This window comes from Chiloscyllium plagiosum, unplaced genomic scaffold, assembly GCF_037043375.1.
Source record: "Chiloscyllium plagiosum isolate Xiang-an unplaced genomic scaffold, Cpla_swu_hap1 HiC_scaffold_33, whole genome shotgun sequence".
Classification (NCBI taxonomy): Eukaryota; Metazoa; Chordata; class Chondrichthyes; order Orectolobiformes; family Hemiscylliidae; genus Chiloscyllium; species Chiloscyllium plagiosum.
In genome coordinates, this window is record NW_028270171.1 from 13,303,210 (window position 1) to 13,374,963 (window position 71,754).

The 71,754-nt window shown below is 44.4% G+C and overlaps 4 protein-coding genes across 4 annotated transcripts in view; all 4 read right to left on the reverse strand.

Annotated features, from left to right (window-relative positions):
* The window catches only part of LOC122547487 (uncharacterized), a 22,735-nt gene extending 7,141 nt beyond the window's left edge, over positions 1-15,594 (reverse strand). Inside the window, exons 1-7 of the mRNA XM_087978031.1 lie at positions 15,493-15,594; positions 13,370-13,516; positions 12,932-13,057; positions 7,018-7,164; positions 6,556-6,681; positions 5,669-5,819; positions 1,525-1,550 (exon numbers count right to left, since the gene is read on the reverse strand). Of these exons, the coding sequence (XP_087834157.1) occupies positions 1,525-1,550; positions 5,669-5,819; positions 6,556-6,681; positions 7,018-7,164; positions 12,932-13,057; positions 13,370-13,516; positions 15,493-15,594 (825 nt within the window). The remainder of the gene's footprint in view (positions 1-1,524; positions 1,551-5,668; positions 5,820-6,555; positions 6,682-7,017; positions 7,165-12,931; positions 13,058-13,369; positions 13,517-15,492) is intronic.
* A 20,284-nt stretch (positions 15,595-35,878) lies between these two features.
* Positions 35,879-39,143, reverse strand: LOC148141215 (ferritin, middle subunit-like). Its single transcript, XM_087978099.1, has 4 exons — positions 39,042-39,143; positions 37,097-37,243; positions 36,653-36,778; positions 35,879-36,034 (listed from the first exon to the last, which is right to left on the reverse strand). Exons 1-4 carry the CDS (start codon positions 39,141-39,143, stop codon positions 35,879-35,881), a joined length of 531 nt encoding a protein of 176 aa, XP_087834225.1.
* A 4,580-nt stretch (positions 39,144-43,723) lies between these two features.
* LOC122546760 (ferritin, middle subunit-like) lies at positions 43,724-56,175 on the reverse strand. Its single transcript, XM_087978032.1, has 6 exons — positions 56,074-56,175; positions 53,951-54,097; positions 53,513-53,638; positions 45,025-45,171; positions 44,591-44,716; positions 43,724-43,879 (listed from the first exon to the last, which is right to left on the reverse strand). Exons 1-6 carry the CDS (start codon positions 56,173-56,175, stop codon positions 43,724-43,726), a joined length of 804 nt encoding a protein of 267 aa, XP_087834158.1.
* A 2,671-nt stretch (positions 56,176-58,846) lies between these two features.
* On the reverse strand, positions 58,847-68,768 carry LOC122547486 (ferritin, middle subunit-like). The gene is made up of 6 exons (XM_087978033.1): positions 68,667-68,768; positions 67,009-67,155; positions 66,547-66,672; positions 60,653-60,790; positions 60,135-60,278; positions 58,847-59,002 (listed from the first exon to the last, which is right to left on the reverse strand). The coding sequence occupies exons 1-6, from the start codon at positions 68,766-68,768 to the stop codon at positions 58,847-58,849; spliced, it is 813 nt and encodes a 270-aa protein (XP_087834159.1).
* Between the last annotated feature and the right edge of the window lie 2,986 nt (positions 68,769-71,754).

The following is a 71,754-nucleotide window of genomic DNA, read 5'->3' on the forward strand; positions in this document are numbered from 1 at the left end:
AACCCACAATGCCTGGCTTAGGAGGCCAGTGCGTTTCCATTAGGCCACTGGATTTCCAGCAGCTGCAGTCCTCACTTTTGCCTAACAAACTCAACTAGCTTCACAAATCTATATGCTGCAAGCCCAGGGATAGAAAAGAGATGACTGCCACATCCCAAGAAAAAAACCTAACCCATAAACATCTTTGCTCAATACATCATTGAGCATCTAATTAGCCCACTAGCTGGTAACATACATGGACTGATATAGAACATAGAACATAGAAGAATACAGCGCAGTACAGGCCCTTCGGCCCTCGATGTTGCGCCGATCCAAGCCCACCTAACCTACACTAGCCCACTATCCTCCATATGCCTATCCAATGCCCGCTTATATGCCCATAATGAGGGAGAGTCCACCATTGCTACTGGCAGGGCATTCCATGAACTCACGACTCGCTGAGTAAAGAACTTACCCCTAACATCTGTCCTATACCTACCCCCCCTTAATTTAAAGCTTTGCCCCCTTGTAATAGCTGACTCCATACGTGGAAAAAGATTCTCACTGTCAACCCTATCTAAACCCCTAATCATCTTGTACACCTCTATCAAGTCACCCCTAAACCTTCTTTTCTCCAATGAAAACAACCCCAAGTGCCTCAGCCTTTCCTCATACGATCTTTCTACCATACCAGGCAACATCCTGGTAAACCTCCTCTGCACCCGTTCCAGTACCTCCACATTCTTCCTATAGTATGGTGACCAAAACTGCACACAATACTCCAGATGTGGCCGCACCAGAGTCTTATACAACTGCAACATGACCTCAGGGCTCCGGAACTCAATTCCTCTATCAATAAAAGCCAGTACTCCAAATGCCTTCTTCACCGCACTATTTACCTGGATGGCAACTTTCAGAGATCTGTGTACATGGACACCAAGATCCCTCTGCTCATCCACACTACCATTAGCCCAGTACCCCAACTTTTTGTTACATTTACCAAAATGAATCACCTCACACTTAGCTACATTGAACTCCATTTGCCACCTTTCTACCCAGCTCTGCAGCTTATCTATATCCCGCTGTAACCTGCCACATCCTTCCTCACTGTCTACAACTCCACCGACTTTTGTATCATCCGCAAACTTGCTCACCCACCCTTCTAACCCCTCCTCCAGGTCATTTATAAAAATGACAAACAGCAATGGTCCCAAAACAGATCCTTGCGGAACACTGCTAGTGACGGCACTCCAAGATGAACCTTTGCCATCAACTATTACCCTCTGTCTTCTTCCAGCCAGCCAACTCCTAATCCAAACCTCCAACTCACCCTCAATGCCATACCTCCGTATTTTTTGCAGTAGTCTACCATGGGGAACCTTATCAAACGCCTTACTAAAATCCATATTCCAACATCAAAGTTGGAATAGTGTTCTATTACTAATGAATGTAAAGAGACAGCTGCAAAAACCATGTAACATTAATGTAGAAATGGGGGCAGAAGAGATGTGAACGACATGACTTTAAATTGACTAAAGTACATACAAAAGATCCGGAAATAACTATGTAGTCTTTACAGAGAAAAAGATCACATTGAAATCAAAGAGTTGTAAAAAAAAGGCATTGTCTACTGACGCAGAGGTGCACCCATCTTCACTGAGGCAACAAGGGAGTCTGAAAACTGAACGGACCCAATACACTCCAGCAAAGATATTAGATAATTGTCTCTCCCCACTGCACCTCAGCAAGACATCTCTTTCTTCCGATCAGTATATTTAGTTTTTATTGATATAAAAACAAACTGTATTCACAAAAATATCTTTATATGCATGCATAGTCACCTTAGCAGTTCAGTTCCATACAGTAGCACATGAAGAAGCAAGCCAACATTTGAGTTGGATCTATCGAGCAAAGATCCAGTTTTTAAACCCACAGAGACAACACTTACCAAAGACCGATGGAGATAGGAGGCAGTGAGCTCCAAGTTAATCTACTTGCTAACACAATCCTGGCGATGGTTTGACAAACCTGGGAGGCCATTTGACTAAAGCAGCCCAAGGCCGGACTCGAACCCAGGTCCCTGGTGATATAATGCAGCACTGCTAACCACTTAGCCAAAGGGTGACTGATGAATAATGACTTTGTGGAATTTCCTGTGGTCACCTTGCAGATTCAATGAGACACAGGAAGCTCAGTTTATAAACCAAGCCCCAATGTGTTTAGATGTCAAAGTCCCCGTGCCTAACTAGTTGCTAGAACCATATGGTGCACTCACCATTGCATTATATCCATATTGAGTGGTTAATTGTTTTAAGGCTGGCAATCTTTACCACAAGAATCTGTTACGAGGCCACTGCTGTTTGTCACTTTTAGGAATGACCTGGATGAAGGCATAGCAGGATCGATTAGCAAAATTGCAGATGACACGAAGATCGGTGGAGTTGTGGATAGTGCAGAAAGATGTTGCAGGTTACAGAGGGTTATAGATAAGCTGTAGAGCTGGGCTGAGAGGTGGCAAGTGGAGTTTAATGTGGAAAAGTGTGAGGTGATTCACTTTGGAAGGAGCAACAGGAATAAAGAGTACTGAGGTAATGGTAAGATTCTGGGTATTGCAGATGAGCAGGGAGATCTCGGTGTCCAGGTACATTGATCCCTGAAATTTGCCACCCAAGTTTTGAAGGCATACAGTGTGTTAGCTTTAATTGGTTGAGGGATTGAGTTTCAAAGCCACGAGGCACAAAACTCCGGAACATCCGCACTTGGAGTATTGTGTATAGTTCCTGTCGCCACATTATAGGAAGAACATGGAAACTTTGGAAAGGGTTCAGAGGAGATTTACTAAGATATTGCTTGGTATGGAGGGAAGGTCTTAGGAGGAAAGGCTGAGGGACTTGAAGCAGTATTATGTGAGTGTGAGAATGTGCGAGGGAGAGGAGAATGACATCATTGAGACATACAAAGGAAATCAGAGGATTAGATAGGACGGACAGTGAGAGCCTTTTTCCTCAGATGGTGATAGTTAACATGAGGTGACATAGGTTTCAGTCAGATGTCAGAGATAGCTTTTTGTTTAAACTCAGTAATAGGGGCGTGGAATGCACTGCTGCAATAGTAGTAGACTCACCAACTTTAAGGGTGTTAAAATGGTCATTGGATGAACATATGGATAAAAATCATCATCCCGGACAAAGTACGATACCTGAAAATGGGGACAATTTAGATTCCATTGAACAATCACGCACAGTAAGCCAAGTGTCCTCTTTCTGTAGTATAATAGGTGTGGTGATTCAATGACACAATGAAATGTCTTTACTCCAGCCTCCAAGTGATTTAATTCCCCAGACAACAAACTCAACTAAATATCCACTATCTACGCCTCTCATCATCTTGTACCCAGAAACAAAGTTAAGGACAAACCACGAAGGGTCAGACACCCAGATGGGACTTGAACCCACAATGCCTGGCTTAGGAGGCCAGTGCGTTTCCATTAGGCCACTGGATTTCCAGCAGCTGCAGTCCTCACTTTTGCCTAACAAACTCAACTAGCTTCACAAATCTACAAGCAGCAAGCCCAGGGATAGAAAAGAGATGACTGCCACATCCTAAGAAATAAACCTAACCCATGAACATCTTTGCTCAATACATCATTGAGCATCTAATTAGCCCACTAGCTGGTAACATACATGGACTGATAATCCAACATCAAAGTTGGAATAGTGTTCTTTTACGAATGAATGTAAAGAGACAGTTGCAAAAACCATGTAACATTAATGTAGAAATGGGGGCAGAAGGGACGTGAACGACATGACTTTAAATTGAATAAAGTACATACAAAAGATCCGGAAATAACTATGTAGTCTTTACAGAGAAAAAGATCACATTGGAATCACAGAGTTGTAAAAAAAAGGCATTGTCTACTGACGCAGAGGTGTACCCATCTTCACTGAGGCAACAAGGGAGTCTGAAAACTGAACGGACCCAATACACTCCAGCTAAGATATTAGATAATTGTCTCTCCCCACTGCACCTCAGCAAGACATCACTTTCTTCAGATCATTATATTCAGTTTTAATTGATATAAAAACAAACTTTATTCAGAGAGAGTGAGTGAGTGAAGGAGAAGATTGACATCATTGAGACATACAAAGGAAATCAGAGGATTAGACAGGGCGGACAGTGAGAGCCTTTTTCCTCAGATGGTGGTGACTAAAATTGAGAGGTGATAGGTATCAGTCAGAGATAGCTTTTTCTTTAAACTCAGTAATGGGGGCGTGGAATGCACTGCTGCAACAGGAGTACACTCACCAACTTGAAGGGCGTTTAAATGGTCATTGGATGAACATATGGATAAAAATGGAATAGTGTAGGTTAGATGGGCTTCACAATGGTTCCACAGGTCAGTGCAACATTGAGGGCCAAATGGTCTATACTGTACTGTAGTGGTCTATGTTCACCTGAGTGTTACTGAGGAGATATTTTCTGGCAGGTGCCCATCAAATGAATAGCACAGAAGCTGGTCATTCAGCCCCAATTGCTCTGTGCTGATGTGCATATTGAGACAATATCGTCTCTAATGGGAGGGGAGTGGGGCTTGAAAGAAAACAAGAGAAGGGCTAGTTGTTAGACTGGGGCTACAGCAGAAAAGATCCAACCCCTGTTCCATTTGTGGGAATTTATGAAACTCTCACCTCAGGCTTGTGACACAGTTACTGTCCAAGCCCACACTAACTGCCCCTCTGTCCTCCAACAGGGGGGGGTGGGGGGGGGGAAGAAAAAAAAAAGAGATGCCAGTGGCTCTTTGGCAGACAGCTGCTGCCATGTAATTCCCCCATAGGCCAATGGCTGTTCAGCAATGGCTTGAATTCAGTTTCTAGAATGTTGTATATTGAGCTTTACCAGACTGGGACTGGCAGGGTCAAAGGGCAGTAGAGGAAAATTAGCATGGTTGTTGAGTTTTATAATTAGTCAGTTCTCACTGCTGTGACTGTCTTCTACCTGAGCCAACATCGGATGGATGGTTTTGGTCAATTTGCTGTCTCCATTCCTTTCTACTAAAGGAGTAGGAGTCCTGCTACTGTATGGGGAACCCCCTTCCTTCTCCTTCAAGCAGAAAGTGGGCAAGGAAGAGAGAGACAGGTACGTGTGGAATAATATGACAAATACTCTAGCTAGTACTAGGAACATGAGATAGACCAAGCCAATACAAAGAGCTTTAAATTGTCTCAGCTTGCTCCTCCTTTAGGATCTACTAGATCAGAAGTGGCTCATTGGAGAGTTGTCATTTGGGCCATCATATCTGCACCAGCCTCTCCTTCCCCCACACTGGAAAAGGAAGATATTATTCTAATGGAGTTGTGTGCCCAATTGAGGACAGGTGGTCTATAAAGCTCAGCTGACGTTGGCTCCAAACTAGTTATTTACCATATGTGTTCCTGACCTGCCTTTACCATCCTTATTTATCAAGTCCGATCAGGCATAGAATGCAAGGAGGGTTGCAAACATACATTTCAGGGAATCTACGTTCTGCCACAGACATGAAAACCTGCATCAATAATAGGAACAAGCATCAAACACAGGCAAAGTTTTCTTTAATTATGTTCAAGTTATTCAACATAGCCACTTTTGAAAAAGTACTTTTGACATTATCCAAAGGAAGACGGACACGAGCAGTATTCAAAGCCCCACTAACTGCTGTCCTCCAGCGAGAGCCTGTCAAACAGGTACTCTCCCAGCCCATTCTCAGGAGCTCCCAGACGCTTCAGGTTGGTGATGTAGTCCCCAAGTCGCTTGATGATCTCAACCTCCTCATCCAAATAGTGGGTCTCCAGGAAGTCACAAAGCTGGAAGGTAGAGAGTGTCAGATATTACAAGAGAAGTCAGAACGTGGGAGTGATCACCTCCTATGCAGCTCAGTCTCCATCATTCAGGCTGTTTACAACTGTGCCATGGGGGGGGGGGAAGGGAGGAGTTTCTCCCAAGTCATCTCACTGACGAGTTAAAAAAAAGGAGGTTTCACTGAGGGGGGGGGCGCGCGGGCGGTGGGAGAGCACATGAGAGATAATGAGAGACTGACATTGGCTGGGAGGAGGTGAATAAAATTCACCACATTAGAATCACAAAGGCAGTGGTCATTATGCACAGCAACCTCCCACAGAGACAAGACATTTTGCCGACAAGTACAGGATAAACATTAGACAAGATCCAGAGGGTACATCACCACCCCCCTCAAAAATAAAACAGCAGAAACTCCCTCCAATATTCATTGGAGATGAACTGCAGTTTGCTGCACCAGTTTTGCCCCTCCAGTGGCTCTCCAATCTACAACACATTGGAGAATACAGAGGCACAGCTCGTCAGGGAAGAGAAAACTCAGTTTCATCCGGATATTGACCAAATGCCAAAAGGAGGATTTAGTGTTGTTACCATAAGATTCTTAAAGGCTTTGCTAGAAATGTTGCATATTCAGAAGTACATTAGATTACTAATCAATCAGTTTGTGGCTTTGCAATGATCAGGCCAGTGTGAAGTGTTGACCCGAGGGTCAGGCAGTGATGAGAATGAGGTGGTGAAGCTTACATGAGGGTCAGTCTGGGCAGTGGCGAGTTGGTGTAGATCCAGCAAACTCTGGTTCACATTCTTCTCCAGATCCAGGGCAACCTGCATTGCCTGCAGACCGTTACCCCACTCATCCCTCTCTGGCTTCTGAAACATGGAAACAAAGGACAGTTAAGGATCAGAACAACCAGCTGTTTCAGGTTGCTTTCACCTTGCACATTTGTCAATGATATTAAAAGGAGCCACAAGAGTCAGACAGGTCAATATATTCCTTACCATGGAGTGGAATTTAAAGAATTCACTGCTCCTTGTGCATCTCCCCTACACAGCAGATTTCAGACTTGTCTATGGGGCTGATCCCAAGATCAAACAGACAAAGCTCGACTAGAACTTTGATTCCCACACCCCCTTCAGGATGTGAAAACCCTGTCACTAACTTGAAGCCACATCATGCAAGCTGCCATTCACCCTCCATATTCCCACCTTCACATCCTGGAGGAAGACTCTGCCTCCACGCTGATTCTGGAATTTCAGCAGCTTCTCTGCATGTTCCTGCTTCTCCTGGGACTGAGGTTTGAAGAACTGGGAGAAATGGTGCAGGGCAACATCATCCCGGTCAAAGTACGACATCTGAAAGAAGAATTTCTATCCTGTTAACACATCACACGCAGTGACCCAAGTGGTCTCAGACTTCTGGTGATTCAATGACAGAATTAAGGGTCTTTACTCAAGCAGTGTTGTTCCTCAGGACAAACTGGCTCAACTAGCTTCACAAGCCACTATGTAGCACCTCTAGGGACAGGAAGGAGCTACAGTTATAGTCAGAGATGTACAGCCTGGAAACAGACCCTTCGGTCCAACCTGACCATGCCGACCAGATACCCCAACCAAATCACGTCCTACCAGCCAGCCCATATCCCACCAAACCCTTCCTATACATATACCCACCTAAATGCCTTTTTAATGTTCCAATTGTACTCACCACTTCCTCTAGCAGCTCATTCCATACTTGTACCAGCCTCAGAAAAAGTTGCCCCTTGGGTCTCATCTTTCCCCTCCCACCCTAAACCTATGCCCTCTAGTTCTGGACTCCCTGACCCCAGGGAAAAGGCTTGGTCTATTTATCCTATCCATGCCCCTCATGATTTTGTAAGCCTCTACAAGGTCACCTCTCAATCTCTGACACTCCAGGGAAAACAGCCCCAGCCTGTTCAGCCTCTCCCTATAGCACAGATCCTCCAACCCTATCAACATCCTTGTAAGTCTTTTCTGAACCCTTTCAAGTTTCACAACATCTTTCAAATAGAAATCACACAACACCCGGTTATAGTCCAACAGGTTTATTTAAAGCACTAGCTTTCGGAGCTCCGCTCCTTTATCAGGTGGTTGTGGAAGTTAAGATCAAGTTCATGGAAGAAGGGCTTATGCCCGAAATGTCGATTCTCCTGCTCCTTGGATGCTGCCTGACCTGCTGCGCTTTTCCAGCAACACATTTTCAGCTCTGATCTCCAGCATCAGCAGTCCTCACTTTCTTCATGGAATTTATAGCCAAAGAAGTCCAGTGTCATGGAGATGTGTGTTATTGTCTAGGCCAGACCACTCAAAACATTCTTAAACAGGCAACCCAGACCATAACTTTGCAATTTGTTTCAGACGGTGTACAGTGAAAATTACCCAGAGTAAGATAGCTAGGTTGACTTCTAGGTTTAAAAACAGACAGAGATTTATTCAGAAAATTACACAATAAAACACAAAGAACAGAATAAAAAAACCTCTACAGAACTCAGTCTATCTAAACTGGACTTAATTATGCTGTTCCAAATATATACAACAGGCCCAATAAGCAAACACCCTTAAAACACAGTGAAATGAAATAAAAGGATCAGAGGCTTACAGGTTGAAGTTAGCAGGGCAGAAAGAGAGAGAGAGAGAGAGCCTGTTTTCACAGAGCTCACTGCTGAACTCCCAACTAGTTCTGTACTGAACTGATCAGCTAGAGAGCTGACCACTCCCCTTTCATTATACAGGTCACTTCTAAAACATGACCACTTTGGCCTGAAGTCTCGTCTGTTTACATATAAACAAAAGGCCTCTCAAAATCCTTTTTGTCTCTGTACCAAACCAGACTGATCAGAGCCCGGCGTGGTTTATGACCCATCCGAAAAAAAAAGTCAAGGACACAATATTCCTGAGAAAAGGAACAGCTTTTAGAAGAAAGGGACTAGCTTTGTGATAACTCCCCCCTTAAAAAATGAACCATCAATATCAAAAGATGGCTTCATTTTGAAAACCCTTCTGAAATTCGATTAATAGTCCAAACACACATATACACTGTACTAATCATACACATGCAAATATACAAAACCACATGCGAATTCAGGCTGTGGCACACCCCTCACCGAACGCCTCCTTATCTCATTCCGGACTCGATAACGCATTGGTAATCACATTTTCACGACCTGCCACCTGCACAATTGTCACATTGAATGGCTGTAACAACAAGCTCGATCTAAACAGGCTGCATTTTTGTCCTCACATTTCTCTACAAATGTCAATGGGTTATGATCGGTGTATACGACTGTCTCAGATGCATTGCTGGTAATATAAACTCAGAAATGTTGGAATGCCAACACCAAGCTCAAAGTCTCTTTCTCCACCATTGAATATTTCTGTTGATGAATGTTCAACTTCCTGGAAAAATACCCAATGGGTCTCTCTATTCCCTCGTCATCCTCCTGCAGGAGCAGCGCACCGACACCCACATCACTGGCATCGATAGCCAACTTGAAAGGCATTGTGTAATCCGCTGTGGCTAATACTGGGGCAGTGGCTATCACAGTTTTTAGGCTGTCAGTCTGCTGTCCACTGAAACGTCTTGCCCTTTTTTAACAGTCCGGTGAGGGGAGCAGCCACATTGCTAAAGTTCGGCACAAACTTTCAGTAAAACCCTCTCAATCCCATGAACTGTAGTACTGCCTTTTTCATCGACGGTGTGGGAAATCCCCAATTACATTCGTTTTCACACCCCGTGGGGCCATTTGTCCATGTCCAATAACATGGCCCAGGAAGGTGACTTGGGCTTTGGCAAGTTCACCTTTAGCTAGGTTGGTCACCAAGCCTGCCTTCCAAAGTTAATCGATCAAGTCCAATAAATGCTGTAAATGTTCCTTCCACGAGTGACTAAAAAATCACCAGGTCATCAATATACACCAGACAGTTGGGTAACCTGGCAATGACCTTATTAGTCAGTCTCTGAAATGTGGCTGGAGCGATTTTCATACCAAATGGCATGAGTTTGAACTGATATTGTCCATTTGGCATTACGAAAGCCGAAATTGCCTTTGCTCTCTCTGACAGAGGTACTTGCCTGCAGCCTCTGAGCAAGTCCAACTTAGAAATGTAAGTTACTTGTCCCATCTTTTTGACACAGTCCTCCAACTATGGAAGTGGATATGCATCAGTCTTTGTAACAGCGTTGACTTTGCAATAGTCCACACATAACCATTGGCTCTGGCACCGTGACTATGGGTGAGCTCCAGTCACTGTAACTCACTTCGATTATGCCATTATCTCCTTCTGAATCTGTGCCAACTTTAGAGGGTTATGGCTATAAGGATGTTGCTTAATCAGAACAGCATCTCCCATCTCTACATCATGCACAATTAGGTTAGTACTTCCCAGTTTATTTCCCCAGATCTCCGCATGTGATAGCAATAACTCTTTCAGGTCATTTCAATTTTCTTTTGGAAGGTAACTCAATAATTCATCCCAATTTTTGACAACTTCCTCATTGTCCAATTTGATTTGAGGAATGTCCAATTCAGAATCCTCTGAACCTAGTTCTTCCTTCGGTGCTGTAATCGTTAACACCTTCTCCTCTTGCTTTCCTTCCCTGTCAAAATACCTTTGGAGCATATTCAGATGACACATTCTGTGGGATGTCTTCCTGTCTGGAGTCTTTATCAAATAGTTCACCTCACTCAATTTCCTCTCGATTTGATAAATCCACTAAGCGTGGCTTTTAAAGGTTCATCTATCCCCAATTGCAAACTTGCGAATTTGAGATTTCTCATCTGCTTCCTTTTTCATTGTGATACTTTTATATGCTGTCTGGCCTCCTCTCCAGCTCTATTTAATCATTCTCTAAAGGTTGACACACAGTCCAAATGGGTGGTCTCAGAATTCTAACTTCTTCATTTCTCCACCTTCAATTTTAACAGTCCTCTTCAGTTATGCCTCCAAATGAATTCAAATGGACTGAATTTGGTTGATTCATTCAGTGCACCTCTGATTGGAAAAATCATAAATGGAACTCCCTTATCCCAATCATTTGGTTAATCCTGTCCATAAACCCTCAATCTGATCTTTAGTGTTTGATCACTCTCGTGCTCCCTGTGATTCTGGATGGTACACAGTAGATTTGAATTGTTTCATTCCCCAACTCAAAAAGATGTGCAGGTTAGGTGAATTGGCTGTGCTAAATTGCCCGTAGTGTTCAGGGATGAATAGATTTGATGCATTAGTTAGAGGAAAATGTAGGATAATTGGGGGGGAAAAACAGATGGGTCTGGGTTCATTACTGTTTGGAGGGTCAGTCTGGAATTGTTGGGCCGATTAGCCTGTTTCCACAGTGTGGGGATTCTATAATACCTATAAGCTCCTGGCGTTTGGATGTGAAGTTTGATTCTTGATTGGACTGGATCTCTACTGATACGTTTTTTTTTTAAAAATAAAAAAAAAATTGATGTGGACCAATTCCTCTGCAACCCTTTTTGCTATGATATTGCATAATGGGACTGCCTCTGGAAACCTCATCAATATATTCATTCATTGTTAATAATGCCTTATTCCAGCTTTTTGTTTGAGGTCGGGGAACCTACATAATCAAAACACTTGCAAAAAGATTCCTCAAATGCTGGAATAGGTATTAAGTGTGCAGGATTTATTACTGCCTGCGGTTTTCCTAGTTGAAGTATGTGACCTGGCTGGCAAAAATCCAACTACATCCTTATGTAGTCCAGGCCAGTAAAAGTGTCTTTGTATTTTAGACAGTTTCCCCTCAAGCCTAAATGACCTCCAAGTGGTAGCTCAGGTGCCACTCAGCGTCTCCTTTCAATCCCGACTGGCAAAAAAAAAAAATCTGATGTACTTCTGCCCATTTCTCATCTGCTTGAATGTGTGTTGGCCTTTTTTCCTCATTAAGAAATCATTGTCATGGAATATGAAATTCAGGCTCAGTTTTCACCACCTGACTCCCATTTGCTGAGGGGAATGTGATTAAAACTGCAATATCTTAGACCTGCCATGCTCATGGAAGAGCTACACTACTGACTCTAAAGGAATGGAATAAAACCACAAAACCCAAAATTGTTAGCCTTTTGAAAAATCAGGAGAGGGAGATCCACTGAAATCACTACTGGAATTTAGATAAAGCCAGAGATTATTCTGGAACAAATTCCAAACACTTGCAAAATGCAAATTGAAAAGTTAAAGCCAGTGAACAGAACAGATAGTGGGAGAGATCAACTTTTATTTCCAAATCACTTCACTACAAAGTTCCTGGAGGAATTCTCCCAATGAGAGTTGGATACACAAAGGACAAAGACTGCAGTCAAAGGCCCCACTAACTGCTGTCCTCCAGCGAGAGCCTGTCAAACAGGTACTCTCCCAGCCCATTCTCAGGAGCTCCCAGACGCTTCAGGTTGGTGATGTAGTCCCCAAGTCGCTTGATGATCTCAACCTCCTCATCCAAATAGTGGGTCTCCAGGAAGTCACACAGCTGGAAGGAAGGTAGGCAGTCATATATTAGAAGGAGCCAGAATATGGAGATTTGTTTTCTCTACAAAAGAAAAGTCACTCTTACTGCTTTAGATGGTCACTCCTTGGTAGGATCTTCAAATCTGGTCAAACTTCCAAAAAGACATTACAAAAAGCATTGAAGACCTTTGTATTTATAGTATGTTGCAAGACCTGAGCCATGAAAGTGTGAAATGTGGTCACATGTCATGTAGAAAAAGTTCAAAGTGTACAGCAAGCTCCTAAAGAGGGGGCACTAATTCTAAGTGTATAATCCTGGCTGACAGGAGAATGGGTATAGGCTGCTCCACCAACAAGACAGGGCCATAAGCTTTAACACTGCACAAGAAAGATGACACCCAAGTATGATAGTACTGAGGCAGTGCTGCATGGTCAGCTTCATGTATCAATTTGGGAGACTGACTGGAATCTGTAGCTTTAAGAAAACTGCTCATGGAGTCAAAGTTGGTATCAGGAGTCCCTATTTAAGTAATTGCCAGAGTACTTGAAACAGATCATACCTATATGTTGCATAATTAATATTTGACTTGGAAAATTAACAATTGCCTAGCAGTGATGAGAATGAGGTGGTGAAGCTTACATGAGGGTCAGTCTGGGCAGTGGCGAGTTGGTGTAGATCCAGCAAACTCTGGTTCACATTCTTCTCCAGATCCAGGGCAACCTGCATTGCCTGCAGACCGTTACCCCACTCATCCCTCTCTGGCTTCTGAAACATGGAAACAAAACAGACAGATCAGTTATCAACCATCAGAAGACTGCCATCATCTTGTCTATTTACACTTTCCCTCATATCTGACATCTTATTGTTGATACTATGGGATAGAATACACTAGGGATCCCATGTACATTATCAGATGAACCTGATATGCAATTAATGCGCAATAAGGTGGAGATATTACTGTGGTTTTGGCCAGTACAGAGATCAGATAGACAAAACCCACTGCAGGATTCGAAAACCCTGTCACTGATATGGAGCCATATCACGAGCAGACATTTCTTCACCCCCCCACATTCCCACCTTCACATCCTGGAGGAGAACTCTGCCTCCACGCTGATTCTGGAATTTCAGCAGCTTCTCTGCATGTTCCTGCTTCTCCTGGGACTGAGCTTTGAAGAACTGGGAGAAATGATGCAGGGCAACATCATCCCGGTCAAAGTACGACATCTGAAAGAGAACCATTTACATTCCATTAACACACTGGGCCCAATTCTAGTTGGCAGAGGTAGAAACTAGTCTTTTCCAGCTATATCTCACTTCTCTCCAATAGATTGGGAGAGTCATAACCCAAGGTCATGTGTTCCAGTTGTGGACATTTGGGAAAGTCCAACATTTTAGCAGAGTATCAGGAAATCTAGATTATTCAAACAAAGACTATTCAGTCAAGGTCAAATTCTTTTGAGCACGAACAAACATGCAGCATCTAATAGTGGCAGAAAGAGAAAAGTCAATATGCAACACATTGGGAACAAAGACAAACTGGGAACTTCATAGATCCGGAGAATGTTGGAATTAAGGACATTTCTAAAGGAATAAGACCATGTTAACAAATCTGAATGTCCTGACAGCAAGGAGGGAAATACAAAATTCCTTTAACAACAATTTTTAAAAGACTAGTTTTAAAAAAGTATTGACCAGTCAACATAAGTGCTTCATTAAAAGTGGATAACATCTTGATAAAGATGTTAACAGCAAGCGATAAGCAGCTGTAACCCAACTGGGGAACTAATGATAGCTGCTGCCTTTATTTAATCTGTCCAGTAGGTGTCCCCATTCCTTCAACATGGAGCCCAATTCCCATTCAACCATAAAGTCCTACGACAGAATCCCTCGTGTTCGAACAGGCCATTTGGCCAAAGTCCAAATTTACCTTCTGAAGAGTATCCCACCCAAACCCAATCCCTTATTTTTAAGGATCTACATTTACACCTGGTGGCTCAGTGGTTAGCACTGCAGCCTCACAGCACCAGGGACCAAGGTTCAAATTCAGCCTCGGGTGACTGTGCAAACCCGACACACATTCTCCTCATGTCGGAGAGAGTTTCTTCTAGGTGCTCTGGTTTCCTCCCACAGTCCAAAAGACATACAGGTCAGGTGACTTAGCTATGCCAAATTGCCCATAGTGCTAGGTGCATTAGTCAGAGGGAAATGGGTCTGGGTGGGTTACTCTTTGGAGGGTCGATGTGGTTGGTTGGGCCGAAGGGCCTGTTTCCACACTGTAGGGAAACAAATCTAATGCACCTCACCTACATATCCTTGAACACTATGGACAATCCACCTAACACACACATCTTTGGATTACAGTAGCTCAGTGGTTAGCACTGCAGCCTCACAGCACCAGGGACCCAGGTTCAATTCCAGCCTCTGGAAACTAGAGTTGGCACATTCTCCTCCCATCTGCATGGGTTTGCTCCAGGTTCCTCCCACAATCCAGAGATGTGGAGATCAGATGGATTGGCTATGCTAAATTGCCCAGTGTTCAGGGACATCTGTTTAACTCTGACTTGTGCACAGAACATAGGAGAATGTGTTTGGGTGGGATACTCTGCAGAAGGTCAGTGTGGACCTGTTGGGCCAAAGTCTTTCCCCCCCCTCCCCCCCTCCACACAGTAGGGATTCTAATTCTAAAGAGAATTGAGGAAATGCAGAGAGAATGTAAACTCCACACAGACAAAGCAAGAATCAAACCCAAATCCCTGACACTGAGGCAGCAGTGCTAACCACAGCCACCACCCCAAACCAACACAGGGAGGTACTCTGGTGATAGTCCTGGGACATTGGTGCTTATGGCACTCACACCCAGAGCATGTGTTTTAGAGACATCTGGACAGTGTGTTCCATCCATTACTTGCAGTGACCTATTTACACACCCACATCCTATCCCACTACTTATATAATACTACCATATACTTAGCTTAATTTAGCAAGCAGTGAGTACTACCAGAAACAGTAACAGGCTGCGTCAAGTTTGGACACAAGAACAAGCTTCAGAAGTATTATTGTACAAAAAAAAAAAAGAGATACATTCAGTCCACTATCTGACCATTAACATTACAACACAATCCCTTAGTTTATTCCCATTTCAAACAAAAAGTAAAATGTTTCTTAATAGATATCACTTGAATCCCAGAAGCAACACTCACCAAAGACTGATAGAGATAGGAGGCAGTGAGCTCCAGGTTAATCTGTTTGTTGACAGCAGCTTCACAATCCTGGTGATAGTTTTGACAAACCTGGGAGGCCATTTCACCAAAGCAAATGCTTTCCTCCAAAGGAAAACTCACAAAAACACAACCCTTACCACATACACCAAGAGCCAACACCAACTACATACAAATACTCTCCTCCATCAGATTTGAACTTATACCTCAGGAGTTGAGAAGCAGCTCAATGACATCATCAGTGGTGACCAATCACTCTTGTTAATCAATCGATCAGCTGCCATGTCCAATCAAGTTTCAGTCAGCACAGGATGAGATTTTGGAACTCAGGAACAATTCAGAATCGACAACTCATCGATGATGGAATTGCTGATGGACCTCTGATCTCCTTTTCAAAGGCAAACTCTGAACGGGTTTGAAATGGAAAAGACAAGGAAGCTTGGATTGATGTGTCATTAGGACAAGTACAAAACTTAAGGGAATTGGTTTTGCTCTGTTGGTTTATAGAGCAGTATGATACCAACAGCCTTGGTTCAATTCCCATCACCGGCTTGAGGTTACCATGAAGAACTCTCCTTCTCAACCTCTTCCCTGCCTGAGGTCTGGTGGCCCTCAGGTTAAATCACCACCAGTCACTTCTCTCTAATGAGAGAGCAGCGACTATGGCACTACAACAACAAAACTTAAACACGGGTATAATGTCAAAGCTGGTGGACAAAGAGGTGGCTATTATAGTCATCAATTGCTGAAAATAAAATATATTCCAACTCCTCATTTTGACACTGTGTGGGGCAGTGTGTGAAGAGAAGGCTGAAGTCAATTGGCAGAGTTATATTGGTTTGTTACTCTGAGGATTCTATTCCCCTAATGTTTCAATAGCAGTGTTGGCACCTCATTGAAAATAGAGCGTCATTTTCAGGAAATGAGTTTAAAGCAATAGAAGCAGTATGTTTACAGGTCACCCAATAGAAGCATCTTCTGATAGATTGACCACTGAATCCCTTCAGTGCAGAAAGTGGCCTTTTGAGTCATTGCATCCCAAACGTATAACCCCAGATGTGATTTTTATCAGGGCTAACCAACCTAACCTGCACATCTTTGGGAGGAAACCCAGGCAGAGACAGGGAGAAAGTGCAAACTCCACACAGACAGTCACCCGAGGGTGAGATCGAACCTAGGTCCCTGGTGCTGTGAGGCAGCAGTGCTATCTACTGAGCCAAATGATGATGTTGTGGAACTTCCTGTGATCACCTTACGGATTCAATCAGACACAGGAAGCTCAGTTTATAAACCAAGCCCCAACGTGCTGTCGCTGTCAAAGTCTCCATGTCTAATTAGTTGTTAGGATCATATTGCGGGAACACCATTGCGTTGTATTCAGGTTGAGTTAATTGGCTGAAGGATAACAATCTCTCCAGAGTGTTTGTGATGCAATATTTTCTGGCAGGTGCACATCAGACACTGGCCATTCAGCCCAATTGCTCCGTGCTGATGTGCTCATTGAGACAATATTGTTTCTAATGGGAGGGGAGGGGGTGGGAAGAAGATGGGCGGAGGGCTGGTTTAGTTAGACGGGGGGGCTAACTGGGTGATAGCAGCGAGGAGCCCACAGCACGGCTCCAACCCCTGTCCCAGCCGTGGGAATTCAGGGAGCTCCTACCTCCTCTCACACCCCGCACTAATTCTCTCTCTCTCTCTCTCTGAGAAAAGAGATGCATGTGACCTTTTGTAGATTGCAGCTGCTGACCTTATCCAGGGTCAGGATCAGTTCAGAAATTGTTTGAACTCAGTTTCTCGAATATTGTTGGTGTGAAATTATACACTGAGCTTTACCAGGCTGGGACTGGCAGGGTCAAAGGTCAGTACAGCAGGAGTGCACTGTGGGTTTGGAGTTGGGTTTTATAATTGGCCAGTCCTCACTGCTGACACCATCTTCTATCTGAGCTGACATGGGATGGATAGACGGCTTTGGTCAATTTGCTGGGCCCATTTCTTCTTTCTGGTATCAGTGGAGTTACTGTGACTGTGTGGGAACACACCTTCCCTTTACCGCAAGCAGGAGACAGGTAGGGAAGGTGGAAAGGTATGGCAGAAATACTCATTACTACCAATGGGAATGTGGAACAGACCAAGATAATACAATTAAAGTTCCCATTCGCATTGGCATGCTTCTCCCCTGGATCAGAACTGGCTCATTGGAGAGGAGTCCATTTGCCCCATCATATCTGTACCAGCCCCTCCTTCCCACACATTGCAAAGGAAGACTTTAATCTAAAGGTTTTGCTGGCAGAGTATTCAATGGAGCTGTGTGCCCAATTCAGGGCAGTTGGTCTCAATCCCAGCCTATGTTGGCTCCAAACCAATCATGTATACAACTTGCGGCTAACTCCCCTCCACCTTCCGACTTGATGAATCAGAATGACGTGTAGAACGCAGCAATGGGCTGCAAAGACAAACATTTCAGGGAGTCTAAATTCTGCACTGGTACTCCAGTACCATCCTCCCCATCTATAGCAGGAAGAGATCATTGTGATCACCAGGAATCCGTTAGGTCACAGATTGTTCTAACAGAATGCAAGCTCCTGTAAACTGACATTAAAACCAGTATCAATGAAAGGAATGACAGGCATTGGACAAGGTCAGACTATATTTTATTGTTTTCAAATTATCCAATAGAGCCACTCATTTGTTTAGTACAAGTTCCTTCTAAATTATCCAGGGGTGAGGGAGTTAGGCACAGACAGTACCCCATGCCCCACTAACTGCTGTCCTCCAGCGAGAGCCTGTCAAACAGGTACTCTCCCAGCCCATTCTCAGGAGCTCCCAGACGCTTCAGGTTGGTGATGTAGTCCCCAAGTCGCTTGATGATCTCAACCTCCTCATCCAAATAGTGGGTCTCCAGGAAGTCACAAAGCTGGAAGGTAGACAGAGAGATTAAAATACTGCAAGAGGAGTAAGAATGGGGGATGGGGAGGGAGGGGGTGGGGTGGGGAGCAGTTTCTATCCAGCTCGGTCTCTATTCATGTTGTTGTTTTCAGTCTCCTGTCAAAACTAAGCCACAACATTTGATGTTTCTTCCAGGTTATATCACAACGTGCTAGAAGAGCTTACCGGGAGGGACTGTAAAGAGATGGACCTGGAAGTACATTGTGGGGTTATGCAAGGAATCATTTGGATTGTAGGCACTAAGATGGTAATGGATTAGAGTGGTGCTGGAAAAGCACAGCAGGCCAGGCAGCACTCTGATTTTCCTGCCCCTCGGATGCTGCCTGACCTGCTGTGCTTTTCCAGCACCACTCTAATCCAGACTCGGGTTTCCAGCATCTGCAGTCCTTGTTTTTACCCACTGAGATGGTAATGCGAAAGGAAATGAGGCAGTTCGGAAGCACAGCAAGCTCCCACAAGTTGCCATCAAATGCAGGATACAATATTGGCCAGGTTCCAGAGGGCATTAGCCCTCCTCTCAAAGTGACAGCAACGCCTTCCCGAGCAGCTGAGACACGGACAGACACCTTCAGCAGTTCACTGTAGTACAATGCTCACTACAGTCAGTGCAGGGGGCCTGGAGCAGACCTGAGTCTATAACATGAGCTCATGTGAGACTACTCACTATGGAGGTGCAGCTACAGTCAATGAAATACTAGTTTAGTTTGCAATATCAGACAGCATTTCATATTGCTCATTTAATATCCTTATTTACAGCAATACTGGAATATAGTTATTCAGGACAAGACTGTAGTGGTTCCCTAATTGGTCTGTGGGTCTTTGCAATGATCAGGCCAGTGAAGTGTTGCCGTGAGGGTGGGCCGTGATGAGAATGAGGAGGTGGTGAAGCTTACATGAGGGTCAGTCTGAGCTGTGGTGAGTTATTGATTAGATTCCCTACAGTGTGGAAACAGGCCCTTCAGCCCAACAAGTCCACACCAACCCTCTGAAGAGGAACCCACTCAGAACCATTTCCCTCTAACTAATGCACCTAACACTATGGGCAATTTAGCATGGCCAATTCACCTAACCCGCACATCTTTGGACTGTGGGAGGAAACAGGTGCACCCGGAGGAAACCCACGCAGACACGGGGAGAATGTGCATTGGTGTAGATCCATCAAACTCTGGTTCACATTCTTCTCCAGATCCAAGGCAACCTGCATTGCCTGCAGACCGTTACCCCACTCATCCCTCTCTGGCTTCTGAAACATGGCAACAAAGGACAGTTAAGGATCAGAACAGATCAGTCATCAGCTATTGGGAGACTGCTGTCACCTTGTCCATTTGTACTCAATGTTAAGGCACATGATAGTCAGAGACAGGCCAGTATATTCCTGACTGTGGAGTGAGGCTGTGGGATTCAATGCATCTCCCGTACAGTCCAGCCCCTGCAGAGCACATTGGAGACTCCTCTGTCTACAGAGCTGACCCGGAGAGATCAGACAGGAGAAGCAGGTCCGAAAATTCAATTCGCATACCTGGGGCTTCAGGAAGTGAAAATCCTGTCACTGACTTGAAACCACATCATGAGAGCAGCCATTCCGCCCACCCCCCCCCACACCCACCAACATCCCATCCTGGAGGAGGACTCTGCCTCCACACTGATTCTGGAATTTCAGCAGCTTATCTGCATGTTCCTGCTTCTCCTGGGACTGAGCTTTGAAGAACTGGGAGAAATGGTGCAGGGCAACATCATCCCGGTCAAAGTACGATACCTGAAAAAGGGATCAATTTAGATTCCATTGAACAATCACGCACAGTAAGCCAAGTGTCCTCATTCTATAGTATAATAGGTGTGGTGATTCAGTGACACAATCAAATGTCTTTACTCCAGCCTCCAAGTGATTTAATTCCCCAGACAACAAACTCAACTAAATATCCACTATCTACACCTCTCATCATCTTGTACCCAGAAACAAAGTTAAGGACAAACCACGAAGGGTCAGACACCCAGATGGGACTTGAACCCACAATGCCTGGCTTAGGAGGCCAGTGCGTTTCCATTAGGCCACTGGATTTCCAGCAGCTGCAGTCCTCACTTTTGCCTAACAAACTCAACTAGCTTCACAAATCTATATGCTGCAAGCCCAGGGATAGAAAAGAGATGACTGCCACATCCCAAGAAAAAAACCTAACCCATGAACATCTTTGCTCAATACATCATTGAGCATCTAATTAGCCCACTAGCTGGTAACATACATGGACTGATATAGAACATAGAACATAGAACATAGAAGAATACAGCGCAGTACAGGCCCTTCGGCCCTCGATGTTGCGCCGATCCAAGCCCACCTAACCTACACTAGCCCACTATCCTCCATATGCCTATCCAATGCCCGCTTATATGCCCATAATGAGGGAGAGTCCACCATTGCTACTGGCAGGGCATTCCATGAACTCACGACTCGCTGAGTAAAGAACCTACCCCTAACATCTGTCCTATACCTACCCCCCCTTAATTTAAAGCTTTGCCCCCTTGTAATAGCTGACTCCATACGTGGAAAAAGATTCTCACTGTCAACCCTATCTAAACCCCTAATCATCTTGTACACCTCTATCAAGTCACCCCTAAACCTTCTTTTCTCCAATGAAAACAACCCCAAGTGCCTCAGCCTTTCCTCATACGATCTTCCTACCATACCAGGCAACATCCTGGTAAACCTCCTCTGCACCCGTTCCAGTGCCTCCACATTCTTCCTATAGTATGGTGACCAAAACTGCACACAATACTCCAGATGTGGCCGCACCAGAGTCTTATACAACTGCAACATGACCTCAGTACTCCGGAACTCAATTCCTCTATCAATAAAAGCCAGTACTCCAAATGCCTTCTTCACCGCACTATTTACCTGGATGGCAACTTTCAAAGATCTGTGTACATGGACACCAAGATCCCTCTGCTCATCCACACTACCATTAGCCCAGTACCCCAGCTTTTTGTTACTCTTACCAAAATGAATCATCTCACACTTAGCTACATTGAACTCCATTTGCCACCTTTCTACCCAGCTCTGCAGCTTATCTATATCCCGCTGTAACCTGCCACATCCTTCCTCACTGTCTACAACTCCACCGACTTTTGTATCATCCGCAAACTTGCTCACCCACCCTTCTAACCCCTCCTCCAGGTCATTTATAAAAATGACAAACAGCAATGGTCCCAAAACAGATCCTTGCGGAACACCGCTAGTGACGGCACTCCATGAAGAAACTTTGCCATCAACTACTACCCTCTGTCTTCTTCCATCCAGCCAATTCCTAATCCAAACCTCCAACTCACCCTCAATGCCATACCTCCGTATTTTTTGCAGTAGTCTACCATGGGGAACCTTATCAAACGCCTTACTAAAATCCATATTCCAACATCAAAGTTGGAATAGTGTTCTATTACTAATGAATGTAAAGAGACAGCTGCAAAAACCATGTAACATTAATGTAGAAATGGGGGCAGAAGGGATGTGAACGACATGACTTTAAATTGACTAAAGTACATACAAAAGATCCGGAAATAACTATGTAGTCTTTACAGAGAAAAAGATCACATTGAAATCAAAGAGTTGTAAAAAAAAGGCATTGTCTACTGACGCAGAGGTGCACCCATCTTCACTGAGGCAACAAGGGAGTCTGAAAACTGAACGGACCCAATACACTCCAGCAAAGATATTAGATAATTGTCTCTCCCCACTGCACCTCAGCAAGACATCTCTTTCTTCAGATCAGTATATTTAGTTTTTATTGATATAAAAACAAACTGTATTCACAAAAATATCTTTATATGCATGCATAGTCACCTTAGCAGTTCAGTTCCATACAGTAGCACATGAAGAAGCAAGCCAACATTTGAGTTGGATCTATCGAGCAAAGATCCAGTTTTTAAACCCACAGAGACAACACTTACCAAAGACCGATGGAGATAGGAGGCAGTGAGCTCCAAGTTAATCTACTTGCTAACACAATCCTGGCGATGGTTTGACAAACCTGGGAGGCCATTTGACTAAAGCAGCCCAAGGCCGGACTCGAACCCAGGTCCCTGGTGATATAATGCAGCACTGCTAACCACTTAGCCAAAGGATGACTGATGAATAATGACTTTGTGGAATTTCCTGTGGTCACCTTGCAGATTCAATGAGACACAGGAAGCTCAGTTTATAAACCAAGCCCCAATGTGTTTAGATGTCAAAGTCCCCGTGCCTAACTAGTTGCTAGAACCATATGGTGTACTCACCATTGCATTATATCCATATTGAGTGGTTAATTGTTTTAAGGCTGGCAATCTTTACCACAAGAATCTGTTACGAGGCCACTGCTGTTTGTCACTTTTAGGAATGACCTGGATGAAGGCATAACAGGATCGATTAGCAAAATTGCAGATGACACGAAGATCGGTGGAGTTGTGGATAGTGCAGAAAGATGTTGCAGGTTACAGAGGGTCATAGATAAGCTGTAGAGCTGGGCTGAGAGGTGGCAAGTGGAGTTTAATGTGGAAAAGTGTGAGGTGATTCACTTTGGAAGGAGCAACAGGAATAAAGAGTACTGAGGTAATGGTAAGATTCTGGGTATTGCAGATGAGCAGGGAGATCTCGGTGTCCAGGTACATTGATCCCTGAAATTTGCCACCCAAGTTTTGAAGGCATACAGTGTGTTAGCTTTAATTGGTTGAGGGATTGAGTTTCAAAGCCACGAGGCACAAAACTCCGGAACATCCGCACTTGGAGTATTGTGTATAGTTCCTGTCGCCACATTATAGGAAGAACATGGAAACTTTGGAAAGGGTTCAGAGGAGATTTACTAAGATATTGCTTGGTATGGAGGGAAGGTCTTAGGAGGAAAGGCTGAGGGACTTGAAGCAGTATTATGTGAGTGTGAGAATGTGCGAGGGAGAGGAGAATGACATCATTGAGACATACAAAGGAAATCAGAGGATTAGATGGGACGGACAGTGAGAGCCTTTTTCCTCAGATGGTGATAGTTAACATGAGGTGACATAGGTTTCAGTCAGATGTCAGAGATAGCTTTTTGTTTAAACTCAGTAATAGGGGCGTGGAATGCACTGCTGCAACAGGAGTAGACTCACCAACTTTAAGGGCGTTAAAATGGTCATTGGATGAACATATGGATAAAAATCATCATCCCGGACAAAGTACGATACCTGAAAATGGGGACAATTTAGATTCCATTGAACAATCACGCACAGTAAGCCAAGTGTCCTCTTTCTATAGTATAATAGGTGTGGTGATTCAATGACACAATGAAATGTCTTTACTCCAGCCTCCAAGTGATTTAATTCCACAGACAACAAACTCAACTAAATATCCACTATCTACACCTCTCATCATCTTGTACCCAGAAACAAAGTTAAGGACAAACCACGAAGGGTCAGATACCCAGATGGGACTTGAACCCACAATGCCTGGCTTAGGAGGCCAGTGCGTTTCCATTAGGCCACTGGATTTCCAGCAGCTGCAGTCCTCACTTTTGCCTAACAAACGCAACTAGCTTCACAAATCTACAAGCAGCAAGCCCAGGGATAGAAAAGAGATGACTGCCACATCCTAAGAAATAAACCTAACCCATGAACATCTTTGCTCAATACATCATTGAGCATCTAATTAGCCCACTAGCTGGTAACATACATGGACTGATAATCCAACATCAAAGTTGGAATAGTGTTCTTTTACTAATGAATGTAAAGAGACAGTTGCAAAAACCATGTAACATTAATGTAGAAATGGGGGCAGAAGGGACGTGAACGACATGACTTTAAATTGAATAAAGTACATACAAAAGATCCGGAAATAACTATGTAGTCTTTACAGAGAAAAAGATCACATTGGAATCACAGAGTTGTAAAAAAAAGGCATTGTCTACTGACGCAGAGGTGTACCCATCTTCACTGAGGCAACAAGGGAGTCTGAAAACTGAACGGACCCAATACACTCCAGCAAAGATATTAGATAATTGTCTCTCCCCACTGCACCTCAGCAAGACATCACTTTCTTCAGATCATTATATTCAGTTTTAATTGATATAAAAACAAACTTTATTCAGAGAGAGTGAGTGAGTGAAGGAGAAGATTGACATCATTGAGACATACAAAGGAAATCAGAGGATTAGACAGGGCGGACAGTGAGAGCCTTTTTCCTCAGATGGTGGTGACTAAAATTGAGAGGTGATAGGTATCAGTCAGATGTCAGAGATAGCTTTTTCTTTAAACTCAGTAATGGGGGCGTGGAATGCACTGCTGCAACAGGAGTACACTCACCAACTTGAAGGGCGTTTAAATGGTCATTGGATGAACATATGGATAAAAATGGAATAGTGTAGGTTAGATGGGCTTCACAATGGTTCCACAGGTCAGTGCAACATTGAGGGCCAAATGGTCTGTACTGTACTGTAGTGGTCTATGTTCACCTGAGTGTTACTGAGGAGATATTTTCTGGCAGGTGCCCATCAAATGAATAGCACAGAAGCTGGTCATTCAGCCCCAATTGCTCTGTGCTGATGTGCATATTGAGACAATATCAACTCTAATGGGAGGGGAGTGGGGCTTGAAAGAAAACAAGAGAAGGGCTAGTTGTTAGACTGGGGCTACAGCAGAAAAGCTCCAACCCCTGTTCCATTTGTGGGAATTTATGAAACTCTCACCTCAGGCTTGTGACACAGTTACTGTCCAAGCCCACACTAACTGCCCCTCTGTCCTCCGACAGGGGGGGGGGGGAAAGAAAAAAAAAAAAAAAGAGATGCCAGTGGCTCTTTGGCAGGCAGCTGCTGCCATGTAATTCCCCCATAGGCCAATGGCTGTTCAGCAATGGCTTGAATTCAGTTTCTAGAATGTGGTATATTGAGCTTTACCAGACTGGGACTGGCAGGGTCAAAGGGTAGTAGAGGAAAATTAGCATGGTTGTTGAGTTTTATAATTAGTCAGTTCTCACTGCTGTGACTGTCTTCTACCTGAGCCAACATCCGATGGATGGTTTTGGTCAATTTGCTGTCTCCATTCCTTTCTACTAAAGGAGTAGGAGTTCTGCTACTGTATGGGGAACCCCCTTCCTTCTCCTTCAAGCAGAAAGTGGGCAAGGAAGAGAGAGACAGGTACGTGTGGAATAATATGACAAATACTCTAGCTAGTACTAGGAACATGAGATAGACCAAGCCAATACAAATAGAGCTTTAAATTGTCTCAGCTTGCTTCTCCTTTAGGATCTACTAGATCAGAAGTGGCTCATTGGAGAGTTGTCATTTGGGCCATCATATCTGCACCAGCCTCTCCTTCCCCCACACTGGAAAAGGAAGATTTTATTCTAATGGAGTTGTGTGCCCAATTGAGGACAGTTGGTCTATAAAGCTCAGCTGACGTTGGCTCCAAACTAGTTATTTACCATATGTGTTCCTGACCTGCCTTCACCATCCTTATTTATCAAGTCCGATCAGGCATAGAATGCAAGGAGGGTTGCAAACATACATTTCAGGGAATCTACTTTCTGCCACAGACATGAAAACCTGCATCAATAATAGGAACAAGCATCAAACACAGGCAAAGTTTTCTTTAATTATGTTCAAGTTATTCAACAGCCACTTTTGAAAAAGTACTTTTGACATTATCCAAAGGAAGACGGACACGAGCAGTATTCAAAGCCCCACTAACTGCTGTCCTCCAGCGAGAGCCTGTCAAACAGGTACTCTCCCAGCCCATTCTCAGGAGCTCCCAGACGCTTCAGGTTGGTGATGTAGTCCCCAAGTCGCTTGATGATCTCAACCTCCTCATCCAAATAGTGAGTCTCCAGGAAGTCACAAAGCTGGAAGGTAGAGTGTCAGATATTACAAGAGAAGAAGTCAGAACGTGGGAGTGATCACCTCCTATGCAGCTCAGTCTCCATCATTCAGGCTGTTTACAACTGTGCCATGGGGGGGGGGGGGGAGAAAAGGGAGGAGTTTCTCCCAAGTCATCTCACTGACGAGTTAAAAAAAAAAAGGAGGTTTCACTGAGGGAGGGGGGGGGGGGGGCGGCGCGGGCGGTGGGAGAGCACATGAGAGACTGATATTGGCTGGGAGGAGGTGAATAAAATTCACCACATTAGAATCACAAAGGCAGTGGTCATTATGCACAGCAACCTCCCACAGAGACAAGACATTTTGCCGACAAGTACAGGATAAACATTAGACAAGATCCAGAGGGTACATCACCACCCCCCTCAAAAATAAGACAGCAGAAACTCCCTCCAATGTTCATTGGAGATGAACTGCAGTTTGCTGCACCAGTTTTGCCCCTCCAGTGGCTCTCCAATCTACAACACATTGGAGAATACAGAGGCACAGCTCGTCAGGGAAGAGAAAACGCAGTTTCATCCGGATATTGACCAAATGCCAAAAGGAGGATTTAGTGTTGTTACCATAAGATTCTTAAAGGCTTTGCTAGAAATGTTGCATATTCAGAAGTACATTAGATTACTAATCAATCGGTTTGTGGCTTTGCAATGATCAGGCCAGTGTGAAGTGTTGACCCGAGGGTCAGGCAGTGATGAGAATGAGGTGGTGAAGCTTACATGAGGGTCAGTCTGGGCAGTGGCGAGTTGGTGTAGATCCAGCAAACTCTGGTTCACATTCTTCTCCAGATCCAGGGCAACCTGCATTGCCTGCAGACCGTTACCCCACTCATCCCTCTCTGGCTTCTGAAACATGGAAACAAAGGACAGTTAAGGATCAGAACAACCAGCTGTTTCAGGTTGCTTTCACCTTGCACATTTGTCAATGATATTAAAAGGAGCCACAAGAGTCAGACAGGTCAATATATTCCTTACCATGGAGTGGAATTTAAAGAATTCACTGCTCCTTGTGCATCTCCCCTACACAGCAGATTTCAGACTTGTCTATGGGGCTGATCCCAAGATCAAACAGACAAAGCTCGACTAGAACTTGGATTCCCACACCCCCTTCAGGATGTGAAAACCCTGTCACTAACTTGAAGCCACATCACGCAAGCTGCCATTCACCCTCCATATTCCCACCTTCACATCCTGGAGGAGGACTCTGCCTCCACGCTGATTCTGGAATTTCAGCAGCTTCTCTGCATGTTCCTGCTTCTCCTGGGACTGAGCTTTGAAGAACTGGGAGAAATGGTGCAGGGCAACATCATCCCGGTCAAAGTACGACATCTGAAAGAAGAATTTCTATCCTGTTAACACATCACACGCAGTGACCCAAGTGGTCTTAGACTTCTGGTGATTCAATGACAGAATTAAGGGTCTTTACTCAAGCAGTGTTGTTCCTCAGGACAAACTGGCTCAACTAGCTTCACAAGCCACTATGTAGCACCTCTAGGGACAGGAAGGAGCTACAGTTATAGTCAGAGATGTACAGCCTGGAAACAGACCCTTCGGTCCAACCTGACCATGCCGACCAGATACCCCAACCAAATCACGTCCTACCAGCCAGCCCATATCCCACCAAACCCTTCCTATACATATACCCACCTAAATGCCTTTTTAATGTTCCAATTGTACTCACCACTTCCTCTAGCAGCTCATTCCATACTTGTACCAGCCTCAGAAAAAGTTGCCCCTTGGGTCTCATCTTTCCCCTCCCACCCTAAACCTATGCCCTCTAGTTCTGGACTCCCTGACCCCAGGGAAAAGGCTTGGTCTATTTATCCTATCCATGCCCCTCATGATTTTGTAAGCCTCTACAAGGTCACCTCTCAATCTCTGACACTCCAGGGAAAGCAGCCCCAGCCTGTTCAGCCTCTCCCTATAGCACAGATCCTCCAACCCTATCAACATCCTTGTAAGTCTTTTCTGAACCCTTTCAAGTTTCACAACATCTTTCCAATAGAAAGGAGACCAGAATTGCATGCAATATTCCAACAGTGGCCTAACCAATGTCGCGTACAACCACCCACCCCCCCACAACTCTTGACCAATAAAGCATACCAAACACCTTCACCATCCTACCTACCTGCAACTCCACTTTTCAAGGAGCTATGAACCTGCATTCCAAAGTTTTTGTTCAGAGACACTCCAGAGGACCTTACCATTAAAGGTATACCAGTCCTGCTAAGATTTGAACACCTTCACTCAATACACTGAGTTCACCTCCTAACCAGTAATATTTAGTCTTTGGCCAACATTAGAAAGAGAGCACTATGACCAAAGTGTGAATATATTGTTTTTAAACTGCAACACCTGCAAAAACATGCAACATTAGTGTATAAATAATTGTAGGAGAGAGAGAGAGCAAGAGCAAGACTTTATTCAGGTTGAAGTACAAACAAAGTCCTGAAATAGCTCTGTATTGTCTTTGCAGACAGACAGGCATCACATTGGAAGCAAAGTTTCCCTGTAGTTGATACACAAAAGGACCTGGTATTCATACAGGAGGGAGTTTACTTTCAGAGAAAAGGAGGGAGTCTGACAACTGAATGGACTTATTACATTCCATCAGGAAGAGTTTAGATAGTGGACTCTCCCAACTACTCTTCAGCAAGACATCACATCCTTCAGCCAGATTCAGTTATTTTTAGCATCAAATATACTTTAATCATTAAAATTACATACATAGTCACTAAAACACCTTGGTTCTATGTAGCATCATAGAAGAAAACAAACAAATACTAGAGTTTGACTCTATCCAAAGATTCAGTCTTAACCCCACAGAGACTCACCAAAGACTGATAGAGATAGGAGGCAGTCAGCTCGATGTTAATCTGTTTGTTGACAGCTGCTTCACAATCCTGGTGATAATTCTGACAAACCTGGGAGGCCATTTTGTCAAAACAATTCCTAAATAACAAACTCCCTCTCTAAAAATCCACTATCATGGAAATTGGATTTATACTCTAGGAGCAGGCCCATAATTTATTAAACAGGAAATGACATCATCAGTGATGCCAATCACTCTTGCTAATCAAGCGAAGAGCTACCATGTCCAATCGGATTCCAGTCAGCACAATATGGGATTTTGGGTCTCATGAGCCAATCAGAATGTTAAAGGTCTCCTTCGATGGCAACTCAATGATAATGTCATTGTTCATTCATCTGTGACAATCTTCACACGCCAAATGCAAACTCAGTAAGTGTCTATAAACGCTTATGAAATATTCATCAGAACCTTGTCCTTAATGGGCTGTGTACATAAATTGATCAACCAGAAACACCAGTGATTTATTGGTGGTAGTTAAGAGATGACAATTGCCTCAGGTGATTTGATGTTGGGTAAAACTGTTCAGTTGTGTATGGTAGCAGTTCTGGATATTAAAAAAAACCACTAGAACTGCATTTGGTCAGCTGAGAGCAGATGTTATGATAAGCTTAACCAAACCAGAGGAGCTGAGTTAATTTATTTCCTCGGAGGACTCTTCTTCCTGACTCCTGAATGACAGTATTGAAACACTGACAAAATAATCGTTCCAGGGATGGCAAGAATGGTATTACCACTCAACTATTCATACAGTGACCCAGGTAATGTTCAGTGGAACTGGGTTCAAATCCGACCATGGCAGGTGGTGGAATTTGAATTCAACAAAAAATAAAAATCTGGAATTAGGAGTCTAATAATGCTGTGGGCAGCATGGTGGCTCAGTGGTTCACACTGTTGCCTCACAGCACCAGGGTCCCAGGTTCAATTCCAGCCTCGGCCGACTCTCTGTGTGAAGTTTGTACATTCTCCCTGTGTCCGCGTGGGTTTTCTCCGGGTGCTCCGGTTTCCTCCCTAAGTCCAAAGATGTGCGGGCCAGATGAATTGGCCATGCTAAATTGCCCCATAGTGTTCAGGGATGTGTAGGTTATATGCATTAGTTAGGGGGAGTGGGTCTGGGTGGGTTGCTCTTTGGAAGTCGGTGTGAACTTGTTGGGCCGAAGGGCCTGTTTCCACACTGTAGGGATTCTATGACCGTGAAGCCGTTGTTTATGGGCAGGAAAAACTCATCTCGTTCACTAATGTCCTTTAGGGAAGGAAATATCCCACCCTTACCTGGTCTGGCCTACATATGACTCCAGACCAACAGGAATGTGGTTGACTCTAAACTGCCCTCTGGGTAATTAGCCATGGGCAATAAATGCAGTGACACCCACACCCTGTGAAGGGGTTAAAAAAAGTCTTCATTTCTGAAGCTAGAACCATACAATCCCTGCAGTGTGGAAGCAGGTCATTCACCCATTGAGACCACACCGACCTTCTGAAGAGCATCACACCCATACCTACCCCATCAGCCTGCATGGCCCATGGCTAACTCACCTAGCCTGCCCATCCTGGGATACTATGGACAGTTTACTTTGGCCAACTCACCCTAACCGGCACACCTTTGGAGTGTGGGAGGAAACCCACGCAGACAGGGGGAGAACGTGCAAACTCCACACGCGCACAGTCGCCCGAGCGTGGCATTGAATCTGGGTCCCTGGTGCCGTGAGGCAGCAATGCTAACCACTGAGTCACTGTGCTATCACTTGGCATATGTTCTCAAAGAGACCCCTCTCTCCATGGAACCTGCAGTGTGCCCCATCTACAGGATGAGCTGCAGCAACATGTAAATATTTCTTTTGACAGCCCCTCCCGAACCTACATCCTCCATCCAGACAAAGGAAGCAAACGCAAGTAACTAACACAACGTCTAGATTTCTCCTGTGAGACCCCACACCCATGACACACCAGGTCCATCATCGTCACTGAGTCTGAATCCTGGAATTCCCTATGTACCTGCGCAGTGGGACCACCACACGGACAGCAGCAGATCAAGGTGACAGTCCAGCGTTCCACCTAAGTACTGGCTTCACCAGCCAATCTCCCATCACCAGAATAAAGTGAATGGAAGACTTAAGAAGGTCTGAAATTTGGAATATTTAACTTTATTTCTGATTTACTACTTTATAGTGAGGAGAACTGTCATGTTGAACTTTTAACTTTTATTTTATCTTTCTACTTTTTACATCAGGTTTTGTACCTGGGTCCCTTGTATCTAAGATGGTGCTGTAAATGGCCACATTGTGAACTTTTCACTGTATTCCTGTATCTCTGCATTTGAGTCCATTAGGGAATAAAACCTAATTCTAATATTACAGTGTTATTTCCAGGTCTGTTTCAGTTTCCTGTTTCATTATATGTAAAATCACACAACACCAGGTTATAGTCCAACAGGTTTATTTAAAGCAGTAGCTTTCGGAGCTCCGCTCCTTTATCAGGTGGTTGTGGAAGTTAAGATCAAGTTCATGGAAGAAGGGCTTATGCCCGAAATGTCGATTCTCCTGTTCCTTGGATGCTGACTGACCTGCTGCGCTTTTCCAGCAACACATTTTCAGCTCTGATCTCCAGCATCTGCAGTCCTCACTTTCTTCATGGAATTTATAGCCAAAGAAGTCCAGTGTCATGGAGATGTGTATTATTGTCTAGGCCAGACCACTCAAAACATTCTTAAACAGGCAACCCAGACCATAACTTTGCAATTTGTTTCAGACGGTGTACAGTGAAAATTACCCAGAGTAAGATAGCTAGGTTGACTTCTAGGTTTAAAAACAGACAGAAATTTATTCACAAAATTACACAATAAAACACAAAGAACAGAATAAAAAAACCTCTACAGAACTCAGTCTATCTAAACTGGACTTAATTATGCTGTTCCAAATATATACAACACAGTGAAATGAAATAAGAGGATCAGAGGCTTACAGGTTGAAGTTAGCAGGGCAGAAAGAGAGAGAGAGAGAGAGCCTGTTTTCACAGAGCTCACTGCTGAACTCCCAACTAGTTCTGTACTGAACTGATCAGCTAGAGAGCTGTCCACTCCCCTTTCATTATACAGGTCACTTCTAAAACATGACCACTTTGGCCTGAAGTCTCGTCTGTTTACATATAAACAAAAGGCCTCTCAAAATCCTTTTTGTCTCAGTACCAAACCAGACTGATCAGAGCCCGGCGTGGTTTATGACCCATCCGAAAAAAAAAGTCAAGGACACAATATTCCTGAGAAAAGGAACAGCTTTTAGAAGAAAGGGACTAGCTTTGTGATAACTCCCCCCTTAAAAAATGAACCATCAATATCAAAAGATGGCTTCATTTTGAAAACCCTTCTGAAATTCGATTAATAGTCCAAACACACATATACACTGTACTAATCATACACATGCAAATAGACAAAACCACATGCGAATTCAGGCTGTGGCACACCCCTCACCGAACGCCTCCTTATCTCATTCCGGTCTCGATGACGCATCGGTAATCACATTTTCACGACCTGCCACCTGCACAATTGTCACATTGAATGGCTGTAACAACAAGCTCAATCTAAACAGGCTGCATTTTTGTCCTTACATTTCTCTACAAATGTCAATGGGTTATGATCGGTGTATACGACTGTCTCAGATGCATTGCTGGTAATATAAACTCAGAAATGTTGGAATGCCAACACCAAGCTCAAAGTCTCTTTCTCTGCCATTGAATATTTCTGTTGATGAATGTTCAACTTCCTGGAAAAATACCCAATGGGTCCCTCTATTCCCTCGTCATCCTCCTGCAGGAGCAGCGCACCGACACCCACATCACTGGCATCGATAGCCAACTTGAAAGGCATTGTGTAATCCGCTGTGGCTAATACTGGGGCAGTGGCTATCACAGTTTTTAGGCTGTCAGTCCGCTATCCACTGAAACTTCTTGCCCTTTTTTAACAATCCGGTGAGGGGAGCAGCCACATTGCTAAAGTTCGGCACAAACTTTCAGTAAAACCCTCTCAATCCCATGAACTGTAGTACTGCCTTTTTCATCGACGGTGTGGGAAATTCCTCAATTATATTCGTTTTCACACCCCGTGGGGCCATTTGTCCACGTCCAATAACATGGCCCAGGAAGGTGACTTCGGCTTTGGCAAGTTCACCTTTAGCTAGGTTGGTCACCAAGCCTGCCTTCCAAAGTTAATCGATCAAGTCCAATAAATGCTGTAAATGTTCCTTCCACGAGTGACTAAAAAATCACCAGGTCATCAATATACACCAGACAGTTGGGTAACCTGGCAATGACCTTATTAGTCAGTCTCTGAAATGTGGCTGGAGCGATTTTCATACCAAATGGCATGAGTTTGAACTGATATTGTCCATTTGGCATTACGAAAGCCGAAATTGCCTTTGCTCTCTCTGACAGAGGTACTTGCCAGCAGCCTCTGAGCAAGTCCAACTTAGAAATGTAAGTTACTTGTCCCATCTTTTTGACACAGTCCTCCAACTATGGAAGTGGATATGCATCAGTCTTTGTAACAGCGTTGACTTTGCAATAGTCCACACATAACCATTGGCTCTGGCACCGTGGCTATGGGTGAGCTCCAGTCACTGTAACTCACTTCGATTATGCCATTATCTCCATCTGAATCTGTGCCAACTTTAGAGGGTTATGGCGAGAAGGATGTTGCTTAATCAGAACAGCATCTCCCATCTCTACATCATGCACAATTAGGTTAGTACTTCCCAGTTTATTTCCCCAGATCTCCGCATGTGATAGCAATAACTCTTTCAGGTCTTTTCAATTTTCTTTTGGAAGGTAACTCAATAATTTATCCCAATTTTTGACAACTTCCTCATTGTCCAATTTGATTTGAGGAATGTCCAATTCAGAATCCTCTGAACCTAGTTCTTCCTTCGGTGCTGTAATCGTTAACACCTTCTCCTCTTGCTTTCCTTCCCTGTCAAAATACCTTTGGAGCATATTCAGATGACACATTCTGTGGGATGTCTTCCTGTCTGGAGTCTTTATCAAATAGTTCACCTCACTCAATTTCCTCTCGATTTGATAAATCCACTAAGCGTGGCTTTTAAAGGTTCATCTATCCCCAATTGCAAACTTGCGAATTTGAGATTTCTCATCTGCTTCCTTTTTCATTGTGATACTTTTAAATGCTGTCTGGCCTCCTCTCCAGCTCTATTTAATCATTCTCTAAAGGTTGACACACAGTCCAAATGGGTGGTCTCAGAATTCTAACTTCTTCATTTCTCCACCTTCAATTATAACAGTCCTCTTCAGTTATGCCTCCAAATGAATTCAAATGGACTGAATTTGGTTGATTCATTCAGTGCACCTCTGATTGGAAAAATCATAAATGGAACTCCCTTATCCCAATCATTTGGTTAATCCTGTCCATAAACCCTCAATCTGATCTTTAGTGTTTGATCACTCTCGTGCTCCCTGTGATTCTGGATGGTACACAGTAGATTTGAATTGTTTCATTCCCCAACTCAAAAAGATGTGCAGGTTAGGTGAATTGGCTGTGCTAAATTGCCCGTAGTGTTCAGGGATGTATAGATTTGATGCATTAGTTAGAGGAAAATGTAGGATAATTGGGGGGGAAAAAACAGATGGGTCTGGGTTCATTACTGTTTGGAGGGTCAGTCTGGAATTGTTGGGCCGATTAGCCTGTTTCCACAGTGTGGGGATTCTATAATACCTATAAGCTCCTGGCGTTTGGATGTGAAGTTTGATTCTTGATTGGACTGGATCTCTACTGATACGTTTTTTTTTTAAATAAAAAAAAATTGATGTGGACCAATTCCTCTACAACCCTTTTTGCTATGATATTGCATAATGGGACTGCCTCTGGAAACCTCATCAATATATTCATTCATTGTTAATAATGCCTTATTCCAGCTTTTTGTTTGAGGTCACGGATCCTACATAATCAAAACACTTGCAAAAAGATTCCTCAAATGCTGGAATAGGTATTAAATGTGCAGGATTTATTACTGCCTGCGGTTTTCCTAGTTGAAGTATGTGACCTGGCTGGCAAAAATCCAACTACATCCTTATGTAGTCCAGGCCAGTAAAAGTGTCTTTGTATTTTAGACAGTTTCCCCTCAAGCCTAAATGACCTCCAAGTGGTAGCTCAGGTGCCACTCAGCGTCTCCTTTCAATCCCGACTGGCAAAAAAAAAAATCTGATGTACTTCTGCCCATTTCTCATCTGCTTGAATGTGTGTTGGCCTTTTTTCCCTCATTAAGAAATCATTGTCATGGAATATGAAATTCAGGCTCAGTTTTCACCACCTGACTCCCATTCGCTGAGGGGAATGTGATTAAAACTGCAATATCTTAGACCTGCCATGCTCATGGAAGAGCTACACTACTGACTCTAAAGGAATGGAATAAAACCACAAAACCCAAAATTGTTAGCCTTTTGAAAAATCAGGAGAGGGAGATCCACTGAAATCACTACTGGAATTTGGATAAAGCCAGAGATTATTCTGGAACAAATTCCAAACACTTGCAAAATGCAAATTGAAAAGTTAAAGCCAGTGAACAGAACAGATAGTGGGAGAGATCAACTTTTATTTCCAAATCACTTCACTACAAAGTTCCTGGAGGAATTCTCCCAATGAGAGTTGGATACACAAAGGACAAAGACTGCAGTCAAAGGCCCCACTAACTGCTGTCCTCCAGCGAGAGCCTGTCAAACAGGTACTCTCCCAGCCCATTCTCAGGAGCTCCCAGACGCTTCAGGTTGGTGATGTAGTCCCCAAGTCGCTTGATGATCTCAACCTCCTCATCCAAATAGTGGGTCTCCAGGAAGTCACACAGCTGGAAGGAAGGTAGGCAGTCATAGATTAGAAGGAGCCAGAATATGGAGATTTGTTTTCTCTACAAAAGAAAAGTCACTCTTACTGCTTTAGATGGTCACTCCTTGACAGGATCTTCAAATCTGGTCAAACTTCCAAAAAGACATTACACAAAAAGCATTGAAGACCTTTGTATTTATAGTGTGTTGCAAGACCTGAGCCATGAAAGTGTGAAATGTGGTCACATGTCATGTAGAAAGTTCAAAGTGTACAGCAAGCTCCTAAAGAGGGGGCACTAATTCTAAGTGTATAATCCTGGCTGACAGGAGAATGGGTATAGGCTGCTCCACCAACAAGACAGGGCCATAAGCTTTAACACTGCACAAGAAAGATGACACCCAAGTATGATAGTACTGAGGCAGTGCTGCATGGTCAGCTTCATGTATCAATTTGGGAGACTGACTGGAATCTGTAGCTTTAAGAAAACTGCTCATGGAGCCAAAGTTGGTATCAGGAGTCCCTATTTAAGTAATTGCCAGAGTACTTGAAACAGATCATACCTATATGTTGCATAATTAATATTGGACTTGGAAAATTAACAATTGCCTAGCAGTGATGAGAATGAGGTGGTGAAGCTTACATGAGGGTCAGTCTGCGTAGTGGCAAGTTGGTGTAGATCCAGCAAACTCTGGTTCACATTCTTCTCCAGATCCAGGGCAACCTGCATTGCCTGCAGACCGTTACCCCACTCATCCCTCTCTGGCTTCTGAAACATGGAAACAAAACGGACAGATCAGTTATCAACTATCAGAAGACTGCCATCATCTTGTCTATTTACACTTTCCCTCATATCTGACATCTTATTGTTGATACTATGGGATAGAATACACTAGGGATCCCATGTACATTATCAGATGAACCTGATATGCAATTAATGCGCAACAAGGTGGAGATATTACTGTGGTTTTGGCCAGTACAGAGATCAGATAGACAAAACCCCACTGCAGGATTCCAAAACCCTGTCACTGATATGGAGCCATATCACGAGCAGCCATTTCTTTGCCCCCCCCACCAACATTCCCACCTTCACATCCTGGAGGAGGACTCTGCCTCCACGCTGATTCTGGAATTTCAGCAGCTTCTCTGCATGTTCCTGCTTCTCCTGGGACTGAGCTTTGAAGAACTGGGAGAAATGGTGCAGGGCAACATCATCCCGGTCAAAGTACGACATCTGAAAGAGAACCATTTACATCCCATTAACACACTGGGCCCAATTCTAGTTGGCAGAGGTAGAAACTAGTCTTTTCCAGCTATATCTCACTTCTCTCCAATAGATTGGGAGAGTCATAACCCAAGGTAATGTGTTCCAGTTGTGGACATTTGGGAAAGTCCAACATTTTAGCAGAGTATCAGGAAATCTAGATTATTCAAACAAAGACTATTCAGTCAAGGTCAAATTCTTTTGAGCACGAACAAACATGCAGCATCTAATAGTGGCAGAAAGAGAAGTCAATACGCAACACATTGGGAACAAAGACAAACTGGGAACTTCATAGATCCGGAAAATGTTGGAATTAAGGACATTTCTAAAGGAATAAGACCATGTTAACAAATCTGAATGTCCTGACAGCAAGGGAGGGAAATACAAAATTCCTTCAACAACAATTTTTAAAAGATTAGTTTTAAAAAAGTATTGACCAGTCAACATAAATGCTTCATTAAAAGTGGATAACATCTTGATAAAGAGATGTTAACAGCAGGCGATAAGCAGCTGTAACCCAACTGGGGAACTAATGATAGCTGGTGCCTTTATTTAATCTGTCCAGTAGGTGTCCCCATTCCTTCAACATGGAGCCCAATTCCCATTCAACCATGAAGTCCTACTACAGAATCCCTAGTGTTCGAACAGGCCATTTGGCCCGAGTCCACATTTACCTTCTGAAGAGTATCCCACCCAAACCCAATCCATTATTTTAAGGATCTACATTTACAACTGGTGGCTCAGTGGTTAGCACTGCAGCCTCACAGCACCAGGGACCCAGGTTCAATTCCAGCCTCTGGAAACTGGAGTTGGCACATTCTCCTCCCATCTGCATGGGTTTGCTCCAGGTTCCTCCCACAATCCAGAGATGTGGAGATCAGATGGATTGGCTATGCTAAATTGCCCAGTGTTCAGGGACATCTGTTTACCTCTGACTTGTGCACAGAACATAGGAGAATGGGTTTGGGTGGGATACTCTTCAGAAGAAGGTCAGTGTGGACCTGTTGGGCCAAAGTCTTCCCCCCCCCCCCCCCCACAGTAGGGATTCTAATTCTAAAAAAGAGAGAATTGAGGAAATGCAGAGAGAATGTAAACTCCACACAGACAAAGCAAGAATCAAACCAAAATCCCTGACACAGGCAGCAGTGCTAACCACAGCCACCACCCCAAACCAACACAGGGAGGTACTCTGGTGATAGTCCTGGGACATTGGTGCTTATGGCAGTCACACCCAGAGCATGTATTTTAGACACATCTGGACAGTGTGTTCCATCCATTACTTTCAATGACCTATTTACACACCCACATCCTATCCCACTACTTATAATATTACCATATAGTTAGCTTAATTTAGCAAGTGGTGAGTACTACCAGAAACAGTAACAGGCTGCAGCATCCAGGGAACAGGAGATTCGACGTTTCGGGCACAGGCCCTTCTTCAGGAATCTCCTGAAGAAGGGCCTGTGCCCGAAACGTCGAATCTCCTGTTCCCTGGATGCTGCCTGACCTGCTGTGCTGTTCCAGCAATAAAGTTTCAACTTTGATCTCCAGCATCTGCAGACCTCACTTTCTCCCCACAGTAACAGGCTGCGTCAAGTTTGGACACAAGAACAAGCTTCAGAAGTATTATAGTACAAAAAAAGAGATACATTCAGTCCACTATCTGACCATTAACATTACAACACAATCCCTTAGTTTATTCCCACTTCAAACAAAAAGTAAAATGTTTCTTAATAGATATCACTTGAATCCCAGAAGCAACACTCACCAAAGACTGATAGAGATAGGAGGCAGTAAGCTCCAGGTTAATCTGTTTGTTGACAGCAGCTTCACAATCCTGGTGATAGTTTTGACAAACCTGGGAGGCCATTTCACCAAAGCAAATGCTTTCCTCCAAAAGAAAACTCACAAAAACACAACCCTTACCACATACACCAAGAGCCAACACCAACTACATACAAATAAATACTCTCCTCCATCAGATTTGAACTTATACCTCAGGAGTTGAGAAGCAGCTCAATGACATCATCAGTAGTGACCAATCACTCTTGTTAATCAATCGATCAGCTGCCATGTCCAATCAAGTTTCAGTCAGCACAGGATGAGATTTTGGAACTCAGGAACAATTCAGAATCGACAACTCATCGATGATGGAGGCGCAGCTACAGTCCAGCATCTGCAGTCCTTGTTTTTACCCACTGAGATGGTAACGCGAATGGAAATGAGGCAGTTAGGAAGCACAGCAAGCTCCCACAAGTTGCCATCAAATGCAGGATACAATATTGGCCAGGTTCCAGAGGGCATTAGCCCTCCTCTCAAAGTGACAGCAACGCCTTCCTGAGCAGCTGAGACACGGACAGACGCCTTCAGCAGTTCACTGTAGTACAATGCTCACTACAGTCAGTGCAGGGGGCCTGGAGCAGACCTGAGTCTATAATATGAGCTCATGTGAGACTACTCACTATGGAGGCGCAGCTACAGTCAATGAAATACTAGTTTAGTTTGCAATATCAGACAGCATTTCATATTGCTCATTTAATATCCTTATTTACAGCAATACTGGAATATAGTTATTCAGGACAAGACTGTAGTGGTTCCCTAATTGGTCTGTGGGTCTTTGCAATGATCAGGCCAGTGAGGTGTTGCCCTGAGGGTGGGGCAGTGATGAGAATGAGGAGGTGGTGAAGCTTACATGAGGGTCAGTGTGGGCTGTGGTGAGTTATTGATTAGATTCCCTACAGTGTGGAAACAGGCCCTTCAGCCCAACAAGTCCACACCAACCCTCTGAAGAGGAACCCACTCAGAACCATTTCCCTCTAACTAATGCACCTAACACTATGGGCAATTTAGCCTGGCCAATTCACCTAACCCGCACATCTTTGGACTGTGGGAGGAAACAGGTGCACCCGGAGGAAACCCACGCAGACACGGGGAGAATGTGCATTGGTGTAGATCCATCAAACTCTGGTTCACATTCTTCTCCAGATCCAAGGCAACCTGCATTGCCTGCAGACCGTTACCCCACTCATCCCTCTCTGGCTTCTGAAACATGGAAACAAAGGACAGTTAAGGATCAGAACAGATCAGTCATCAGCTATTGGGAGACTGCTGTCACCTTGTCCATTTGTACTCAATGTTAAGGCACATGATAGTCAGAGACAGGCCAGTATATTCCTGACTGTGGAGTGAGGCTGTGGGATTCAATGCATCTCCCGTACAGTCCAGCCCCTGCAGAGCATATTGGAGACTCCTCTGTCTACAGAGCTGACCCGGAGAGATCAGACAGGAGAAGCAGGTCCGAAAATTCAATTCGCATACCTGGTGCTTCAGGAAGTGAAAATCCTGTCACTGACTTGAAACCACATCATGAGAGCAGCCATTCCGCCCACCCCCCCACTCCCCCCAACATCCCATCCTGGAGGAGGACTCTGCCTCCACGCTGATTCTGGAATTTCAGCAGCTTCTCTGCATGTTCCTGTTTCTCCTGGGACTGAGCTTTGAAGAACTGGGAGAAATGGTGCAGGGCAACATCATCCCGGTCAAAGTACGATACCTGAAAAAGGGATCAATTTAGATTCCATTGAACAATCACGCACAGTAAGCCAAGTGTCCTCATTCTATAGTATAATAGGTGTGGTGATTCAGTGACAACTGAACGGACCCAATACACTCCAGCAAAGATATTAGATAATTGTCTCTCCCCACTGCACCTCAGCAAGACATCTCTTTCTTCAGATCAGTGTATTCAGTTTTTATTGATCTAAGAACAAACTGTATTCACAAAAATATCTTTGTACGCATTCATAGTCACTTTAGCAGTTCAGTTCCATACAGTAGCACATGAAGAAGCAAGCCAACATTTGAGTTGGATCTATCCAGCAAAGATCCAGTTGTTAAACCCACAGAGACAACACTTACCAAAGACCGATGGAGATAGGAGGCAGTGAGCTCCATGTTAATCTACTTGCTAACACAATCCTGGCGATGGTTTGACAAACCTGGGAGGCCATTTGACTAAAGCAGCCCAAGGCCAGACTCGAACCCAGGTCCCTGGTGATATAATGCAGCACTGCTAACCACTTAGCCAAATGATGACTGATGAATAATGACTTTGTGGAATTTCCTGTGGTCACCTTGCAGATTCAATGAGACACAGGAAGCTCAGTTTATAAACCAAGCCCCAATGTGTTTAGATGTCAAAGTCCCCGTGCCTAACTAGTTGCTAGAACCATATGGTGTACTCACCATTGCATTATATCCATATTGAGTGGTTAATTGTTTTAAGGCTGGCAATCTTTACCACAAGAATCTGTTATGAGGCCACTGCTGTTTGTCACTTTTAGGAATGACCTGGATGAAGGCATAACAGGATCGATTAGCAAAATTGCAGATGACACGAAGATCGGTGGAGTTGTGGATAGTGCAGAAAGATGTTGCAGGTTACAGAGGGTCATAGATAAGCTGCAGAGCTGGGCTGAGAGGTGGCAAGTGGAGTTTAATGTGGAAAAGTGTGAGGTGATTCACTTTGGAAGGAGCAACAGGAATAAAGAGTACTGGGCTAATGGTAAGATTCTGGGTATTGCAGATGAGCAGGGAGATCTCGGTGTCCAGGTACATTGATCTCTGAAAATTGCCACCCAGGTTTTGAAGGCATACAGTGTGTTAGCTTTAATTGGTTGAGGGATTGAGTTTCAAAGCCACAAGGCACAAAACTCCAGAACAGCCGCACTTGGAGTATTGTGTATAGTTCCTGTCGCCACATTATAGGAAGAACATGGAAACTTTGGAAAGGGTTCAGAGGAGATTTACTAAGATATTGCTTGGTATGGAGGGAAGGTCTTAGGAGGAAAGGCTGAGGGACTTGAAGCAGTATTATGTGAGTGTGAGAATGTGCGAGGGAGAGGAGATTGACATCATTGAGACATACAAAGGAAATCAGAGGATTAGATAGGACGGACAGTGAGAGCCTTTTTCCTCAGATGGTGATAGTTGACATGAGGTGACATAGGTTTCAGTCAGATGTCAGAGATAGCTTTTTGTTTAAACTCAGTAATAGGGGGCGTGGAATGCACTGCTGCAACAGTAGTAGACTCACCATCTTTAAGGGCGTTTAAATGGTCATTGGATGAACATATGGATAAAAATGGAATAGTGTAGGTTAGATGGGCTTCACAATGGTTGCACAGGTCAGCTCAACATTGAGGGCCAAATGGTCTGTACTGCACTGTAGTGGTCTATGTTCGCCTGAGTGTTACTGAGGAGATATTTTCTGGCAGGTGCCCATCAAATGAATAGCACAGAAGCTGGTCATTCAGCCCCAATTGCTCTGTGCTGATGTACATATTGAGACAATATCGTCTCTAATGGGAGGGGAGTGGGGCTTGAAAGAAAATAAGAGGAGGGCTAGTTCCGTTAGACTGGGGCTACAGCAGCAAAGCTCCAACCCCTGTTCCATTTGTGGGAATTTATGAAACTCTCACCTCAGGCTTGTGACACAGTTACTGTTCAAGCCCACACTAACTCCCCCTCTGTCCTCTGACAAAGGAAAGGAGATAGCAGTGGCTCTTTGGCAGACAGCTGCTGCCATGAATTCCCCCATAGGCCAATGGCTGTTCAGCAATGGCTTGAATTCAGTTTCTAGAATGTTGTACATTGAGCTTTACCAGACTGGGACTGGCAGGGTCAAAGGGCAGTAGAGGAAAATTAGCGTGGTTGTTGAGTTTTATAATCGGTCAGTTCCCACTGCTGTGTCTGTCTTCTACCTGAGCCAACATAGGATGGATGGTTTTGGTCAATTTGCTGTCTTTATTCCTTTCTACTAAGGAGTAGAGTTCCTGCTACTGTATGGGGAACCCCCTTCCTTCTACCTCAAGCATAAAGTGGGCAAGGAAGAGAGAGACAGGTACGTGTGGAATAATATGATAAATACTCTAGCTACTACTAGGAACATGAGATAGACCAAGCCAATACAAATAGAGCTTTAAATTGTATCAGCTTGCTTCTCCTTTAGGATCTACTAGATCAGAAGTGGCTCATTGGAGAGTTGGTCATTTGAGCCATCATATCTGCACCAGCCTCTCCTTCCCCCACACTGGAAAAGGAATATGTTATTCTAATGGGGTTGTGCACCCAATTCAGAACAGTTGGTCTAAAGCCCAGTCTATGTTGGCTCCAAACCAATTATTTACCATATGTGTTCCTGATCTGCCTTCACCATCTGACTTGATAAATAAAGGATCAAGCATAGAATGCAAGAATGGTTGCAAACATACATTTCAGGGAATCTACTTTCTGCAATGGACATTAAAACCTGCATCAATAATAGGAACAAGCATCAAACAGGCAAAGTTTTCTTTAATTATGTTCAAGTTATTCAACATAGCCACTTTTGAAAAAGTACTTTTGACATTATCCAAAGGAAGACAGACACGAACAGTATTCAATGTCCCACTAACTGCTGTCCTCCAGCGAGAGCCTGTCAAACAGGTACTCTCCCAGCCCATTCTCAGGAGCTCCCAGACGCTTCAGGTTGGTGATGTAGTCCCCAAGTCGCTTGATGATCTCAACCTCCTCATCCAAATAGTGAGTCTCCAGGAAGTCACACAGCTGGAAGGAAGGTAGAGAGTGTCAGATATTACAACAGAAGTAGTCAGAATGTGGGAGTGATCGGCTCCTATGTAGCTCATTCTCCATCATTCAGGCTGTTTGCAGCTATGCCATTTTGGGGGGGGAAAAAAAAAAGGGAGGAGGAGTTTCTCCCAAGTCATCTCACTGACCAGTTAAAAAAAAAAAGGGGTTTCACTGAGGGGGTGGGGGTGGGAGAGCACGAGAGAGATAACGAGACACTGACATTGGCTGGGAGGTGAATAAAATTCACGACATTAGAATCACAGACAGAAGGCAGTGGTCAATATGCACAGCAACCTCCCGCAGAGACTAGACATTTTGCCCCCCTCATTACCATCCCCCTCAAAAATAAAACAGCAGAAACTCCCTCCAAATGTTCATTGGAGATGAACTGCAGTTTGCTGCACCAGTTTTGCCCCTAGAGTGGCTCTCCAATCTACAACACATTGGAGAATACAGAGGCACAGCTCGTCAGGGAAGAGAAAACTCAGTTTCATCCAGATATTGACCAAATGCCAAAAGGAGGATTTAGTGTTGTTACCTCAAGATTCTTAAAGGCTTTGCTAGAAATGTAGCATATTCAGAAGTACATTAGATTACTAAACAGTTTGTGGCTTTGCAATGATCAGGCCAGTGTGAAGTGTCACCCTAAGGGTCAGGCAGTGATGAGAATGAGGTGGTGAAGCTTACATGAGGGTCAGTCTGGGCAGTGGCAAGTTGGTGTAGATCCAGCAAACTCTGGTTCACATTCTTCTCCAGATCCAGGGCAACCTGCATTGCCTGCAGCCCGTTACCCCACTCATCCCTCTCTGGCTTCTGAAACATGGAAACAAAGGACAGTTAAGGATCAGACCTGAACAATTACCAGCTATTGGAGGTCTGCTGTCACCTTGCCTACTTGTACTTTCTCTTACTGATCAGTTGGATTGAGAGATGGCCTAAACATCACCTTGTAAGTTAGGCCACACATGATTAATGTACAGTAAAATATATTGTTCTGTATGTAGTCTTTGCCAGTATAACAAGGTCAGACAGGCAACACTCCCCCTCAGAATGTGAAAACTCAGTTACTGATGGCTTGAAGCCACATCACGCAAGCTGCCATTCACCCTCCATATTCCCACCTTCACATCCTGGAGGAGGACTCTGCCTCCACGCTGATTCTGGAATTTCAGCAGCTTCTCTGCATGTTCCTGCTTCTCCTGGGACTGAGCTTTGAAGAACTGGGAGAAATGGTGCAGGGCAACATCATCCCGGTCAAAGTACGACATCTGAAAGAAGAATTTCTATCCTGTTAACACATCACATGCAGTGACCCAAGTGGTCACAGACTTCTGGTGATTCAATGACAGAATTAAGGGTCTTTACTCAAGCAGTGTTGTTCCTCAGGACAAACTGGCTCAACTAGCTTCACAAGCCACTATGCAGCAACTCTAGGGATAGGAAGGAGCTACAGTCATAGTCAAAGATGTACAGCCTGGAAACAGACCCTTCGGTCCAACCTGTCCATGCCGACCAGATATCCCAACCCAATCACGTCCTACCTGCCAGCCCATATCCCACCAAACCCTTCCTATACATATACTCATGCAGATGCCTTAAATGTTCCAATTGTACCCACCTCCACTACTTCCTCTAGCAGCCTATTCCATAGTTGTACCAGCCTCTGAAAAAAATTGACCCTTGGGTCTCATATCTTTCCCCTCCCACCCTAAACCTATGCCCTCTAGTTCTGAACTCCCTGACCCCAGGGAAAAGGCTTGGTCTATTTATCCTATCCATGCCCCTCATGATTTTGTAAGCTTCTACAAGGTCACCTCTCAATCTCTGACACTCCAGGGAAAACAGCCCCAGCTTCAGCCTCTCCCTATAGCACAGATCCTCCAACCCTGGCAACATCCTTGTAAGTCTTTTCTTAACCCTTGCAAGTTTCATAACATTTTTCCAATAGGAAGGAGACCAGACTTGCATGCAATATTCCAACAGTGGCCTAACCAATGTCCTGTACAACCACCCACCCCCCCCACAACTCTTGGCCAATAAAGCATACCAAACACCTTCTTCACCAACCTATCTACCTGCAACTCCACTTTCAAGGAGCTATGACCCTGCATTCCAAGGTCTCTTTATTCAGAGACACTCCAGAGGACCTTACCATTAAAGGTATACCAGTCCTGCTAAGATTCAAATACCTTCACTCAATACACTGAGTTCACCTCCTACCCAGTAATATGAGTCTTAGGCCAACATTAGAAAGAGAGCACTATGACTAAAGTGTGAATATTGTTTTTCAGCTGGGACAGCTGCAAAAACATGCAACATTAGTGTATAAATAATTGTAGGAGAGAGAGCACAAGAGCAAGAGCAAGACTTTATTCAGGTTGAGGTACAAACAAACAAAGTCCTGAAATAGCTCTGTATGGTCTTTGCAGACAGACAAGCATCACATTGGAAGCAAAGTTTCCCTGTAGTTGAGAGGCAAAAGGACCTGGTATTCATACAGGAGGGAGTTTACTTTCAGAGAAAAGGAGGGAGTCTGACAACTGAATGGACTTATTACACTCCATCAGGAAGAGTTTAGATAGTGGACTCTCCCCACTACTCTTCAGCAAAACATCACATCCTTCAGCTAGATTCAGTTATTGTTTTAGCATCAAATATACTTGAATCATTAAAATTATGTACATAGTCACTAAAACAGCTTGATTCTATGTAGCAGCATAGGACAAAACAAACAAATACTAGAGTTTGACTCTATCCAAAGATTCAGTCTTAACCCCACAGAGACTCACCAAAGACTGATAGAGATAGGAGGCAGTTAGCTCAATGTTAATCTGTTTGTTAACAGCAGCTTCACAATCCTGGTGATAATTCTGACAAACCTGGGAGGCCATTTTGTCAATACAATTCCTAAATAACAAACTACCTCTCTACAAATCCACTATCATGGAAATTGGATTTATACTCTAGGAGCAGGCCCACAATTTATTAAACAGGAAATGACATCATCAGTGATGCCAATCACTCTTGCTAATCAAGCAAAGAGCTACCATGTCCAATCGGATTCCAGTCAGCACAATATGGGATTTTGGGTCTCATGAGCCAATCAGAATGTTAAAGGTCTCCTTCGATGGCAACTCAATGATAATGTCATTGTTCATTCATCTGTGACAATCTTCACACGCCAAATGCAAACTCAGTAAGTGTCTATAAACGCTTATGAAATATTCATCAGAACCTTGTCCTTAACGGGCTGTGTACATAAATTGATCAACCAGAAACCCCAGTGATTTATTGGTGGTAGTTAAGAGATGACAATTGCCTCAGGTGATTTGATGTTGGGTAAAACTGTTCAGTTGTGTATGGTAGCAGTTCTGGATATTAAAAAAAAACAGTAGAACTGCATTTGGTCAGCTGAGAGCAGATGTTATGATAAGCTTGACCAAACCAGAGGAGCTGAATTAATTTATTTCCTCGGAGGACTCTTCTTCCTGACTCCTGAATGACAGTATTGAAACACTGACAAAATAATAGTTCCAGGGATGGCAAGAATGGTCTTACTAGTCAACTATTCATACAGTGACCCAGGTAATGTTCAGTGGAACTGGGTTCAAATCCGACCATGGCAGGTGGTGGAATTTGAATTCAACAAAAAATTAAAATCTGGAATTAGGAGTCTAATAATGCTGTGGGCAGCATGGCGGCTCAGTGGTTAGCACTGTTGCCTCACAGCACCAGGGTCCCAGGTTCAATTCCAGCCTCGGCCGACTCTCTGTGTGAAGTTTGTACATTCTCCCCATGTCTGCGTGGGTTTTCTCCGGGTGCTCCGGTTTCCTCCCACAGTCCAAAGATGTGCGGGCCAGGTGAACTGGCCATGCTAAATTGCCCCATAGTGTTCAGGGATGTGTAGGTTATATGCATTAGTTAGGGGAGTGGGTCTGGATGGGTTGCTCTTTGGAAGTCGGTGTGAGCTGGTTGGCCGAAGGGCCTGTTTCCACTCTGTAGGGATTCTATGACCGTGAAGCCATTGTTTATGGGCAGGAAAAACTCATCTCGTTCACTAATGTCCTTTAGGGAAGGAAATATCCCAGCCTTACCTGGTCTGGCCTACATGTGACTCCAGACCAACAGGAATGTGGTTGACTCTAAACTGCCCTCTGGGTAATTAGCCATGGGCAATAAATGCAGTGACACCCACACCCTGTGAAGGGGTTAAAAAAAGTCTTCATTTCTGAAGCTAGAACCATACATCCCTGCAGTGTGGAAGCAGGCCATTCACCCATTGAGACCACACCAACCTTCTGAAGAGCATCACACCCATACCTACCCCATCAGCCTGCATGGCCCATGGCTAACTCACCTAGCCTGCCCATCCTGGGATACTATGGACAGTTTACTTTGGCCAACTCACCCTAACCGGCACACCTTTGGAGTGTGGGAGGAAACCCACGCAGACAGGGGGAGAACGTGCAAACTCCACACGGGGCACAGTCGCCCGAGGGTGGCATTGAATCTGGGTCCCTGGTGCCGTGAGGCAGCAATGCTAACCACTGAGTCACTGTGCCACCACTTGGCATGTGTTCTCAAAGAGAGCCCTCACTCCATGAAACCTGCAGTGTGCCCCATCTACAGGATGAGCTGCAGCAACATGTAAATATTTCTTTTAACTGCCCCTCCCGAACCTACATCCTCCATCCAGACAAAGGAAGCAAACGCAAGTGACTAACACAACCTCGAGATTTCTCCTGTGAGACCCCACACCCATGACACACCAGGTCCATCATCGTCACTGAGTCTGAATCCTGGAATTCCCTATGTACCAGCGCAGTGGGACCACCACACGGACAGCAGCAGATCAAGGTGACAGTCCAGCGTTCCACCTAAGGACTGGCTTCACCAGCCAATCTCCCATCACCAGAATAAAGTGAATGGAAGACTTAAGAAGGTCTGAAATTTGGAACATTTAACTTTATTTCTGATTTACTACTTTATAGTGAGGAGGACTGTAATGTTGAACTTTTAACTTTTATTTTATCTTTCTACTTTTTACATCAGGTTTTGTACCTGGGTCCCTTGTATCTAAGATGGTGCTGTAAATGGCCACATTGTGAACTTTTCACTGTATTCCTGTATCTCTGCATTTGAGTACATTAGGGAATAAAACCTAATTCTAATATTACAGTGTTATTTCCAGGTCTATTTCAGTTTCCTGTTTCATTATATGAAAAATCACACAACACCAGGTTATAGTCCAACAGGTTTATTTAAAGCACTAGCTTTCGGAGCACTGCTCCTTTATCAGGTGGTTGTGGAAGTTAAGATCAAGTTCATGGAAGAAGGGCTTATGCCCAAAATGTCGATTCTCCTGTTCCTTGGATGCTGCCTGACCTGCTGCGCTTTTCCAGCAACACATTTTCAGCTCTGATCTCCAGCATCTGCAGTCCTCACATTCTCCATGGAATTTATAGCCAAAGAAGTCCGGTGTCATGGAGATGTGTGTTATTGTCTAGGCCAGACCACTCAAAACATTGTTAAACAGGTAACCCAGACCATAACTTTGCAATTTGTTTCAGACGGTGTACAGTGAAAATTACCCAGAGTAAGATAGCTAGGTTGACTTCTAGGTTTAAAAACAGACAGAAATTTATTCACAAAATTACACAATAAAACACAAAGAACAGAATAAAAAAACCTCTACAGAACTCAGTCTATCTAAACTGGACTTAATTATGCTGTTCCAAATATATACAACAGGCCCAATAAGCAAACACCCTTAAAACACAGTGAAATGAAATAAAAGGATCAGAGGCTTACAGGTTGAAGTTAGCAGAGCAGAAAGAGAGAGAGAGAGAGAGAGCGCCTGTTTTCACATAGCTCACTGCTGAACTCCCAACTAGTTCTGTACTGAACTGATCAGCTAGAGAGCTGACCACTCCCCTTTCATTATACAGGTCACTTCTAAAACATGACCACTTTGGCCTGAAGTCTCGTCTGTTTACATATAAACAAAAGGCCTCTCAAAATCCTTTTTGTCTCTGTACCAAAACCAGACTGATCAGAGCCCGGCGTGGTTTATGACCCATCCGAAAAAAAAAGTCAAGGACACAATATTCCTGAGAAAAGGAACAGCTTTTAGAAGAAAGGGACTAGCTTTGTGATAACTCCCCCCTTAAAAAAATGAACCATCAATACCAAAAGATGGCTTCATTTTGAAAACCCTTCTGAAACCAGATTAATAGTCCAAACACACATATACACTGTACTAATTATACACATGCAAATATACAAAACCACATGCGAATTCAGGCTGTGGCACACCCCTCACCGAACGCCTCCTTATCTCATTCCGGACTCGATAACGCATCGGTAATCACATTTTCACGACCTGCCACCTGCACAATTGTCACATTGAATGGCTGTAACAACAAGCTCGATCTAAACAGGCTGCATTTTTGGCCTTAAATTTCTCTACAAATGTCAATGGGTTTTGATCAGTGTATACGACTGTCTCAGATGCATTGCTGGTAATATAAACTCAGAAATGTTGGAATGCCAACACCAAGCTCAAAGTCTCTTTCTCCACCATTGAATATTTCGGTTGATGGATGTTCAACTTCCTGGAAAAATACCCAATGGGTCTCTCTATTCCCTCGTCATCCTCCTGCAGGAGCAGCGCACCGACACCCACATCACTGGCATCGATAGCCAACTTGAAAGGCATTGTGTAATCCGCTGTGGCTAATACTGGGGCAGTGGCTAACACAGTTTTTTGGGCTGTCAGTCCGCTGTCCACTGAAACTTCTTGCCCTTTTTTCACACCCCGTGGGGCCATTTGTCCACGTCCAATAACATGGCCCAGGAAGGTGACTTGGGCTTTGACAAGTTCACCTTTAGCTAGGTTTGTCACCAAGCCTGCCTTCCAAAGTTAATCGATCAAGTCCAATAAATGCTGTAAATGTTCCTTCCACTAGTGACTAAAAAATCACCAGGTCATCAATATACACCAGACAGTTGGGTAACCCGGCAATGACCTTATTAGTCAGTCTCTGAAATGTGGCTGGAGCGATTTTCATACCAAATGGCATGAGTTTGAACTGATATTGTCCATTTGGCATTACGAAAGCCGAAATTGCCTTTGCTCTCTCTGACAGAGGTACTTGCCTGCAGCCTCTGAGCAAGTCCAACTTAGAAATGTAAGTTACTTGTCCCATCTTTTTGACACAGTCCTCCAAAAATGGAATTGGATATGCATCAGTCTTTGTAACAGCGTTGACTTTGCAATAGTCCACACATAGCTATTGGTCCTGGCACCGTGACTACGGGTGAGCTGCAGTCACTGTAACTCACTTCGATTATGCCATCTTGGAACATGCACATTATCTGCATCTGAACCTGTGCCAACTTTAGAGGGTTATGGCTATAAGGATGTTATTAATAACTTAATTTCTCCACATTCAATTTTAACAGTCCTCTTACTTCATGCCCCCAAATTAATTCAAATGGACTGAATTTGGTGGATTCATTCAGCGCAGCTCTGATTGCCAAAATTATAAATGGAACTCCCTTACCGAATAATCTAGTTAACCCTGTCCATAAACCCTCAACCTGATCTTTAGTGTTTGATCACTCTAGTGCTCCCAGTGATTCTGGATGGTACTCAGTAGATTTGAATGATTTTATTCCCTAACTGAGAAGATGTGCAGATTAGGTGAATTGGCTGTGCGAAGTTACCTGTAGTGTTCAGGGATGTATAGGTTAGGTGCATTAGGCAGCGGAAAATGTAGGATAATAGGGTTGGTGGGGGGGAAAGAAAGAGATGGGTCTGGGTTCATTACTCTTTGGAGGGGGGAGTCTGGAATTGTTGGGGTGATGGGCCTGTTTCCACACAGTGGGGAATTCTATTCTACCCATAACCTCCTTGAGTTTGGATGTGAAGTTTGATCGGACAAGATATCTGCTAGTCCGCATCAAGTTTTAAAAAAAAACAATTGATTAATTCCTCTATAACCCTTTTTGCTGTTATATTGCATAATGAGACTACCTCATCATTATGTTTATTGTTAATAATGCCTTATTCCAGCTTTTTGTTTGAGGTCGGGGAACCTACATAAAATACTTGCAAAAAGATTCCTCAAATGCTGGAATAGGTATTAAATGTGCAGGATTTATTACTGCATGTGGTTTTCCAAGTTGAAGTATATGACCTGGCTGGTAAAATTCAACTATATCATTATGTAGTCCAGGCCAGTAAAAGTGTCTTTGTATTTTAGACAGTTTCCCCTCAAGCCTAAATGACCTCCAAGTGGTAGCTCAGGTGCCACTCAGCACCTCCTTTCAATCCTTCCGAGGGAAAAAAAAAATCTGATGTACTTCTGCCCATTTCTCATCTGCTTGAATGTGTGTTGGCCTTTATTTCCTCATTAAGAAATCATTGTCATGGAATATGAAATTCAGGCTCAGTTTTCATCACCTGACTCCCATTTGCTGAGGGGAATGTGATTAAAACTGCAATATCTTAGACCTACCATGCTCATGGAAGAGCTACACTGACTAAAGGAATGGAATAAAACCACAAAACCCAAAATTGTTAGCCTTTTGAAAAAAGTCAGGAGAGGGAGATCCAGTGAAATCACTATTGGAATTTGGATAAAGCCAGAGATTATTCTGGAACAAATTCCAAACACTTGCAAAATGCAAATTGAAAAGTTAAATCCAGTGAACAGAACAGATAGTGGGAGAGATCAACTTTTATTTCCAAATCACTTCACTACAAGTTCCTGGAGGAATTCTCCCAATGAGAGTTGGATACAAAACAGACAAAGACTGCAGTCAAAGGCCCCACTAACTGCTGTCCTCCAGCGAGAGCCTGTCAAACAGGTACTCTCCCAGCCCATTCTCAGGAGCTCCCAGACGCTTCAGGTTGGTGATGTAGTCCCCAAGTCGCTTGATGATCTCAACCTCCTCATCCAAATAGTGAGTCTCCAGGAAGTCACACAGCTGGAAGGAAGGTAGGCAGTCATATTACAAGGAGCCAGAATATGGAGACTTGTTTTCTCTACAAAAAAAGTCACTCGTACTGCTTTAGATGGTCACTCCTTGACAGGATCTTCAAATTTGATCAAACTTCCAAAAAGACATTACACAAAAAGCATTGAAGACCTTTGTATTTATAGTGTTGCAAGACCTGAGCCATGAAAGTTTGAAATATGGTCACATGTCATGTAGAAAGTTCAAAGGGTACAGCAAACTCCTAAAGAGGGGGGACTAATTCTAAGTGTATAATCCTGGCTGACAGGAGAATGGGTGTAGGCTGCTCCACCAACAAGAGAGGGCCATAAGCTTTAGCACTGCATAAGAAAGATGACACCCAAGTATGATAGTACTGAGGCAGTGCTGCATGGTCAGCTTCATGCATCAATTTGGGAGACTGATTGGAATCTGTAGCTTTAAGAAAAGTGCTCATGGAGTCAAAGTTGGTATCAGGAGTCCCTATTCAAGTAATTGCCAGAGTACTTGAAACAGATCATACCTACATGATGTTGCATTATTAATATTTGACTTGGAAAAGAAACAATTGCCTTGCAGCGATGAGACTGAGGAGGTGAAGCTTACATGAGGGTCAGTCTGGGCAGTGGAAAGTTGGTGTAGATCCAGCAAACTCTGGTTCACATTCTTCTCCAGATCCAGGGCAACCTGCATTGCCTGCAGACCATTACCCCACTCATCCCTCTCTGGCTTCTGAAACATGGAAACAAAACTGACAGATCAGTTATCAACTATCAGAAGACTGCCATCATCTTGTCTACTTACACTTTCCCTCATATCTGACATCTTATTGTTGATACTATGGGATAGAATACACTAGGGATCCCATGTACATTATCAGATGAACCTGATATGCAATTAATATGCAATAAGGTGGAGATATTACTGTGGTTTTGGCCAGTACAGAGATCAGATAGACAAAACCCACTGCAGGATTCGTAAACCCTGTCACTGATATGGAGCCATATCATGAGCAGCCATTTCTTCACCCCCCCACATTCCCACCTTCACATCCTGGAGGAGAACTCTGCCTCCACGCTGATTCTGGAATTTCAGCAGCTTCTCTGCATGTTCCTGCTTCTCCTGGGACTGAGCTTTGAAGAACTGGGAGAAATGGTGCAGGGCAACATCATCCCGGTCAAAGTACGACATCTGAAAGAGAACCATTTACATCCCATTAACACACTGGGCCCAATTCTAGTTGGCAGAGGTAGAAACTAGTCTTTTCCAGCTATATCTCACTTCTCTCCAATAGATTGGGAGAGTCATAACCCAAGGTCATGTGTTCCAGTTGTGGACATTTGGGAAAGTCCATCATTTTAGCAGAGTATCAGGAAATCTAGATTATTCAAACAAAGACTATTCAGTCAAGGTCAAATTCTTTTGAGCACGAACAAACATGCAGCATCTAATAGTGGCAGAAAGAGAAGTCAATATGCAACACATTGGGAACGAAGACAAACTGTGAACTTCATAGATCCTGAGAATGTTGGAATTAAGGACATTTCTAAAGGAATAAGACCATGTTAACAAATCTGAATGTCCTGACAGCAAGGGAGAGAAATACAAAATTCCTTCAACAACAATTTTTAAAAGACTAGGTTTTAAAAAAAGTATTGACCAGTCAACATAAATGCTTCATTAAAAGTGGATAACATCTTGATAAAGATGTTAACAGCAAGCGATAAGCAGCTGTAACCCAACTGGGGAACTAATGATAGCTGCTGCCTTCATTTAATCTGTCCAGTAGGTGTCCCCATTCCTTCAACATGGAGCCCAATTCCCATTCAACCATAAAGTCCTACGACAGAATCCCTCGTGTTCGAACAGGCCATTTGGCCAAAGTCCAAATTTACCTTCTGAAGAGTATCCCACCCAAACCCAATCCCTTATTTTTAAGGATCTACATTTACACCTGGTGGCTCAGTGGTTAGCACTGCAGCCTCACAGCACCAGGGACCAAGTTCAAATTCAGCCTCGGGTGACTGTGCAAACCCGACACACATTCTCCTCATGTCGGAGAGAGTTTCTTCTAGGTGCTCTGGTTTCCTCCCACAGTCCAAAAGACATACAGGTCAGGTGACTTAGCTATGCCAAATTGCCCATAGTGCTAGGTGCATTAGTCAGAGGGAAATGGGTCTGGGTGGGTTACTCTTTGGAGGGTCGATGTGGTTGGTTGGGCCGAAGGGCCTGTTTCCACACTGTAGGGAAACAAATCTAATGCACCTCACCTACATATCCTTGAACACTATGGACAATCCACCTAACACACACATCTTTGGATTACAGTAGCTCAGTGGTTAGCACTGCAGCCTCACAGCACCAGGGACACAGGTTCAATTCCAGCCTCTGGAAACTGGAGAGTTGGCACATTCTCCTCCCATCTGCATGGGTTTGCTCCAGGTTCCTCCCACAATCCAGAGATGTGGAGATCAGATGGATTGGCTATGCTAAATTGCCCAGTGTTCAGGGACATCTGTTTAACTCTGACTTGTGCACAGAACATAGGAGAATGTGTTTGGGTGGGATACTCTGCAGAAGGTCAGTGTGGACCTGTTGGGCCAAAGTCTTTCCCCCCCCCCCCCTCCACACAGTAGGGATTCTAATTCTAAAGAGAATTGAGGAAATGCAGAGAGAATGTAAACTCCACACAGACAAAGCAAGAATCAAACCCAAATCCCTGACACTGAGGCAGCAGTGCTAACCACAGCCACCACCCCAAACCAACACAGGGAGGTACTCTGGTGATAGTCCTGGGACATTGGTGCTTATGGCATCACACCCAGAGCATGTGTTTTAGAGACATCTGGACAGTGTGTTCCATCCATTACTTGCAGTGACCAATTTACACACCCACATCCTATCCCACTACTTATATAATACTACCATATAGTTAGCTTAATTTAGCAAGCAGTGAGTACTACCAGAAACAGTAACAGGCTGCATCAAGTTTGGACACAAGAACAAGCTTCAGAAGTATTATAGTACAAAAATAAAAGAGAGAGATACATTCAGTCCACTATCTGACCATTAACATTACAACACAATCCCTTAGTTTATTCCCACTTCAAACAAAAAGTAAAATGTTTCTTAATAGATATCACTTGAATCCCAGAAGCAACACTCACCAAAGACTGATAGAGATAGGAGGCAGTGAGCTCCAGGTTAATATGTTTGTTGACAGCAGCTTCACAATCCTGGTGATAGTTTTGACAAACCTGGGAGGCCATTTCACCAAAGCAAATGCTTTCCTCCAAAGGAAAACTCACAAAACCACAACCCTTACCACATACACCAAGAGCCAACACCAACTACATATAAATACTCCCCTCCATCAGATTTGAACTTCGACCTCAGGAGTTGAGAAGCAGCTCAATGACATCATCAGTGGTGACCAATCACTCTTGTTAATCAATCGATCAGCTGCCATGTCCAATCAAGTTTCAGTCAGCACAGGATGAGATTTTGGAACTCAGGAACAATTCAGAATCGACAACTCATCGATGATGGAATTGCTGATGGACCTCTGATCTCCTTTTCAAAGGCAAACTCTGAACGGGTTTGAAATGGAAAAGACAAGGAAGCTTGGATTGATGTGTCATTAGGACAAGTACAAAACTTAAGGGAATTGGTTTTGCTCTGTTGGCTTATAGAGCAGTATGATACCAACAGCCTTGGTTCAATTCCCATCACCGGCTTGAGGTTACCATGAAGAACTCTCCTTCTCAACCTCTTCCCTGCCTGCGGTCTGGTGGTCCTCAGGTTAAATCACCACCAGTCGCTTCTCTCTAATGAGAGAGCAGCGACTATGGCACTACAACAACAAAACTTAAACACGGGTATAATGTCAAAGCTGGTGGACAAAGAGGTGGATATTATAGTCATCAATTGCTGAAAATAAAATATATTCCAACTCCTCATTTTGACACTGTGTGGGGCAGTGTGTGAAGAGAAGGCTGAAGTCAATTGGCAGAGTTATATTGGTTTGTTACTCTGAGGATCCTATTCCCCTAATGTTTCAATAGCAGTGTTGGCACCTCATTGAAAATAGAGCGTCATTTTCAGGAAATGAGTTTAGAGCAATAGAAGCAGTATGTTTACAGGTCACCCAATAGAAGCATCTTCTGATAGATTGACCACTGAATCCCTTCAGTGCAGAAAGAGGCCATTTGAGTCATCGCATCCCAAACGTATAACCCCAGATGTGATTTTTATCAGGGCTAACCAACCTAACCTGCACATCTTTGGGAGGAAACCCAGGCAGAGACAGGGAGAAAGTGCAAACTCCACACAGACAGTCACCCAAGGGTGAGATCGAACCTAGGTCCCTGGTGCTTTGAGGCAGCAGTGCTATCTACTGAGCCAAATGATGATGTTGTGGAACTTCCTGTGATCACCTTACGGATTCAATCAGACACAGGAAGCTCAGTTTATAAACCAAGCCCCAACGTGCTGTCGCTGTCAAAGTCTCCATGTCTAATTAGTTGTTAGGATCATATTGCGGGAACACCATTGCGTTGTATTCAGGTTGAGTTAATTGGCTGAAGGATAACAATCTCTCCAGAGTGTTTGTGATGCAATATTTTCTGGCAGGTGCACATCAGACACTGGCCATTCAGCCCAATTGCTCCGTGCTGATGTGCTCATTGAGACAATATTGTTTCTAATGGGAGGGGAGGGGGTGGGAAGAAGATGGGAGAAGGGCTGGTTTAGTTAGACGGGGGGGGCTAACTGGGTGATAGCAGCGAGGAGCCCACAGCACGGCTCCAACCCCTGTCCCGGCCGTGGGAATTCAGGGAGCTCCTACCTCCTCTCACACCCCGCACTAATTCTCTCTCTCTCTCAGAGAAAAGAGATGCCTGTGACCTTTTGTAGATTGCAGCTGCTGACCTTATCCAGGGTCAGGATCAGTTCAGAAATTGTTTGAACTCAGTTTCTTGAATATTGTTGGTGTGAAATTATACACTGAACTTTACCAGGCTGGGACTGGCAGGGTCAAAGGTCAGTACAGCAGGAGTGCACTGTGGGTTTGGAGTTGGGTTTTATAATTGGCCAGTCCTCACTGCTGACACCATCTTCTACCTGAGCTGACATGGGATGGGTAGACGGCTTTGGTCAATTTGCTGGGCCCATTTCTTCTTTCTGGTATCAGTGGAGTTACTGTGACTGTGTGGGAAAACACCTTCCCTTTACCGCAAGCAGGAGACAGGTAGGGAAGGTGGAAAGGTATGGCAGAAGTACTCATTACTACCAATGGGAATGTGGAACAGACCAAGATAATACAATTAAAGTTCCCATTTGCATTGGCATGCTTTTCCCCTGGATCAGAACTGGCTCATTGGAGAGGAGACCATTTGCTCCATCATATCTGTACCAGCCCCTCCTTCCCACACATTGCAAAGGAAGACTTTAATCTAAAGGTTTTGCTGGCAGAGTATTCAATGGAGCTGTGTGCCCAATTCAGGGCAGTTGGTCTCAATCCCAGCCTATGTTGGCTCCAAACCAATCATGTATACAACTTGCGGCTAACTCCCCTCCACCTTCCGACTTGATGAATAACGATGACGTGTAGAACGCAGCAATGGGCTGCAAAGACAAACATTTCAGGGAATCTAAATTCTGCACTGGTACTCCAGTACCATCCTCCCCATCTATAGCAGGAAGAGATCATTGTGATCACCAGGAATCCGTTAGGTCACAGATTGTTCTAACAAAATGCAAGCTCCTGTAAACTGTCATTAAAACCAGTATCAATGAAAGGAATGACAGGCATTGGACAAGGTCAGACTATATTTTATTGTTTTCAAATTATCCAATAGAGCCACTCATTTGTTTAGTACAAGTTCCTTCTAAATTATCCAGGGGTGAGGGAGTTAGGCACAGACAGTACCCCATGCCCCACTAACTGCTGTCCTCCAGCGAGAGCCTGTCAAACAGGTACTGTCCCAGCCCATTCTCAGGAGCTCCCAGACGCTTCAGGTTGGTGATGTAGTCCCCAAGTCGCTTGATGATCTCAACCTCCTCATCCAAATAGTGAGTCTCCAGGAAGTCACAAAGCTGGAAGGTAGACAGAGAGATTAAAATACTGCAAGAGGAGTAAGAAGGGGGGGCGGGGAGGGAGGGGGTGGGGTGGGGAGCAGTTTCTATCCAGCTCGGTCTCTATTCATGTTGTTGTTTTCAGTCTCCTGTCAAAACTAAGCCACAACATTTGATGTTTCTTCCAGGTTATATCACAACGTGCTAGAAGAGCTTACCGGGAGGGACTGTAAAGAGATGGACCTGGAAGTACATTGTGGTGTTATGCAAGGAGTCATTTGGATCGTAGGCACTAAGATGGTAATGGATTAGAGTGGTGCTGGAAAAGCACAGCAGGCCAGGCAGCACTCTGATTTTCCTGCCCCTCGGATGCTGCCTGACCTGCTGTGCTTTTCCAGCACCACTCTAATCCAGACTCGGGTTTCCAGCATCTGCAGTCCTTGTTTTTACCCACTGAGATGGTATTGCGAAAGGAAATGAGGCAGTTAGGAAGCACAGCAATCTCCCACAAGTTGCCATCAAATGCAGGATACAATATTGGCCAGGTTCCAGAGGGCATTAGCCCTCCTCTCAAAGTGACAGCAACGCCTTCCTGAGCAGCTGAGACACGGACAGACACCTTCAGCAGTTCACTGTAGTACAATGCTCACTACAGTCAGTGCAGGGGGCCTGGAGCAGACCTGAGTCTATAACATGAGCTCATGTGAGACTACTCACTATGGAGGCGCAGCTACAGTCAATGAAATACTAGTTTAGTTTGCAATATCAGACAGCATTTCATATTGCTCATTTAATATCCTTATTTACAGCAATACTGGAATATAGTTATTCAGGACAAGACTGTAGTGGTTCCCTAATTGGTCTGTGGGTCTTTGCAATGATCAGGCCAGTGAAGTGTTGCCCTGAGGGTGTGGCAGTGATGAGAATGAGGAGGTGGTGAAGCTTACATGAGGGTCAGTCTGAGCTGTGGTGAGTTTTTGATTAGATTCCCTACAGTGTGGAAACAGGCCCTTCAGCCCAACAAGACCAATTCAACCCTCTGAAGAGGAACCCACTCAGACCCATTTCCCTCAAACTAATGCACATAACACTATGGGCAATTTAGCATGGCCAATTCAACTAACCCACACATCTTTGGACTGTGGGAGGAAACAGGTGCACCCGGAGGAAACCCACGCAGACACGGGGAGAATGTGCATTGGTGTAGATCCATCAAACTCTGGTTCACATTCTTCTCCAGATCCAAGGCAACCTGCATTGCCTGCAGACCGTTACCCCACTCATCCCTCTCTGGCTTCTGAAACATGGAAACAAAGGACAGTTAAGGATCAGAACAGATCAGTCATCAGCTATTGGGAGACTGCTGTCACCTTGTCCATTTGTACTCAATATTAAGGCACATGATAGTCAGAGACAGGCCAGTATATTCCTTACTGTGGAGTGAGGCTGTGGGATTCAATGCATCTCCCGTACAGTCCAGCCCCTGCAGAGCACATTGGAGACTCCTCTGTCTACAGAGCTGACCCGGAGAGATCAGACAGGAGAAGCAGGTCCGAAAATTCAATTCGCATACCTGGGGCTTCAGGAAGTGAAAATCCTGTCACTGACTTGAAACCACATCATGAGAGCAGCCATTCCGCCCAACCCCCCCACTCCCCCCAACTTCCCAACCTGGAGGAGGACTCTGCCTCCACACTGATTCTGGAATTTCAGCAGCTTCTCTGCATGTTCCTGCTTCTCCTGGGACTGAGCTTTGAAGAACTGGGAGAAATGGTGCAGGGCAACATCATCCCGGTCAAAGTACGATACCTGAAAACGGGGACAATTTAGATTCCATTGAACAATCACGCGCAGTAAGCCAAGTGTCCTCATTCTATAGTATAATAGGTGTGGTGATTCAATGACACAATCAAATGTCTTTACTCCAGCCTCCAAGTGATTTAATTCCCCAGACAACAAACTCAACTAAATATCCACTATCTACACCTCTCATCATCTTGTACCCAGAAACAAAGTTAAGGACAAACCACGAAGGGTCAGACACCCAGATGGGACTTGAACCCACAATGCCTGGCTTAGGAGGCCAGTGCGTTTCCATTAGGCCACTGGATTTCCAGCAGCTGCAGTCCTCACTTTTGCCTAACAAACTCAACTAGCTTCACAAATCTACATGCAGCAAGCCCAGGGATAGAAAAGAGATGACTGCCACATCCCAAGAAAAAAACCTAACCCATGAACATCTTTGCTCAATACATCATTGAGCATCTAATTAGCCCACTAGCTGGTAACATACATGGACTGATATAGAACATAGAACATAGAACATAGAAGAGTACAGTGCAGTACAGGCCCTTCGGCCCTCGATGTTGCGCCGATCCAAGCCCACCTAACCTACACTAGCCCACTATCCTCCATATGCCTATCCAATGCCCGCTTAAATGCCCATAATGAAGGAGAGTCCACCACTGCTTCTGGCAGGGCATTCCATGAACTCACGACTCGCTGAGGAAAGAACCTACCCCTAACATCTGTCCTATACCTACCCCCCCTTAATTTAAAGCTATGCACCCTTGTAATAGCTGACTCCATACGTGGAAAAAGATTCTCACTGTCAACCCTATCTAAACCCCTAATCATCTTGTACACCTCTATCAAGTCACCCCTAAACCTTCTTTTCTCCAATGAAAACAACCCCAAGTGCCTCAGCCTTTCCTCATACGATCTTCCTACCATACCAGGCAACATCCTGGTAAACCTCCTCTGCACCCGTTCCAGTGCCTCCACATCCTTCCTATAGTATGGTGACCAAAACTGCACACAATACTCCAGATGTGGCCGCACCAGAATCTTATACAACTGCAACATGACCTCAGGGCTCCGGAACTCAATTCCTCTATCAATAAAAGCCAGTACTCCATATGCCTTCTTCACCGCACTATTTACCTGGGTGGCAACTTTCAAAGATCTGTGTACATGGACACCAAGATCCCTCTGCTCATCCACACTACTCATCCGGACTCGAACCCAGGTCCCTGGTGATATAATGCAGCACTGCTAACCACTTAGCCAAAGGATGACTGATGAATAATGACTTTGTGGAATTTCCTGTGGTCACCTGGCAGATTCAATGAGACACAGGAAGCTCAGTTTATAAACCAAGCCCCAATGTGTATAGATGTCAAAGTCCCCATGCCTAACTAGTTGCTAGAACCATATGGTGTACTCACCATTGCATTATATCCATATTGAGTGGTTAATTGTTTTAAGGCTGGCAATCTTTACCACAAGAATCTGTTACGAGGCCACTGCTGTTTGTCATTTTTAGAAATAACCTGGATGAAGGCATAACAGGATCGATTATCAAAATTGCAGATGACACGAAGATCGGTGGAGTTGTGGATAGTGCAGAAAGATGTTGCAGGTTACAGAGGGTCATAGATAAGCTGTAGAGCTGGGCTGAGAGGTGGCAAGTGGAGTTTAATGTGGAAAAGTGTGAGGTGATTCACTTTGGAAGGAGCAACAGGAATAAAGAGTATTGAGGTAATGGTAAGATTCTGGGTATTGCAGATGAGCAGGGAGATCTCGGTGTCCAGGTACATTGATCCCTGAAATTTGCCACCCAAGTTTTGAAGGCATACAGTGTGTTAGCTTTAATTGGTTGAGGGATTGAGTTTCAAAGCCACGAGGCACAAAACTCCGGAACATCCGCACTTGGAGTATTGTGTATAGTTCCTGTCGCCACATTATAGGAAGAACATGGAAACTTTGGAAAGGGTTCAGAGGAGATTTACTAAGATATTGCTTGGTATGGAGGGAAGGTCTTAGGAGGAAAGGCTGAGGGACTTGAAGCAGTATTATGTGAGTGTGAGAATGTGCGAGGGAGAGGAGAATGACATCATTGAGACATACAAAGGAAATCAGAGGATTAGATAGGACGGACAGTGAGAGCCTTTTTCCTCAGATGGTGATAGTTAACATGAGGTGACATAGGTTTCAGTCAGATGTCAGAGATAGCTTTTTGTTTAAACTCAGTAATGGGGGTGTGGAATGCACTGCTGCAACAGGAGTAGACTCACCAACTTTAAGGGCGTTAAAATGGTCATTGGATGAACATATGGATAAAAATCATCATCCCGGACAAAGTACGATACCTGAAAATGGGGACAATTTAGATTCCATTGAACAATCACGCACAGTAAGCCAAGTGTCCTCTTTCTGTAGTATAATAGGTGTGGTGATTCAATGACACAATGAAATGTCTTTACTCCAGCCTCCAAGTGATTTAATTCCACAGACAACAAACTCAACTAAATATCCACTATCTACGCCTCTCATCATCTTGTACCCAGAAACAAAGTTAAGGACAAACCACGAAGGGTCAGATACCCAGATGGGACTTGAACCCACAATGCCTGGCTTAGGAGGCCAGTGCGTTTCCATTAGGCCACTGGATTTCCAGCAGCTGCAGTCCTCACTTTTGCCTAACAAACTCAACTAGCTTCACAAATCTACAGGCAGCAAGCCCAGGGATAGAAAAGAGATGACTGCCACATCCTAAGAAATAAACCTAACCCATGAACATCTTTGCTCAATACATCATCGAGCATCTAATTAGCCCACTAGCTGGTAACATACATGGACTGATAATCCAACATCAAAGTTGGAATAGTGTTCTTTTACTAATGAATGTAAAGAGACAGTTGCAAAAACCATGTAACATTAATGTAGAAATGGGGGCAGAAGGGACGTGAACGACATGACTTTAAATTGAATAAAGTACATACAAAAGATCCGGAAATAGCTATGTAGTCTTTACAGAGAAAAAGATCACATTGGAATCACAGAGTTGTAAAAAAAAGGCATTGTCTACTGACGCAGAGGTGTACCCATCTTCACTGAGGCAACAAGGGAGTCTGAAAACTGAACGGACCCAATACACTCCAGCAAAGATATTAGATAATTGTCTCTCCCCACTGCACCTCAGCAAGACATCACTTTCTTCAGATCATTATATTCAGTTTTAATTGATATAAAAACAAACTTTATTCAGAGAGAGTGAGTGAGTGAAGGAGAAGATTGACATCATTGAGACATACAAAGGAAATCAGAGGATTAGACAGGGCGGACAGTGAGAGCCTTTTTCCTCAGATGGTGGTGACTAAAATTGAGAGGTGATAGGTATCAGTCAGATGTCAGAGATAGCTTTTTCTTTAAACTCAGTAATGGGGGCGTGGAATGCACTGCTGCAACAGGAGTACACTCACCAACTTGAAGGGCGTTTAAATGGTCATTGGATGAACATATGGATAAAAATGGAATAGTGTAGGTTAGATGGGCTTCACAATGGTTCCACAGGTCAGTGCAACATTGAGGGCCAAATGGTCTGTACTGTAGTGGTCTATGTTCACCTGAGTGTTACTGAGGAGATATTTTCTGGCAGGTGCCCATCAAATGAATAGCACAGAAGCTGGTCATTCAGCCCCAATTGCTCTGTGCTGATGTGCATATTGAGACAATATCAACTCTAATGGGAGGGGAGTGGGGCTTGAAAGAAAACAAGAGAAGGGCTAGTTGTTAGACTGGGGCTACAGCAGAAAAGCTCCAACCCCTGTTCCATTTGTGGGAATTTATGAAACTCTCACCTGAGGCTTGTGACACAGTTACTGTCCAAGCCCACACTAACTGCCCCTCTGTCCTCCGACAGGGGGGGGAGGGGGGGGGGAAGAAAAAAAAAAAAAAAGAGATGCCAGCGGCTCTTTGGCAGGCAGCTGCTGCCATGTAATTCCCCCGTAGGCCAATGGCTGTTCAGCAATGGCCTGAATTCAGTTTCTAGAATGTTGTATATTGAGCTTTACCAGACTGGGACTGGCAGGGTTAAAGGGTAGTAGAGGAAAATTAGCATGGTTGTTGAGTTTTATAATTAGTCAATTCTCACTGCTGTGACTATCTTCTACCTGAGCCAACATCGGATGGATGGTTTTGGTCAATTTGCTGTCTCCATTCCTTTCTACTAAAGGAGTAGGAGTCCTGCTACTGTATGGGGAACCCCCTTCCTTCTCCTTCAAGCAGAAAGTGGGCAAGGAAGAGAGAGACAGGTACGTGTGGAATAATATGACAAATACTCTAGCTAGTACTAGGAACATGAGATAGACCAAGCCAATACAAAGAGCTTTAAATTGTCTCAGCTTGCTTCTCCTTTAGGATCTACTAGATCAGAACTGGCTCATTGGAGAGTTGTCATTTGGGCCATCATCTGCACCAGCCTCTCCTTCCCCCACACTGGAAAAGGAAGCTTTTATTCTAATGGAGTTGTGTGCCCAATTGAGGACAGTTGGTCTATAAAGCTCAGCTGACGTGGGCTCCAAACTAGTTATTTACCATATGTGTTCCTGACCTGCCTTTACCATCCTTATTTATCAAGTCCGATCAGGCATACAATGCAAGGAGGGTTGCAAACATACATTTCAGGGAATCTACGTTCTGCCACAGACATGAAAACCTGCATCAATAATAGGAACAAGCATCAAACACAGGCAAAGTTTTCTTTAATTATGTTCAAGTTATTCAACATAGCCACTTTTGAACAAGTACTTTTGACATTATCCAAAGGAAGACGGACACGAGCAGTATTCAAAGCCCCACTAACTGCTGTCCTCCAGCGAGAGCCTGTCAAACAGGTACTCTCCCAGCCCATTCTCAGGAGCTCCCAGACGCTTCAGGTTGGTGATGTAGTCCCCAAGTCGCTTGATGATCTCAACCTCCTCATCCAAATAGTGAGTCTCCAGGAAGTCACACAGCTGGAAGGTAGAGTGTCAGATATTACAAGAGAAGTCAGAACGTGGGAGTGATCACCTCCTATGCAGCTCAGTCTCCATCATTCAGGCTGTTTACAACTGTGCCATGGGGGGGTGGGGGGGGGGGGGGGGGGGGAAGGGAGGAGTTTCTCCCAAGTCATCTCACTGACGAGTTAAAAAAAAAGGAGGTTTCACTGGGGGGGTGGGGGGGGGGGGGGGCGCGCGGGCGGTGGGAGAGCACATGAGAGATAATGAGAGACTGACATTGGCTGGGAGGAGGTGAATAAAATTCACCACATTAGAATCACAGACAAAGGCAGTGGTCATTATGCACAGCAACCTCCCACAGAGACAAGACATTTTGCCGACAAGTACAGGATAAACATTAGACAAGATCCAGAGGGTACATCACCACCCCCCTCAAAAATAAAACAGCAGAAACTCCCTCCAATGTTCATTGGAGATGAACTGCAGTTTGCTGCACCAGTTTTGCCCCTCCAGTGGCTCTCCAATCTACAACACATTGGAGAATACAGAGGCACAGCTCGTCAGGGAAGAGAAAACTCAGTTTCATCCGGATATTGACCAAATGCCAAAAGGAGGATTTAGTGTTGTTACCATAAGATTCTTAAAGGCTTTGCTAGAAATGTTGCATATTCAGAAGTACATTAGATTACTAATCAATCAGTTTGTGGCTTTGCAATGATCAGGCCAGTGTGAAGTGTTGACCCGAGGGTCAGGCAGTGATGAGAATGAGGTGGTGAAGCTTACATGAGGGTCAGTCTGGGCAGTGGCGAGTTGGTGTAGATCCAGCAAACTCTGGTTCACATTCTTCTCCAGATCCAGGGCAACCTGCATTGCCTGCAGACCGTTACCCCACTCATCCCTCTCTGGCTTCTGAAACATGGAAACAAAGGACAGTTAAGGATCAGAACAACCAGCTGTTTCAGGTTGCTTTCACCTTGCACATTTGTCAATGATATTAAAAGGAGCCACAAGAGTCAGACAGGTCAATATATTCCTTACCATGGAGTGGAATTTAAAGAATTCACTGCTCCTTGTGCATCTCCCCTACACAGCAGATTTCAGACTTGTCTATGGGGCTGATCCCAAGATCAAACAGTCAAAGCTCGACTAGAACTTTGATTCCCACACCCCCTTCAGGATGTGAAAACCCTGTCACTAACTTGAAGCCACATCACGCAAGCTGCCATTCACCCTCCATATTCCCACCTTCACATCCTGGAGGAGGACTCTGCCTCCACGCTGATTCTGGAATTTCAGCAGCTTCTCTGCATGTTCCTGCTTCTCCTGGGACTGAGCTTTGAAGAACTGGGAGAAATGGTGCAGGGCAACATCATCCCGGTCAAAGTACGACATCTGAAAGAAGAATTTCTATCCTGTTAACACATCACACGCAGTGACCCAAGTGGTCTTAGACTTCTGGTGATTCAATGACAGAATTAAGGGTCTTTACTCAAGCAGTGTTGTTCCTCAGGACAAACTGGCTCAACTAGCTTCACAAGCCACTATGTAGCACCTCTAGGGACAGGAAGGAGCTACAGTTATAGTCAGAGATGTACAGCCTGGAAACAGACCCTTCGGTCCAACCTGACCATGCTGACCAGATACCCCAACCAAATCACGTCCTACCTGCCAGCCCATATCCCACCAAACCCTTCCTATACATATACCCACCTAAATGCCTTTTTAATGTTCCAATTGTACTCACCACTTCCTCTAGCAGCTCATTCCATACTTGTACCAGCCTCAGAAAAAGTTGCCCCTTGGGTCTCATCTTTCCCCTCCCACCCTAAACCTATGCCCTCTAGTTCTGGACTCCCTGACCCCAGGGAAAAGGCTTGGTCTATTTATCCTACCCATGCCCCTCATGATTTTGTAAGCCTCTACAAGGTCACCTCTCAATCTCTGACACTCCAGGGAAAATAGCCCCAGCATGTTCAGCCTCTCTCTATAGCACAGATCCTCCAACCCTATCAACATCCTTAAGTCTTTTCTGAACCCTTTCAAGTTTCACAACACCTTTCCAATAGGAAGGAGACCAGAATTGCATGCAATATTCCAACAGTGGCCTAACCAATGACCCGTACAACCACCCACCCCCCCACAACTCTTGACCAATAAAGCATACTAAACACCTTCACCATCCTACCTACCTGCAACTCTACTTTTCAAGGAGCTATGAACCTGCATTCCAAGGTCTCTTTATTCAGAGACACTCCAGAGGACCTTACCATTAAGGTGTACCAGTCCTGCTAAGATTTGAACACCTTCACTCAATACACTGAGTTCACCTCCTAACCAGTAATATTTAGTCTTTGGCCAACATTAGAAAGAGAGCACTATGACCAAAGTGTGAATATATTGATTTTAAGCTGGGACAGCTGCAAAAACATGCAACATTAGTGTATAAATAATTGTAGGAGAGAGAGCGCAAGAGCAAGACTTTATTCAGGATGAGTTACAAACAAACAAAGTCCTTTTTTGGAAATAGCACTGTATGGTCTTTGCAGACAGACAAGCATCACATTGGAAGCAAAGTATCCCTGTAGTTGAGAGGCAAAAGGACATGGTATTCATACAGGAGGGAGTTTACTTTCAGAGAAAAGGAGGGAGTCTGACAACTGAATGGACTTATTACATTCCATCAGGAAGAGTTTAGATAGTGGACGCTCCCAACTACTCTTCAGCAAGACATCACGTCCTTCAGCTAGATTCAGTTGTTTTCAGCATCAAATATACTTTAATCATTAAAATACATACATAGACACTAAAACAGCTTGGTTCTATGTAGCAGCATAGGACAAAACAAACAAATACTAGAGTTTGACTCTACCCAAAGATTCAGTCTTAACCCCACAGAGACTCACCAAAGACTGATAGAGATAGGAGGCAGACAGCTCGATATTAATCTGTTTGTTGACAGCAGCTTCACAATCCTGGTGGTAGTTTTGACAAACCTGGGAGGCCATTTTGTCAATACAATTCCTAAATAACAAACTCCCAATCTAAAAATCCCCTATCATGGAAATTGGATTTATACTCTAGGAGCAGGCCCACAATTTATTAAACAGGAAATGACATCATCAGTGATGCCAATCACTCTTGCTAATCAAGCGAAGAGCTACCATGTCCAATCGGATTCTAGTCAGCACAATATGGGATTTTGGGTCTCATGAGCCAATCAGAATGTTAAAGGTCTCCTTCGATGGCAACTCAATGATAATGTCATTGTTCATTCATCTGTGACAATCTTCACACGCCAAATGCAAACTCAGTAAGTGTCTATAAACGCTTATGAAATATTCATCAGAACCTTGTCCTTAACAGGCTGTGTACATAAATTGATCAACCAGAAACACCAGTGATTTATTGGTGGTAGTTAAGAGTTGACAATTGCCTCAGGTGATTTGATGTTGGGTAAAACTGTTCAGAGGTCTGAAGACCTCCTCGTGGGTCTGCTCCTGGGCCTGGCAATCAAAAAAAGAAAAAAAAAAAAAAAAACTGTTCAGAGGTCTGAAGACCTCCTCGTGGGTCTGCTCCTGGGCCTGGCCAAACCGGCCATCAACAGGTCCAGGCAGCGGGCCGTGGAGGGGGTCGTTAGGGCCGACTGCCTGCCCCTCTTCCGCGGTTATGTTAGAGCCCGGGTGTCCTTGGAGAAGGAGCACGCGGTGTCCACCAACACCCTGGAGTTGTTCAGGGAGAGGTGGGCGCCGCAGGGAGTGGAGTGCATCATTTCTCCGAGGAGAAAGTGAGGTCTGCAGATGCTGGAGATCAAAGTTGAAACTTTATTGCTGGAACAGCACAGCAGGTCAGGCAGCATCCAGGGAACAGGAGATTCGACGTTTCGGGCACAGGCCCTTCTTCTGAAGAAGGGCCTGTGCCCGAAACGTCGAATCTCCTGTTCCCTGGATGCTGCCTGACCTGCTGTGCTGTTCCAGCAATAAAGTTTCAACTGCATCATTTCTCCCTCCAACTCTATTTTGATTTAGTCCCTACCCACCCCTTCACTGTTTTGATCACACAGCACTGCCCTTTGATGCGAAGGGCAGTGTTTGTCACTGGCCACCTGGGTGTTTTCCTATCTTCCTGGTGGTGGAAATTGAATAAAGATTGGTGCACTTTGTGTCTTTCACTGTGTCTCACCCCTGCACACACACACCATGGGTGCTGGGGATAAAATAAGCACTACCGCACTTAGGTGGTAGTGTGGGGGTTAAAGGGAAAAAAAATAAATAAATAAACGGGAGAAAAAAAAAATAAAAATAAAAAAATAAAAAGGGGAGTGTCCAACTCTATTAAAGATAATGAAAAAAAAATAACCAGGAGATCACACACACCATAAAAAAAAAAAAAAAAAATAAAACTGTTCAGAGGTCTGAAGACCTCCTCGTGGGTCTGCTCCTGGGCCTGGCCAAACCGGCCATCAACAGGTCCAGGCAGCGGGCCGTGGAGGGGGTCGTTAGGGCCGACTGCCTGCCCCTCTTCCGCGGTTATGTTAGAGCCCGGGTGTCCTTGGAGAAGGAGCACGCGGTGTCCACCAACACCCTGGAGTTGTTCAGGGAGAGGTGGGCGCCGCAGGGAGTGGAGTGCATTATTTCTCCCTCCAACTCTATTTTGATTTAGTCCCTACCCTCCCCTTCACTGTTTTGATCACACAGCACTGTCCCTTGCTGTGAAGGGCAGTGTTTGTCACTGGCCACCCGGGTGTTTTCCTATCTTCCTGGTGGTGGAAATTGAATAAAGATTCGTGCACTTTGTGTCTTTCACTGTGTCTCACACCTGCACACACACACCATGGGTGCTGGGGATAAAATAAGCACTACCGCACTTAGGTGGTAGTGTGGGGGTTAAAAAGAAAAAAATAAATAAATAGGGATTCACACAGCATTGCCCTTTGATGTGAAGGGCAGTGTTTGTCAAAAAAAAAAAAAAAAAAAAAAATGTTCAGAGGTCTGAAGACCTCCTCGTGGGTCTGTTCCTGGGCCTGGCCAAACCGGCCATCAACAGGTCCAGGCAGCGGGCCGTGGAGGGGGTCGTTAGGGCCGACTGCCTGCCCCTCTTCCGCGGTTATGTTAGAGCCCGGGTGTCCTTGGAGAAGGAGCACGCGGTGTCCACCAACACCCTGGAGTTGTTCAGGGAGAGGTGGGCGCCGCAGGGAGTGGAGTGCATCATTTCTCCCTCCAACTCTATTTTGATTTAGTCCCTACCCTCCCCCTCACTGTTTGATCACACAGCACTGTCCTTTGATGTGAAGGGCAGTGCTTGTCACTGGCCACCCGGGTGTTTTCCTATCTTCCTGGTGGTGGAAATTGAATAAAGATTGGTGCACTTTGTGTCTTCCACTGTGTCTCACACCTGCACACACACACCATGGGTGCTGGGGATAAAATAAGCACTACCGCACTTAGGTGGTAGTGTGGGGGTTAAAAAGAAAAAAGGGGAGAAAAAAAAAAAAATTAACAGGGAATAAAGGCAGTGTTTGTCAAAAAAAAGAAAAAAAAAAGAAAACTGTTCAGAGGTCTGAAGACCTCCTCGTGGGTCTGCTCCTGGGCCTGGCCAAACTGGCCATCAACAGGTCCAGGCAGCGGGCCGTGGAGGGGGTCGTTAGGGCCGACTGCCTGCCCCTCTTCCGCGGTTATGTTAGAGCCCGGGTGTCCTTGGAGAAGGAGCACGCGGTGTCCACCAACACCCTGGAGTTGTTCAGGGAGAGGTGGGCGCCGCAGGGAGTGGAGTGCATCATTTCTCCCTCCAACTCTATTTTGATTTAGTCCCTACCCTCCCCCTCACTGTTTGATCACACAGCACTGTCCTTTGATGTGAAGGGCAGTGCTTGTCACTGGCCACCCGGGTGTTTTCCTATCTTCCTGGTGGTGGGAATTGAATAAAGATTCGTGCACTTTGTGTCTCTCACTGTGTCTCACAGCTGCACACACACACCATGGGTGCTGGGGATAA

Coding starts and splice junctions, on each gene's coding strand:
- LOC122547486 (XM_087978033.1), bottom strand. CDS start 68,768: ATGGCCTCCCAGGTTTGTCAAAACTACCACCAGGATTGTGAAGCTGCT. Junction 67,156..68,666: donor CCTATCTCTATCAGTCTTTG/GTGAGTCTCTGT, acceptor TTCTTCTTTCAG/ATGTCGTACTTTGACCGGGA. Junction 59,003..60,134: donor GGTTTCCTCCGGGTGCACCT/GTTTCCTCCCAC, acceptor TCTACCTTCCAG/CTTTGTGACTTCCTGGAGAC.
- LOC148141215 (XM_087978099.1), bottom strand. CDS start 39,143: ATGGCCTCCCAGGTTTGTCAAAACTATCACCAGGATTGTGAAGCTGCT. Junction 37,244..39,041: donor CCTATCTCTATCAGTCTTTG/GTGAGTGTTGCT, acceptor GTTCTCTTTCAG/ATGTCGTACTTTGACCGGGA. Junction 36,035..36,652: donor CTACGCAGACTGACCCTCAT/GTAAGCTTCACC, acceptor CCTTCCTTCCAG/CTGTGTGACTTCCTGGAGAC.
- LOC122546760 (XM_087978032.1), bottom strand. CDS start 56,175: ATGGCCTCCCAGGTTTGTCAAAACTATCACCAGGATTGTGAAGCTGCT. Junction 54,098..56,073: donor CCTATCTCTATCAGTCTTTG/GTGAGTGTTGCT, acceptor GTTCTCTTTCAG/ATGTCGTACTTTGACCGGGA. Junction 53,639..53,950: donor TTCTCCTCCAGGATGTGAAG/GTGGGAATGTGG, acceptor TCCATGTTTCAG/AAGCCAGAGAGGGATGAGTG.